A 72,089-nucleotide genomic window follows, 5' to 3' on the forward strand; every position below is an offset into this window, starting at 1 on the left:
GAGCTGTAGTGTATACAATTTGGCCTCGTTGTCGACTGCCATTGTGCATCGGGATTGCTGGGCCAGGTACGTACACTCCATGGGAACATGGGTGCGTGTGTTGTGGGTTGTGTGTGTTGTTGTGAGAATTTTCCGGCTGCGTGTAAGAGTTGATTGTTTATTCTTTTTTCTCTTATTCAATTTCCCATTTTTACCTATTTACTATTATTTGTGTTCCGTTCATCATATGCTGAGTCTGTCTGATTTTTCTATCCTTGGTTTGTATCATATTATGGATTTTCTGTAAGTGTTATTTTGTGGGATCGTTTTTTGCGTTCGTGGGTTCTCTTTTTTTTGTCTTTGTTGGGTCTTTTGTGTTTTTGATTTGGTGTGTCTTGTGAGCTTTGATGTAGGTTTTTGTTGTGCTTTGTTTTTATGGTTGGTTGTTATTTGTCTCCTGATTGGGACGGTGGTGGCGTATTTCGTTGTGAGTTGTGAGCGGGTTGCAGGCGAGGGGTCCTGGGGCTGTGCTTTGGTGAGATGTCGTGGGGGTTGGTGCCTGGGTAATTTGCACGTGTGGGGGGTTTCTCCGGGGTGGGGTGGGGGGCCGGGCGGCGTTTTTTCTTGGGTTTCTGCGTCTTGTGGGTGTTTTGGTTTCGTGGTTTCGTTTTTTTTTCTTGGCTTGTAGCTTGGTTCTGGTTATATACAGAGTACTAGAGAACTAAAAGTTCTTGTAATGGAGAAAAGAAATAGAGTACATTCCTGAGCTGTAAGTTCTGTCTAGGGCGAACTGTGCCCTGCAGTCTGCAAGTCTCAGTCTCAGGGTGGTGTTCATCTGATGTGCCCGTTATGTCTTTGTTGCAGTTATTTCTCGTGGAGATAGCGCCACGTTAACCCTCTTGAGAGAGTGATGTTCGTGGCTCGTGGCAGTGTGATTTTTCTGCTGCTTTGGCAGGGAGTAATGTTATTATGCATTGACTGGGAGCTGAGCCTAATAGAGGGGTAGCGGGTGAGAGACTGCTCTCTGTTTGTTCGGTGAAGAATCTGGGTTGTGGTTTGTTCTCATCTTCAGGTGGCGCTCAATCGTCCCAGGACAGGCAGTCATAGAGGAAGTATTCATGTGGCTCCTGCCCTATCATATGAACTACTTGCGTCTGGAGGAATAGAAAAGAGGCCCCAGCGTGTAGGCGTGAAAGTGGATTTAGGGAGGGATTCCCTTGCTGATGTTTGGATGCACGTCTCGGGCCGAGCTGTGGCTCTGCATAAGTCAGCTCACTGCAGCTTATTAAACACGGCTGAAAGGACACAGAACTCCGCCTTCTGACCGTCGAGTAAGACGAGGTTCTAATGAAAAACAACTCGCATGATCCCAGTGTTTGAGCTGTGTGTCGTCTTGGATGGTTACAGACAGATTCGAACAGTGAGATATAGGGCACGTAGTGTTATTCTTCTTGTGCAGTAACATGTGATTGTGAAATGCCACACTGGAACTCTTAGCACAAACAGATCGTATTTAGCCACATTTAAGGAATGAAGAACAAAAAATTGGCGGGGGAAGGAAGAGAAATAAGAGCTTGAAAGTTGCTTCCATGGCTCGAGGACCCGTTGGAGTTTATCACAGAGTCCAAGAGTAGTCACTTGTGTAACCAGTGCATAATCCCCTCCAAAGAAAGAAAATCCTGGTAGTGTAAGGGGCTTCTTAACCTAGAGCAAAGCGGCAGAACAAGAAATCAATGGGCCTGGGGGAGGTAAGGAGAGAACTAATGAAATAAGGGACACATGGCCATCGGAGGGCGAGGACTGGCCTGCCACCCAAGGTCTGTGGAAGTGTAGGGATCATTGTCCAGGATGCGGTTGTAGATCCTGATGATACGTTGGAGGGGTTTTAGCTGGGGGATGTATGTAATTGGCAGCGGAGTCCTGTTGCGTTTCTCTTTCTTTGGTTTTGTCTTGCAGGTAGGGAGGCTTCTGGGTTACACCCCCCCCCCCTTGTCTGGGCTCTGTTATCTGTTTCCTTATTTCCTCAGGCGGGTATTGTAGTTGAGGAATGCTTTTGGTGGATATTTTGGTAGGTGTTGGTCTCTGTCTGGGGTTAGAGCAGATGGGTTGTACCTAGTCTTGCTATAGGACAATGGATCGTGTTGATGTGCCCATGAGGTAGGCATAGCGGTCGGATAGTTTTTCGTGTATAGGTGGTGTTAATTGTGACCATCACTTATTATGCACCATGGTGTTTCCTAGGAACGGTTCCTTGCAGAGAACTCTCAGTCCACATGTACATAGCCCTTCTCATCCACACTAGCGCTTACGTTGAATGACAAATCTACTCATCTAGAGAACCCAATGAGGAAGGAGACTCTAGAGAAAAATTCCCACAAATTGCAACAGCTTCCTTAGACCGACTTCCATACCATCGTCCTCAAGAACACAAGAGTGAACCAATTCTACCCCACCAAATAGGGAGAGTCCAACTATCCTAGACACACACGTGGATCCTCCCAGTGGCTAGCATTGGATACCTAGAGCTTGAGGCTTTGTTGGGATTGTTGGGCGTCAAGCTTGTTGAAATTGTGTGTAGGACATATACTTATTTTTCCGAGTCCTTTCCTTCCCATGGGTCCATTAAGAACTGAATGAAGAGTGTCACTCTGACGTAGCTGTACGGTTGAAGAGAAGGCGCTGGGCATTGAGGTGGACGAGAAGCGATGGGAACGCTGTTGTTCCAGGTTCGGCCGTAATAAACTATTGGCATATATTAGGAATGCAATACACAACCTTGATAGGAGAACACTCCAACCTCCCTGGCCACACCATATTTGGCAGCCTTACGGTGGCCTCCTGCAGCAAAAAAAACTTCAAAGACCAGACTTCAAGGAGAAAATGCTAGAGGCTTTCAGTCATTCTGCGCAAATTTTGACACCATCGAGCTCTGATTAAACAAAGACTGTTGAATGGCTTGCCAACAATCACAAAAACCAGTTTTTCTCCTTCCCATTGGTTCACACCTCAACTGCTAGAACAGGGCCTCATCCTCCCTGATTGAACTAACCTCATTATCTCTAGCTTGCCTGCATATATATACCTGCCCCTGAAAATTTCCACTACATGCATCCAACAAAGTGGGTATTCACCCACGAAAGCTCATGCTTCAAAACGTCTGTTAGTCTATAAGGTGCCACAGGATTCTTTACTACCATGTTGGGCAGCACAGGAAAAAAAGCTATGTAGGAGCCCGAGAAGCTATTTATGAGCAACCTTATTTAACTTTCTGCCATTCTGCAGCCGCTGAATGCCGCTCGCTGTATGATCAAGGTAGACGGGTCCCTGGCAGACAGGTGGATGCGAAAAAGGAAAACGTTTTTCACAAGGCTGTTTCGTTTTCATCACTGTTCCATATCCAGCCAATGCTTGGATCGGTGTGTCACTGTCCCCCATACGTGCTCCACCATGAGATCTTCCAGTCAAGCTGGGGGTTTGAGCAAGTTTATGCTTCCAGTGGGAAATTGAGGATACTGCTGAAAACACCAACTGCCTGTCTACACTAGTACTGCTGCTGTCACAGCTACAAGTGGAGCTGCATGGGAAGTAGCAAGAGGGTGCAGTTTTAGGAAACAAGGCCTTGTCTACACAAGAAAGTTGTATCACTTTGACTATCCTGGTATTGTTATATCAGTACAACAACCCTTCTAGTTCGGATGCAGTTATATTGGTATAAAGGTGCTTGATAGCACTATACTCATTTCCATATAGGACAGGGAATAAGGCACCTTTATATCAGGGTAATTGCCTCCACACTGGCGCTTGTATTGGTATATTGGTAAGAAACCCAATCCCCTAGCAGAAATAGTTATATTGGTACTACTTTCCAGTGTACACCAGGCCTTAGTCTTGCATAGCCAAGAACTGAGAGACAAAATGTAAATGTTACTTAGATGAAAGCTGTTGAGTTTTCTTGTCGGTATCTAGCTAGGCTCAACAGGCATTTCAATCACACTGTTTGCAGGCACACCAGTCACAATAGCATTCCTTCGCCTTCCAAAGTGCTTGCTACTTAAAGTAAAGAACAATTGCCCTGTCTACAGCAGGCTGGGGCAGTGCAAACTTTCCCGCAAACCCCTATGTTCTGCTACGCCATAATATTCCAGTTAAGGGCACCTCCACAAATCTGCCAGCCCACCTACTGCAATAAGCTCCTCATGTCTGGTTAGAGTTTTACTATATTGGATAAAAGGCTCCTGTGACCACCAGAACCTCAGTGACAACTGGAAAAGGGCTGTAGAGGATTACAGCCTCTCATGGGTATGGTGTGTACATTCTTGTTCACCAATGTCTTCTGAACTCTTAAATAAAAGCTGGTGTCACTCTGGTCACCATAATCGTCGTACAATTTATGTACAAATACTATGTAAGGAGCTATGTGTATATAGAGAAAATATGTTTTCAGCCTGTAGGTTCTAGTCCCTTGCCAAGGCAAAAAACAGGTTTTCTGTCATATGAGATGTTTATCCATCTATCTGTTCACATGTAAACGGAGCATTGTCTCATTCATAATGGGCTGCTTATCATCAATCTGAGCTGAATGAAGATGGAGGATTGCAGAGGACTTCAGAGAAAAAAAACTTAACAGGAAGAAGCAAGTGGAGGGAATAACCCTCACTGGAGGGAACACTTCAAAGGTTTGCTGGACTACATCTAGGGGCAGAGAAGGCATCCAGCCTCTCTCTCTCTCTCTCTCCCCCCTCCCACAACTGAGGGAATAAAAGGAGAGGGCTTTTACCTCATGAAAAAGTGGTCTCAGCCAGGCTTGGTTGAAAACACTGAGGAGAATGTTGGGTAAGATAAAACTTCTTTAGACAGGAGGTTAACCTGTTAGTTTAGTCTCTAAAGGGCATGTTACAGTTTTGTTTTATATGTAACCATTTGGCTCCAATATTCTTACTCGCTATTGCTTGCATCTTGAATCTTTGATGCTAAACATATTCTTGTTTTCACTAGACATATCTCAGTGCTGTGGTGTTAAGCAAAGGGCTGGTCCTCAGCTGGATCTTACAGGCTGGTGTGCACTATTCCTTTGGGAACAGCAGGCCTAGGAGTTTTGTGAGTGTTCGGTGGATAACGGTCTGGACACAACAGGCCATGTTCTGAGGACTCAGGGGTTTTGCAAAGAAAGAGCAAGGCCTGGAAGCCAGTGCTTGTGGTTTCAGAGAGCTGATCCTCAGCAGGCACAGAAAGCCATTCCCCACTAAGAGCAGGTGGTAACGAGGTGCCTCATAACCCTGGTTCCCCTGCAGAGCATCACACCTCCTCACCACACCCCTTTGAAGATAAAAATCAGGAACTGTGAGGAAAGCCATTGACTTAATTTTCACCTGCAACCTGAACCATGATTTAAATGTAGGTCCTAAAGTTAAGATGCAAATGCACAAACCCCCTACATCACTAGTCTTATATATTGTGGGTGCCATCAAGCTAGCAGGCTCTCAGCAAAGAAACTCCGCATTCACCATTCATTTATTACTGGGAAAGCCGCCAGGGATGACCTGGGCCTGCCAATAAGTGGGGAGGGGGAACCAGGGGAAGGGAAGGGAGACAGGCAACCAGCTTCAGCGGCATCACTGAGCACACTCAGTACAAGCCAAGCAGCAAATCCGGGGGGGGGCATGGAGACCTCACATGCTCCTCCCTCCCCCCATGCTTCACTTCAGACAGCAGCAATAGACTTTTGTTAGGGGCCCATTCAGTGCAACAAAAATAACCCTTTACTCACAGGACTGAGGTTGGGGAACCTGCTACTCTATTCAGCTGCTTCACAACAAACTGAGCTGGTGGGACAACTCCCCCTGATAAAACAGGAAGTAGGGGAGCGGAGCAGCATGGCTTCATCCCCAAGTACTCTGGGTAACCGAATTAACCCCATGATGACCACTTTACTGCATCACCATGCACAATTGATTCGTTACTGTACTAGGTCTAGGTAACAAGGGGCCCTGTATTTTCTCCAGCAAAATATACTGGTTGGAAAAAAATACTTTGCAACTACCTAAATTTGTCCATGTTGACCTAGTAACCTGGATCATCTTTGTCCAAATCATCCACATTAGGTGGCAACAAATGTACCTCTCTACATTACAATTTGGCCTATTTGGGGTTAACTCAGCAGATTCAGAACCTAAATGGTAAGAACCTTAGAACTGTAATTTCAGTTTGCAAGTGGACTCCTCCCCAAAAAACCTTTACTCAGCCTTCACTGAAGAGAATCCATACCTATTACACACGCCTTTATACGTATGTAAGTGGCAGCAGGCCAACCTGCAGGTGGAGCCGGCTGCAATTACACATGGTATGCTGGAAAGGCTGCAGCATGACTGGCCGTCTAACCTGGGTTTAAGAGCACAACATTGCATAGAAAGGTGTTACTCCCAAAAAGTTGGGCTTTGTACTAAGTTATTGCTCATTCAACCACTCCCTTCATCCCCCTGTAATTTTAGTTAAGCAACTCCCAGTAGGGTGATGGGCATGTGCCAACTCCAAAGGCTTTTTCTAACCAAGCGTGTCAGCAGTTTGCAGGAGAGGTGAGGCACAGCACAGCAGCAGGGGCAGGGAGCACTGTGATTTCCGCTGACACCTGTCAGTAGCAGGAGGTGCAAGGAGCTTTCCGGAGAATGCACTAAGATGTTTTAACTCAGCTGATAGCAGCACTGCAATATCAAGAGGTGACACACTCTGCCCCCTGTGCTCCCAGCTTGAGGAATGAAGTGCAAGAGTAGAGAAAGGGAACAATCTGGGCTTAAATCCAAGCACTGTAGTAGGAGGAAGAGGGAAGTGCAGGGAATTCATAGCAAAAATTAATCCACAGCCAAAGCCATGTTTTGAATAATAAAGTCTCCGTGCCTGGGTATAGAGTTTATTTATTGTTGCTGTTCTTACAAATGCTGGCTGAACATTTGATCCAATTTTCTCTCTCTAACAAGCTGCCATAAAAAACATCTATTGACTTTTTGTTACCCTTCTGGAAAAACCCCACAGAAATGAATAGAAAGGGATAGATTTGGAGATTGTGAAACATCCTGCAGGATTTAGTAGAGAATGGTTATCCCACCATAGAATTTTATAGGTTAACAGCACAGAACTATTTTTTTTTTCCTTCACTGCCCGGGACACCCCCCATGCAGGGAACAGTGCGGGTCTCATACAGCCAAACAGGTAAGACTGTCTACAGCCAGAGCCTGTGAAGAGGTACAGGGCCTTTGTGTGACTAGCCAAAGCCTCCAGAGGATCTCTTGCCGGGGTCTTCCAAATGTGAGTTGGGGGATGGGCCCATGGCTTTCTCAATAGGTAAAGGGAGACAAAGCCTGTGATGTGAGGAGATCTCTGCAAGAGGATCCTAGTGGGGAATTCCTTTCCCAGAATCCCCTCCGCACCCTGGCCAATAATTTCAACAGAACCCCAATGACTTCATTCCTGTTAAACCCTACCGGACTTTTCCATAACGATAGTGACCCATTTTAGATCCGGGGGTGGGGGTGGGGGGCAGGGGGAGGAGAATCACTATTGTCCACTGTAAACATGTCCAATCTTGGCAGCTAACCCAACTTACATGCAAAGGGGCAAAGCTAAACCTTAGGGAATAGTTCCCCTAGTTAAAATGGAGGTAAAGGAGATTCGCAAGACAGGGTGAGAGGAAGGATCATCTCTTAATGGAAGGTTTACTCATGGAAGCATTAGTGGAAGAGAGATGGTGGTGATGGGAAATATTGGGGTTGGAACACAAACAACAGCTACGCACCCCCGAAGTGGCAGCACCAGAAATAAGAGTTGAAGCAGATATATAGCAACAGGTTATGTGGAATGTCATTGCTGCTTCAGAGAGAGCTACTGTATTGTCATTCGGACACCACCTCACTGCAAAGGAACCAACCTTTTGTTCATTTTAAAAGGGTTTTATTTTCCAGGTGAAATTGAATAGGAGGGGATGAACCTGCCTTGGTGACACATCTTCAGATGAAAGTACCCACGCTACCACAGACCAGTTGAGGCTCCTAGAGAATCAAAAGAGTGGGGAGGGGGCAGAGGCCACTCAAGACAATCTGCTGCACTAGACAAAACTTCATCATGCTGCCCCCCTGCTGTCCCCTAGAATGGAGAGGTTTCTGGAGGAACACAATGAGCCTTCTGATGGTTCAGGAGTTATGGCAGAAGGAGTGGCAGGATGGGGGAAGTGCCAGATTGTAGCACCACTCCCTCTGGTTTGGCCCAGCTGCCCCTCTATCACGAGTGGGTCAAGAACCACTCGGGCTTGGCCTCACTGCCTCTGCCACTCTAGGCAGAATCCACTCACCTGGGCAGCTGCCCAGTTTGCCTACAGCTAGAATGTGCCCCAGGTGGAGGAAATACTTCTTTTGGACTGGTTTCCCAAGTGACCTATCAAGCGTGAAAGCAAGAGTCATTCAAAGCTTCTTGCCTGTGGTGTGTTTCTTTAAGAAATCTCCAAAAATAGATCCTACTCCCCCTTTGAAAACCACTGCAGTTCCCAACCCCACATAGGCACTTAGGCTTCAGCAGCCACAAAATATGCAAGCAGTAATCTATAGCATATGGACGCTTGATCCACATGCACATTTGGACCTACGGAGGCTACAATTATGGAGAAGGACAATAAAAGTCATAACAATGTGGGTCAAATCCAGGGACCTTTATTTCTCTGGAACGGAAACTATTCGCCAGCCTGAACGAAAAATTGCAGGCGGTGATTGTACATTCTTTCAGATAAAAAAGAAGATGAATTTGGCTCCATAAATTTCTGTCATAAGAAACATCTTCGAATTGTACACCAAGCTTTTTACAAAGCATCAATGTTAAGATGATTTTACCATGTTCTATCACATTCTCAACCATTTATACAGAATACGCCATACCAAATGCTACATCAGCTTAAGACATTTTAAACATTAGTATTAAAAAGATACAAAGGCAGGCTGGTTTTCATTGGGGTTTTTTAAGACATTGGAGTTTTCTGTTTGCTTGTTTTCCTAAGGAAATTGCTAAAAAAATATAATAACTTAGTTCATAGGGACAAGATGGGTTAAAATCCAGCCTTGGTTGCTTGGCAGCCTTTTGAGCTCGTACCTCTGTTGCTTCCATGGACACGTTCCACGTGGCTCTCACTCCACACACCAGATTTCTCCATACTTTTAGTTAATTACCGTTTTGTTCAGAGTGTTCACCAGGGCCAGGAATTAGTTCCGGCCAAGCACTAAGAGCAATCTTCAGCCAAATAGGGGGCATCAGTCTGGGCCAATTTCACATGGGTTTAGCCCTTTGTCCTTTGCCTCTTTGTACATCCTTTGGAAGTCTTTAAAACGAGGGGCACAGCCTAACCTGGCCTCCCCAAATTGCATGCGTCCCGTGAAGAGGAAGTCTCCATCTCCTGGTCTCACCCCACATTTCAGTGGGGTCTTTATTTGTCCCCGCCAGGTCCCATTTTCCTCTGTGGGCTGAAAGACTTTGCTCTTCTGCCTGTAGAGTTTGTTTGCGCTGATATCTATTACAGATTCTTGCTGCTCTGCCTCGTTTGTTACATCTTGGATGGAACCCCTAACAACTAGGACACAAACAAAATAAAGGGAGAGTTACATGAAACTGCTTTGTAGGCTTGGGTCCAAGTTCAGCGCCGATATAAGCAGGAGTGATGCATCCACTTACATCACCTCTGAACGTGACCCAGTAAGTTCAAATGACTAAGAGAGGTATTTATAATCTTTGCAGCCCATCTCCTGGACTACACAGGCCCACTTGCTTCTATTACTTTTAACTCAAGCATGAGAAAGTTGCATTAATAATACTAATGTAATAATTATAAGAAAAAAGTTACACAACAGTCAAAAGCATGTTCAGAATATTCACGTTTCTCTTGGTCAATACATTTTGCTTGTTGCTGCCATTACAACTATTAGCTGATCATTAACTTCCCCCTTCAGAAATCTGACAAGAAAACAGCTTTGGTCTTTTGTTAGTGGCCCATTTTAGGACGTCAAGGGGAAAATCCTATTGCATGCCCCAAGAAACCTTTGAACTTCTACCTCTATTTATTGTTGCTAGGTCTCTCTTTGTCTTCTATAGAAAGAGCTAGCCAAGTACAATGACTTTAATTGACGCCCTTCATGTCTCCTCCCATAAAAACGTTCTCTCTTGGTTCTTTGTGTGTCCCTTGCCCACAGTTTGTTTACAGAAACTGGCGAAAGTTCCCTGTTTGTTGGAATTTGATGTTTAAATTTAATCATTGTTTGCAGCGGTTTCTGTAGCCAAATCCAGCAAACACCATAATAAGGGGGAGAGAATGGGGAAGCAGCAGCAGAGAAGAAAAAAAAAAAAACTCACCGAAATCACTAGTGCAGACAGCCAAAAGGACTTCTGTATCACTGCAGGGACGGCAGGGAGCTAGAAAGAAAGGGGGCAGAGATAATGAGAGACTGGAAGACAAGCTGTGGGATTGTTTGTGTTAGTAAACAAGTGGCTTGCATTCAAATGACTAAACACTCAGGGTCCAGGAACCCAACTGGCTGAGAACGCTCAACAACCCAACTGAAGCCGGTGGCAACTGACTGTGCTCACTGCCCAGCACCTTGCAGGATCAGACCTTTAAGGTTAATGTATGTTCCAGGAGGAATTTTTAAGAGATTCACTATATAGTGATTATACTGTGTATGTATTATATGTACTGTGGAAACCCTCTTTAAGTGTATAGATATGCTTTTTTATATATATATATATATATTTATGCCTACACACTTAAAGAGGATTTATACAATACATATATATGTGCAGATGCAATTTATTAGGGGTATGTTTATAGTATGATCCATTTTAGAATTCAAAGCCCTTGTAAAAGCTTTGAAGATCACATTGGATTTAAACTATTAGGGCAAAATTTCCTTTCTATAATTTATATAAGTGTAGTTGAGTTACTTCTCAAGCTATTTGGCCTAACAACAGACCAAAGATCCAGTATGTTGGGGAGAGGGAGCATATGTTTGAGGACATCAAGACAGAATGGAAACTCAAGCCCATATCTGTTAAAACTCAAGTAGTACAAAGACCATTTCCTGTACTGCTAGAAATATCTGAGTATCTACACTAATTTAATCAGTGCAAGAATGTGGCTCCTCTTTGTACTCAGCCAGCTACTTCTGAAGAGAAGGTACTGTAGTCGCAGTACAGATGTTTCTATAATACCCTATTGAGTGAAGGAATTTGCTTATTATCAGGGTCTACACTATCTAGCAATACCAATCAAGTCTGTTTGTTGAATGCTTGAGGATCAGAGCATGTTCTTGTTGCTTGATATTATCTTAAAGTTGCACTTGAATAAGAAAAATGAAAAAATATCAACTGCGGATTATTACAACTGCTAAAACAGCTAAATGGAGATCACATAATGGGGACATGGCTAAGTGTTAAAAAGCAAAATTTAGTTGATCAGACAGTATGAGATTAAAGCAAATTAAAGTCATCCAAAATCATTATCTGAAACATTTAATAAGAAGCTCTGGACTAAACAAAGACTGTGAATGGCTTGCCAATTACAGAACCAGTTTCTCCTCCCTTGGTTTTCACACCTCTACTGCTAGAACAGGGCCCCATCCTCCCTGATTGCACTAACCTCGTTATCTCTAGCTTGCTTGCTAGCATATATATACCTACCCCTGGAAATTTCCACTACCTGCGTCTGACGAAGTGGGTATTCACCCACGAAAGCTCATGCTCCAAAACATCTGTTAGTCTATAAGGTGCCACAGGATTCTCTGCTGCATTTAATAAGAAGGTTTGCCAACTTTCAACCCTGATGGCAAATTCATCCATTGCACTAAGAGGTAAATTTAGACAAATATGAACAGGGCTCCCTAGCTCAGCTATTTCTTCAATGCTCAACTTTTATCCTTTTTATTTTAGGCAGCATAACCGTTCAACATAAGACACAGCAAATCTGTCTTGTTTTCAAAGGTCCCATCAAAGCAGTGATCCAAAGAGAATAATTACTGCTACCGGTCAGATGATTAATACATCATGTAATACATTGCTTAATAGGATTAACTAGAACACAAAATGCACATTTCTGGGCAGGAGAGATTTGAGAGAATAACTCAAAACAGGCTGTGAAATTCTTGAGAGCTACAGACTAAGAAAATAGGCAAAGTGGTTTTGATAAAATGGCCCGGACCTGAACCTTTACCCAAAGACATAAACCAAACAGAACTTCTGAGGATTACAATTAAAACAATCAAATCCACACACACTTTCCCTTACCCAGCATTTTTGTGCTGTTTTATACCATTCCACTTTTCAGTCAAGTTTGGAAGCACTGTTTATCAAACCCAGCCAGAACCAAGAAATAGTTGAAGTCTCACAAGAAAGCTTGAATGGGAGACTTCTAACATAATTTCTTTTGATTGGTATCCAGATCAAACTTCCAAACCTTCTGATAGCTAGCAAAACTAACATAGGCTGATTTAGCAAAGCACTTATGCGTGTATTTTAATTCCGTTGATTTTACACAGTCTGCTATGGCCCCAATTCAGTGCATGTGACAAAGTTAGGAAGTCTAGAACAAAAAAACATTTTATTGTATTAGGTTTTACAAAACCTAATAATGGAAAAGCTGTTATGATTTTTTAAAATGTCAATGAAAACAGTTGTGTGTTTAGATCCACTTATCTCTCTGTAGCTCTTACAAAGCCAAACAAAATATCTGCACATGAGAACAATCAGCCCATTTTAGTTCTCAAAACAGAGTGCAATACAAGTAACAGTATTAGACCTGAAAAGCAAATGATACATTAAAGGTTCTTTTCATTTTAATAGTCTAATGGTAGAGAACAGATAAGAACGGGACCTGAAGGGGCAATGCCTGTGGATGGGGCTGTGCACAGCAGAGCCGCCTGGCCGTACCTCCATGTAGGAGGTGGAGGGTGGACATACAGCTGCTTCCAGAAGCCATTTGAGGTAAGCGCCCTCCGGATCCTGCACCCGAGCCACCCCCTCCATGCTCCAACCCCCTGCCCCAGCCCTGATCCCTCCCTCGCCCTCCAAACCCCTCGATCCCAGCCCAGAGCACCCTCCTGAACCCCAAACACATCATTCCCAGCCCCACCCCATAGACTGCACCCCCAGCCAGAGCCCCCTCATGCATCCTGAACTCATCATTTCTGGCCCCACCCCACGACCCCAGCCAGAGCCCTCACCCCCTCCTGCACTCCAACTCCAATTTTGTGAGCATTCATAGCGCACCATAAAATTTCAATACCTGGATGTGGCCCTCGGGCCAAAAAGTTTGCCCATCTCTGGTATAACACGTACGAAGTGTTAAATTAGCGATGACTTACACATATTACAGTACTTAACATCTGATCCAGGCTGCTGACTGGCCATGGTTTCTCCATCCAAGGCCATGCACACCCTGGTCCCATACTACAATGTGGACAGCATATTTATTTACACCAAAAAATGTTAAACACTTATTTGTCCCAGGAGAATTAGGATCTGATTGAAGTTATTTTATGGAGAAACCTGCACAGTTATTAGAGAAGAGCATCACATTCACAGCAGGACGATATTCTCCCTACACTCCACATTGCATCTCTTGCTTGCTGACTACATTTTGTGGCTTACTAGGTTCTCTCACTTTCAACACTGAGTTATGTGAACTAGAGACAAAAGAAACCCCAAAACTTCAACCAGTTTGATTTTTTAAAACTCATTAATTCAACAAGCCTTAATTCATGCAGCAGTAGAAGAAAAAAGCAACATTTTATTAGTTCCCTCCAAAGCCCAGATGCCTGTAACTCAACTATAGTGCTCATGGCATAATGCCTGCATTGTGCATGTCGGCTGCCAAATCTGTTGGGAATTCCTCTGATGGATTTTGACAGTATCCTGACCTGAAGTAACCTGAGGTAGCCCCCCCAGCCAGTGCCTCTGAAGGCCTCTCTATTCAATTCACTGCAGAGGGGGATGTAATTACATCATTCCTCACAAGCTAGCAGTCATGTCCCAGCTGCTTTGAGCGATTTGCCCTCTGAACCTGATGTTACTGAGGAGGACATGGTGATACTAACAATAGACTGCACTTGTTGGCCAGCAGACTTGTTGAACCTGTCTCTCTGTCCTTCCCATGGGGAGAACGGAGGAGGCAGGGCAGAGAGGGGGAAATAGACGGGTAGAGAGAGACTGCTGATAAACTGCAAATGCAGGTGATCACTGCTTGGTATGGGCTTCCCAACAGCATGTGTTGGAAAGGAAGTAAAGATGAATGGGTTTGGAAGAGATATCACTCAACACAGAGACTAGATTCAAGTGTGATTTTAATACATCATCTTGTGATAAAGAACTGGTGTTCCCACCATTTAGGGAGCCAAAGAGTTAAGGGCAGGTGCCAGGGAACAACCTAGATGAATCCCAAAGCCAGCTTTTGGGATCTTCCAAATCTACAGCTGAGGCTGCCCCTCTTTCCCTGACGTGTAGCAGAATTCCAAAATGTATATGGCCATATGTGAGCTGCTGCTGCCACCTGAAATTGAGGGAGGAGATGGTTCAGAAGAGATTACATTTTAAGATGAAATCCCTAATAACTTGCTTCCCTCCAGAATCCTCACACTGGCCCTTCAGAACACATACAACCCATACTACCTAGAATAATGTACCATAAGTTTTATAAGTAACTATCCTCAGCCATCTTGACTCTCCCATGCCTTGCACCATAACTCATTGTCTACACCTGGGCAAAGCAGGTGTCAAATACTAGGAGATCAGAATGTCTGCTTCATACCCCTTCAGTACTGAGGCAAATAACTGCACAAGAAGCAAAATCAGTCCAATGTCAGGAATTTCCAAACCACCATGAATATACAGAATCTTCAGCCACATTTGTATTTTTGTTGAACCATGCATCTTTAAACATCTTGCCAAGACCAGGTGCCCAGTAGTGAAAAATTCCAGCTTGTCATGAGACATTTCCTCAACAAGCTCAAGATGTCTGGTTTACTGAGCGCACCTCATGCCATCCCTCTGCCCTATTACCGTCAACAGCCTACATGTTGAAATGTAGAAGAACCCTGCTGGTAGACAGCAGGCAGACAGGGTTCCCCTTTAGGCAGAAATAGAAAGGCTTAATGCAAAGTGTTTGCAGAAAACCGCTTTACTGAGGCATATCCTTTGGTTTCTAGGAGTGCATGCCTGCGGTGCAGTGGGGGGGGGGGGGGAGAAATGGTGGTTTGTTTGTACTTCCCATTCCCCACAGAAGATGCCATTCTCTCACATTACAATCCTTCAAAGGATTATTTATAAATCAGATGAACACTAGCTTTAACTTTAAAATCCATTGGGAGAACCCGAGCCTGGCTGAAGCTCCTATCCCTCCTAACTAAACACAGACCCCCAAAAAACTAACATACAGCAGTGGAACATGTGCTCAGCTAAATAACATCAGGATGCAGGTTTGAGAATGACTTTGTTTCTTTGACAAGCAGAAGAGAAGAATCATGCACTTGACATAGTGGGAAAAACTGTTGCATACAGAACTGTACTGCAGTTGATGGAATCACATGTGGGATAAATTCAGCTAACGGTCTTTGTTGGGAGGTATTAGTGTCATTACGCAGGGCGAAGCTGAACAGAACAGGTAACCTCAGAGCGGATATAAATGGCAACCCAAAACAAAGATCATGAGTGAGGATACTAAACACTATGCCTCCCTGCTACAGCTGGCCTATGATAATCTAATAGTGGCACACATAGCAGGGTCAATGAACCAATGATTGGGGCCTGAATCTTGTCCATCATGACACTAAAGCAGGAGTGGGCAAACTTTTTGGCCCAAGGGCCACATCTGGATATGGAAATTGTATGGCGAGCTATGAATGCTCACAAAACTGGGGGTTGGGGTGCGGGAGGGAGTGAGGGCTCTGGCTGGGGGTACGAGCTCTGGGGTACAGGAGGGTGCAACCAAGGGGTTCAGAGGGTGGGAGGGGGATCAGGGCTGGGGCAGGGAATTGGGGCACAGCAGGGGATCAGGCATGCAGGCTCCAGGTAGCGCTTACCTCAAGCAGCTCCCGGAAACAGTAGCATGTCCCCACTCCAGCTCTTACATGAAGGCACAGCCAGGCAGCTCTGTGCACTGCCTCATGTGCAGATGCCACTCCTGCAGCTCCCATTGGCTGCAGTTGCTGGCCAATGGGAGCTGCAGGGGCGGCACTTGGGGTAGGGGCAGTGTGTGGAGCTTCCTGGCTGCCCCTACACGTAGGAGCCGGAGAGGGGACATACTGCTGTTTCTGGGAGCTGCGTGGAGCCACGGAACACATGGAGCGGGGCAAGTCCCGGACCCCGCTCCCCAGCAGAAGCTCGAGGGCCAGATTAAAACGTTGGAGGGGCCGGATGTGGCCCCCGGGCTGTAGTTTGCCCAGCCCTGCACTAAAGCAGAACAGTGTCTACACAAAGGGATCACTGCCAAAATAGTGAATTAAGACAATATCTAGCCTTGCATTAACAGAATGAAAATGAGGGCACTTATCTTCTATAACAACAAAAGTAGAGCAAGACAAGGTTAAAAAAAATCAGCTCTGATTCCCTGGCTTAGCTCGCTTTCAATGTTCAGTTCAACACACAAATCTACGAGCCTTAGGCAGGGACTGGAACTATGGTATTTAATTTTCCAAGAGTAATTTAACCTGCAAATACGTTTAATGAAATTCAGACTTTAAGATGCTGTGTCATGGATTGTGCCCAGAGGCCTGAGTTCAATCCACTTCCTTCCTGGTAAAGGGAGAAGGGGTTGGAGGAGCACAATTTAAACGTTATTGTTGGAGACACAATGACCTCTGCACTCTGAGAAATATAAAATCCATGCGAGCTCCTAAATCAGAATTTAACTTTTAATAGAAATTTCTTCCAAGAGAGCATTAAAGTTCTAAGTACTGAAGAAGCAGGTTAACATCAACAGTTCCTGATAAAGGGATTTAGCGTTAGACGAGCCTGGTTTTTAAACATCATTTTCAAAATGAAACTTCACTTGACAGAAGACATGATGAATCTTCAGTAGTATTTATTTTTAAAATTAGCAAGCTAATCTCATTCTGCTGTTCATAGCCACAGCACTCACTCCATTAAAACAGATCAAAGGCCAGCTAGATGCACACACACGCATTTATTTAGAAAAGGCAGAACAGCTCTTTTACTCAAGCAGCTTTGTACAGGGCTCAATTGCACCTTTGGGCTCAGCCCTGAGCAAGAGGTTGTACATACCCACACCAAGAGGTTGTACACGCACCAGGGAAGGAGGGCAGAGATGAAACTTGACTCATTCCCTGTTCCTCTCTGCCCATCTATTCCCAGGGGAACCTTCAAAGAGCAGGGGCTGTGCTGTGTGCCAGCCTCAGACCCAGGCAGGCCTCACTCAGCCAAGCAGGGGCAGGGCTTTCCTGCCTCAGCCAGGCTGAACTACAACAGGGGCACTCATTCAGATCAGCACTCTTGCACCTCAACCGTTGCACCACCACCATTCCTGTAACTCCTATTAAACCTGCCTGCAATGAGCCCTTTGGAGCAGAGTTGACTGCACATAATGAATATTTTTCTGTGCTTAAAATCACTCGTGCAGACTGAATTTTTAGCTAAAGCCCTTGCATTTTTCCTAACCCAGAGGGCAGGACTTAGCAGACGCTTTTTTTCACAAAGCCAATACTATTTTGTTTCATTTTGCTGCAGAGGCAAATCTTTAACAGCTATTTCTCTGCTTCTCTTCCCCACAACTCCATTAAAAAGTGAACCAAGCTGGTGGGAATTCTTGCATCTGTATGTACACAAAACACTGATATGAAGCCATAACACCCCCGCCTCCACAAAAAAAAACCCATGTGTTTATTCATCCCACAGTTCAAGCCTCTCTGCTCCCGTGCACAGCATCTGCCCCCTTGCAAAAGCATCGTCTCCACACAAGTCACCTAGAGCAGCCCAGGCCTCTACCAATTGAATGGACAGAACTTGTAGCTTTTACCAGTCAAAAGGCAGTACTTGCCTGAGGTCTATAAAAATTGAAGAGGGGGTGCTCCCACCACCAGTGAGATCCACACGCAGTGCGCTGCTGAGTAGCCCAGCTAATCTTCCAGTTGCTGGAAAACAGAAGGAACAAAGAGTCTGGTGGCACCTTAAAGGCTAACAGATTTATTTAGGCAAAATCTGATAGTCTTTAAGGTGCCACCGGACTCCTTGTAGTTTTTGTGGATACAGACTAACATGATTACCCCCGATACTGGAAAACAGAAGGGTGCTGGGACTTCTACAGAGTATTACCCTTGGACCCAAATGAGCAATTCCATCTTTTATATCAGCCTCTGGCTAGTAAGACTCTGAGACATTTGAAGCTCCTCCATCTTTTAGCTGCTGGAAGGAAAAAGGAACATTCTCCCCATAGCATAGCATCCAGTTTTCCTTCTTGCTTTCCTATAAACAAGCTCCACCACTACTCTTACCTTCCCTGAGCAGCAGCAGTGTAATATGGACACAAATCTTGTCTGTTCTACAGTTTTCTGAACAGTAATAGTGAAACTGACCAGAGTATTAATTTTGCTCTTCCTTGCTGCATAAAATAGCCATAAGCAGCATCAGTGGCATTGGAGCAGTGTGTCTTCAGACTCAGGAAGACAGCTCACAAAGTTATCTTTATCATCAGAAGGACTGGAAAACTTATTTTAAAACAAGATTAAATTCAGCAGAAATTGATGACTCAGCCACTTCCCTCCTCTAATGAGTAGGTGTTGCAACGTCTTGGGAGTAGCAATATGTTTCAGTTTCCCTGAATGATGTGCTAGCTACAGGCTGAGGGGAACATGAAAATTATGCATAAAATATTTTTTTTTAAAAGCTGTATCAGTTAGAAAGAAAGAAATCCTCATATAGGATGTTAACCTAAAGTTGACAGGATATGACTAAGGGTTGGTCTACACTTCCAAGATATATCGGCATAGCTACACTGGTCAGGGCTGTGAACAAAACACAGTTCTGACTGAAACACCTATGACGACAATACCCTCAGTGTAAATGCAGGTATGTCTATGGAAGAGGACTTTTGTCAATACAGCTAATGCTGTTTCAAGAGAGGAGTGTTCGTACATCAACTGAAAAACTCCATTTGTCAGGATAAGAGCCATCTACACTAGGACCTATGCCATTATAGCTATGCTAGTATAGGCTCCATCTATACGTTCCCCAGTAGGTCGCCCACTTCATGCTCCTGGGTTAATGAAACTATATGGTAAATCAGATGCTCTGCTCTAGTTTCAGAATTTCCCCATTGCTCTTTGGTATCAGTATAATGAAAAATAAGAGAGCTGGTATCTATTAACACAATTTGGATGTCTGCCAGGAATTTTTCAACCACCCTCCTGCCCCCCATATGCAGCATGGATCTGAATGGAATGAAATTAATTGACAAGAAGGTGGTTAAAGTTAAACCTGAAAGTGAGGCAGTAAAAGATCAAAGATTAAGTGAGCCTTAAAAAAAAAAAGACGTAAGAGCCCTTTTTAAGTCCTGTTTCTAGCAGTGGAATTCTTCTGTGTGAGGGAGAACTCTGAGGTCTGTGTATGGAATTAAAACAAACAAAAACAAAAGCCAACAACTAATTTTTAAGGCATTTTCTGAAACATCATTGGTCTTGATGGATACATATATTTTCCCCTTCAAAGTTACATGCTCATTTCTGATTGCAGGGCTTGACAGATTCATATACTAGAAAAGCACACAGAATTCTTCTGTGTAGTAAGATCATGCTTCTGTGCCAGATGGGCTAAACTCTCCATGCTACCTTGCACCTCTTATAGGCATTTACACCTGGGCAAAATGGGTATAAACTGCTACCATTAACTGCACAAGTGACTCTGGAAGGTTTAAGACAGTGGAAGTCAGGCCTTAAACAGATTCCAAGTATCTGTACTGTATTATATTGTATATTTTGTGTTTACTGTAAATAATGTAGCAGATTAAAGCTCAAGAGGTTTTCTACACTGCAATTGATTAAAACCAGATCCCCACATGTGAAAACCTGGCCCAGATTTTATTAGTAAGAGTTCCTTCCGGGGGAGGGGGGGGGGAATGCAATCCTCCGCCCCACCCTCCATCACCAGTCCTTTCTTTTACTACAGCCTCAGGAATTAGCAAACTAAACAGTTTTGCGGAGCAAGCAAGGAGCATTATTAGAGACTGTCAAGCAACTCTGTTGGATTGCAAATCTGTTTGTGGGGCTATCTTCTGCCATACATAAAGGTCAGAGCAAACAGAACCCCAGCTGCCTGCATAATATACCTGACTGCTTATTGGTTTTGATTGCCCACTGAGTTGAGAAATAAGTTAAGTCCGTTCATGGTGAGTTTAGCAAAAATAAGCTATTTTCTTCTACCCTCTCCCCCTGCAGCTGCGTATTTACCATTACAACTCTATTGTCACCTCCTCTGCTCACCGAAGCAGCAGACTGTATTGCACTGGCAACATCAAAGGGCAGCCACAGCTGTATACTACAATGGAGTACAGGGAGTAAAGAAGAAAGGGGATCCAGTACCAAATTCCCTATATATTACTCAGGAAACATGAAAGCAGGTAATGGGGTGAAGCATTCTTTGGAACTTTGTTAACAAAAAATGTCACACAACCGTCCTTTTTGAAACCCAGGGATTCCCCTCCAAAGTTTTAAAGGTGTTGATGCAAACAACCGTCCGTTTCTACCTTTCACTCAGGCCCTGCAAGCCTTCCTCCCCATCACCCAGTTTAAATAGTTTAAGATTATATATGTTACCATTACTTTGGGGGAGATCAGTTCTCAGCAAGGGGTTCTTGTACATTAAATCTCACCATCTCTGCCAACTACTGCAAATTTGTCCCAAATTTCCAGAGTCACATAAATGGTTCAAACAAGTTTCTGGATTCTCAAAGCTAATCCTATTGTAGCTTCCCTGCTTAGATGAGCATGTACTTTACAAATGACCAATCAAGCCAAACTAGATGCTTGCCAGTAACAACAGCTTCACTGCAGCTCACACTAAAAAGACTCCATCTTCCAATTTGTTTGACTTTTATTTTTTTTAAAGTATGTGGTATTGGATTTTGCTTCATTCTTTAGCCATTAATTTGCATCTGGCTGGTGGATCTCATCTTTTGGGCACAGGTAACAAAAACTAGTTTTATTTAAGAGTATGTTTGCGAAGGGGATGAGAAAAGGGAAGAAAGCACAATTTTGTTTTACTATTAACCTATTACTCTTATCAGAAAATCTGCCTCAAAAGCCTCACAGCTGGAGGCAGCTCACTAACAAGCAATTGTTTCTGGGTGTACCCTTGGTTTGGCTTGAAATGCAGCTTTATTTGTTTGAAGCCCATTATGCAATCAACAAATAACTAGTGGCTGATGAAGTGCTATGAAACATATTCCACGGCTTTGTGTGGACACAAATGGACCACAGCAAGTGGTTCTTTTTTCTTGGCAAAACTGAGGCCATCTCTACACTATCACTTATGTTGCTCAGACATGGAGGGAGGGGGGGGACAAAAAAACCACACCTGAACGTGACATAAGTTTCACTGGCCTAAGTGGTAGTGTGCACAGCACGATGTCGGCAGAAGATGCTCTCCTGCCAACATAGCTAGCTACACGAGCGATTTTAGGGCACCGCTGCATCGGTGCAGCTGTGAACTTGCTAGCGTAGACATGGCCTTAATCGCAGAGACAGAGTATTTTTTTTAATGCTTCTATTCTGAGGGTTATTTAGTAAAAATTAACAGATCTGACAAACGGATGATTCTAGGAAAGAAGAAACAACAATAAAAAGAAAGGAAATGATTGATTTACAATAGTGAATGCTTTGAAATTTGAATGATTTGAAGAGTTTGCACGATTAAAGCCCAACAGAGCAATGTTGCTTCACCGCCAACTGCTAGGCAGTGAACAATGCAAAATGCACCTGCCCTTTTAGGCAATGAGAATCAGTAACACCACTAGTCCAAGAGGCAGAAGTCACGATTGCTCCCAAATATAGGTGAGAGTCGGGGCTTGTCTATACTGGCACTTTACAGCGCTGCAACTTTCTCACTCAGGAGTGTGAAAAAACGCCCCCCTGAACACTGCAAGTTTCAGCGCTATAACCTGCCAGTATAAACAGTGCACCAGTTCTGGGAGCTTCGCCCCTCACACTGGGAGCTACACCCCTCATGGAGGTGGGTATTTTAGAGTGCTGGGAGAGCTCTCTCCCAGCACTGTGTCACAACTACACAAGCCACGTTAAAGGCTGCCGCAGCCAGTGACGATGTGCCCTAGGGTGCTGCAGTAACTGAAGGCTATTAGCATTTTCATAATGTTGGGGTGGAAGGGTGACCCACTTCTAGTGTCTTGTTGTCCCCCTTATAGTGCTCAAGGGAGGCACAGGAAATAGCTGACTCGGAGTTAAGAACGATTCTAAATATTTGCACTGTACCAACACTTTCTACCAGCTCAAGCCAGTGAATTAACAGCTTACAGGAAATAGCTGGATATTGTTTTCAATTAGAAAACTGGATTTATCCAAATTTTTTTAAAAAACATTTGAATGTTGCACCTCAGTTATCTATAAACATTCTCAGCTAGCTACCGGGCATTAATAAACGGAACTCATAAAATGGGTAGCAGAACCTGCATTATAATGGGCAGCTGTCATCAAGATAAAGAACGTTTCTGTTAAAGTTTGACTTTGCTAGCACAGAACTCTCAGTCACGTGAATATTTTCAGTGAACTCCAGCAATCAAGTTACAAGAACATAACATACAAACAAGCAGTGATCATACTGGGTCAAATCAATCATCCATCCAGCCAAGTATCCTGTCTTCCAACAGTGGCCAATGCCAGATGCTTCAGAAAGAATGAACAGAACAGGCCAATTATCAAGTGACCCATCCCGTTTTCCCGTCCCAGCATCTGGCAGCCAGAGACGTAGGAAACCCAGAGCATGGGGTTGCATCCCTGTCTATTTTGGCTAATAGCCATTGATGGAGCTATCCTCCATGAACTTAACTAATTCTTTTTTCAACTCAGTTATACTTCTGGCCAACACAACATCCCATGGCAATGAGTTTCACAAGTTGACTGTGTGTGTTGAGTGAAGCAGTACTTCCTTTTGTTTGTTTTAAACCTGCTTCCCACTAATTTTATTGGGTAACCTCCCTTGGTGCTTGCATTATATGAAGTGGTAAACACTTCCTTATTCAAGTTTGACTATACAACTGACATTGGGCTAGATACCAATATAAGTGAGGTGCTTCTCAACATGCATAAGTGAATCCAAACCTGGTCCTTACTCGACAGCGGTAATAGCAACTTTTTTTCGGATGAAAATACCTCAATTCCCCCCGCCCCCCAAAATATCCAAGATAAGTTCCATATATTTTAATCACTGTAATTTCTTACTTTGGATTATTTACTAAAAATTGGAGTCCTGAGAAGTAAAATGTCCTAAACAGACCTCCATGCTTTTTCAAATTGAATGTATTATGTTGTTATGGTAGAAAATTTAGTTTTACTACACTTAAAAACGTTGGCCAGCAATAGCAATGTCAGTTAGGAGCATGGAGGGGGGAAAAAAAGTCCTATGGCCTAAGTGACACTGCTGTGCCAGCAAAAGCCCTAATGTAGAAGTAGTTTTAACAGTCACAAAAATCTTTTTGCTGGTATAGGCTGCGTCTCCATTAGGAAGCTTTATCAGTATAGCTACACTGGAAAATCCTTTCTAATGTAGTCAAGGCATCTATTGTAGGGCTATCGATGCTGGAGCACCCACGAGGGGAAAAAAAAAAAAAATGGATGTTCAACACCCACCAGCCACCCACCACTAGCTGCTCAGTGAGCCCAACTGATCAGCTTTTCGGCACTGGGAGGGAGGCACTGCAGGGAGGGGATGGAGCAGGGGTAGGACTTTGGGGTAAGGGGAAGAGTGGGACCGAGGCTCTGGGGCAGAGCAAGTCGGCGCCTGTGGCTATCGGGATAAGTGTAAATATTAAAAGAATCTCGTCTAACAACCCAAGCAAATGAGATTTCTCCTGCTTCTCAAAGGCCATTGGCCAGAACGTCACTGTGCATCAATTCTGCAGTTGAGCAAACAACCTTCTAAGAACATAGGACCTCATCCAAAGTCCATTAAAGTTAATGGAAGGACTCCCATTGACTTAAATGAGCTTTGGATCAGACTCAATGATCCCAGTGTAAAATGGATGAAAATTGCGTATCTAGGGGCTCAAGGCAGCAATGCTGCTTCACTGCCAACTGCTAGTGAGTAAAAATGCATAATACATTTGCCCCTTTAGACTAGGAGAATCAGCAATACGCTCAGCTACTACTTTATGTATCTAGAGGAGAATGTATGAAACAAGGTCGCCAAACTTTAACAAACTACATAAGGGCTAGCGTAACCTTTCTTGGGCATAGCTAATTTGCATCAGATGGAGCCACTTGTTGTAGCTAGCCTCCTCTTTAATATTAGGTACAACCTGCAAAACCTGCAGGTCCCAGTGTGTAATGATCTGTCTGGTCTGATCTAAACTGTGGCCTCTCAATGCAAACTGGAGCATAGCACCGTGGGGCCTGTAGTTTATGTAGACTGCATCCACATATTACAGACGACTGTGGGATGCATTGTTTAATAAGATAGTCCACACTTTTAGTCAATTCTAAATTAGAAACTTGGGGTGGCCAATCTTGGAAAACCTGTTTTCCTCACTAGAAATGTGGGCTCAAATTCATCCCCGGCATAAATGCATTCAAGTCAGGTGGATTTACACCATGGATGCATTTAGCCTCTTGTGTGCCACTTTTTTCCATTAGTTAAAAGCTCTATGGTATTTTTACAAGTGGTCACATGATAAAAATCACTAAAACAATAAAGGCCATGCTATAAATCATCCAGTATTAAATTAATGTAATCTGGATTACAACATGTCTCTGTACAACATGGAGACTCTACAGCTCTCCCGAGCAGCCTTAGAAAATATGAATGAAGCTATCGCAGATTTACAGACAAGGAAAGGGTTGAACTCAGATTTAGGAAATCTTACAGCACAATGTTTTTTGACTGCTCTAAGCACATTAAGAAGCCTGTTCAGAATCTAGATTTTTCACTGCATTATTTGCTACATTCCAATTAAATGAGAAAGAATGACGGTAAACTAATAAAACTCTGGATCTTCTAATTAAATCACTGGCACCCTGCCATGTACTGCTGATTTATTGATGCACCCTGCAATGTGAGGATTCTGAGGGCACAATAGGTCACTAAAGTATTAAACAGATGACTTGTGCTCTTTAATCAGTGCTGGGATGCCAGGTTCGGAAGAGAGAATAAATTCAAGGGCAGAGTACAATAATATCACCAGAAAACCACAACACTATATAGGAAACAATGTACAGAAATTTTAGACCACTTGATTTCATTAAATATTCTGGCTTGAGGAACGGAAAGTGCAGGATAACTGCACCCGGGTATTTGTCATTTAAGTCTTTTTTTGTTTTATTTTGTTATCGTTCTTAATCTTTTAAAATACAATGCTTAGTTGAAAGCACCTGAAAGTGCACTGGCTGGGTCCAGGAAAAGGGAAAGCTTCCCGGTACTGTTTAGCCAGTGCATCTCAGCCTTGATCTGAAACAGCACCTCTCGTCACAGGCATCTCTTCAAGTAGATACTTTCCAACTACGTTGAACTCTGCCAGAAGATCAGATTCACTTTTCTATTTGCAACAGTCGCACAATCAGAATCCAAGCATGTGCCAAAGTAACAAACAGTCCCTTCAGCTAGAATCAGTCCCTCAGATCAGGCTCTCAATTTATGTAAGGTAAATGCTCTGGTTGGGCCTTTTTTCTCAGCTGAAGAAATGGTAGTTGAGAAATCAACTGATTGCTTATCAGGTTTCTGTTTGACTGGAGATAAGTTTGCAATCCAGTTAGCAAGTGTTCAGTCAATGATTTTATAGAAGAACAGAATCAGCTACAGAAGAATGGCTAGTCCAGGATCTGTCAAGATATTCAAGACATATTGATCCATTACAGGTGTAGGCAGCTACTTATTTGGCAACTCCACCAGCCATATAGGTATTCACAGAATTTAAATCAGGTTTATTTGACTGTTGGCAGGAGCCACAGAGGATGAACACATATGAGCAGAATGCCGCTAGGGGTTCCAAAATCAAACAACAATAATTTAAACTATAACTTGAAGATCCCTTGAGTTTGATCTGAAGATTTTGTCATGGGATTAGCACCAAGGGAAAAAAGTTCTTCCAAATCACACAGACACTTATTGGCCATCTAATACATGCACGCACATAGGCTATGTCTACACTAGCACTTCTGTCGGCAAAACTTTTGTCACTTGGGGTGTGAAAAAATCCCCCCTCCTCGAGCGACATTAGTTTTACCAGCATAAGCGCTCGTGTGCACAGTGCTATGTCGTCAGGAGAAGCTATTGCCGCTTGCTGAGCTGGTTTTATTACATAAGCCATCGTACAGCTGTGCCACTGTAAGCTTGTAAGTGTAGACATGGCCTAAAACACATACGTATCAGATTGAATTCCAGTGCTGTTTTCCAGAACAACTGGTGGCTATCAAAATTAAAGATGCAGTAGTCTTAGAAAAAGTGACTGTTAATATCCTTATCAAAGGAAAAGAATATGATCACATACAGTCACCGGTTTGGCTTCTGGAAAGCTCAAGATGAGATCAACTCCGAATTCCTAAATATCTCCAAGATTTTAACAAACAAAATATTTTTATTAAGAACTAATAGCACTAACATAACTAATTCTCCAAAAATGTGGAAGTTTATACATTTCGTATATTTGGTCCTGATTCTTCAGTTTACGGTATGTGGGTGAACTGCTACGCACACAGGAAGCCTGACTTCACACAGATTCAGCAATCTGATAGTGAATTGTAAATGGCAGGATCAGGGCAATTATTGTTCATGTTCTAACTTTGCATACATGAAAAATTAGCTTAAAAAAAAGCATAAAATGCATGGAGTGATTTGTTACAACTTTGATTATATTTCCCATACCCTCAATAAAGACTGAAAAACACTGGATCTGAGAATTTTCCAACACCAGATTTAAAGAGTATTTAGAGTTCATGTTTTCCACAGGGGAATTTTTACTATGCAGTTAACATATGCTGTTTTCAGTATACCAGTCTTTGCAGAAGTGATCTTAATGGAAACAACTCCTCTGTGTATATTTAAGTGACTTCATTTGTATCACTTTTAGCAATCAAGACTCACTAGATGATTCTCTGTAGACACAATGAATCCTAGACATCCAGCTATAAAATTGCACAAGTAGCATAATGAAATAAAAGCATCATTAATAAAATTGCATTAACTTTTTTGGTTTTAATGGCAAATGCGCCACCTATCAGTTATTATGGGTGTTGCATGAGTTATAAGCTTACTATATCACTAAGCTAACAATTCACTACATCATGAATACAGTCATAAATTAAAAGCTGTATTCAGAGATGCAATATGTGAACTGACATACAAATACCAGAATTACTTGACAGTATAGAAAGAATTTACACACAAAAAGAAAGCAGGAGCCTTTTCTTAGAGGGTTTTTTCCTATTTGGCATAAAATCACTGTAGAAATAAATTATAAATGCAATCTAAGAAATATGTAGCATAAGAAAATGGAAGATCATCAGCTATCCCACCACTTGTTAAGTGGTGTCCTTCACTGGGGGCACATGACACCAGTGCCTCAGAATCTGTACCGACTGCTTATTGCTATCAGGGCTGAGTAAGTTTAAGATAAGAGTTTTAACTCTTAAAGCGCTAAGTGACTTGAGACCTAACTACTTCAGAGACACTACTCTTTTCCTATGATACTGCCATAGTAGAGATCAGTTTAAAAGAGAGGGGACTACCGGCAGGGTATTCCCCATGGAGGTCTTAACTTTGGAACTTACTCCCTCATTTGGTACAAAAAAACCTATATCTGGTGTCCTCTAGGATACACTGCAAATCTAATCAATTAAGTTTTAGAAGGACAGGGAGCTGCAATGAATGGTCTCGGTGTACAACAAATACAGGTCTGACTTCTAGTCCTATCCTGTAACAGCATTATAAAGGTGTTGAAGTGCCCCACCATCTCACTGTGATTAACTCCCTGCAAATACAAAGACAATAGGTACAGCTCCAACTGAGGAAGGAGTACCACTCCCCTTGTTAAAAAAAAAAAAAAAAAGAGAAAAAAAAGAAGTAATTAGTTGTTTGTAGTGTTGTTGTAGCCCAGCTGAACCTAGGATATTAGAGAGACAAGATGGGTGAGGTAATATCTTTTATTTAGTAGACCAACTTCTGTTGGTGAACGAGATAAGCTTCAAGTGTTCTGTGTAAGCTTGAAAACTTGTCTCTTTCACCAACAGAAGTTGGTCCAATAAAAGATATTACATCATCCACTTTCTGTCTCTGTAAAGCGTAATTAGGTCAGCAGAGTAGGAGTATCTGCAGAGAGAAAAGAAAATAAAACAAAAATGAGGCATTTCTCCTAATTAGAATGTTTACTATTCAAAACATGCAGCACTGGGGTCTTTTAAAACAATAAAAGCTGGGAAATAGTGTTAAGCAAGAATCCTGGAGCCTGATTCTGACTCAGGCTGGCTTTAAATGGGTATAACTTCATTGACTTTGTTTACCACTATAACCTGGGCTATATTTAAAATTTAGATTAACCTTGTTATGTCACTCAGGGTGTGAAAAATTCACACACCTCAAACATGATGTTAAACTGACCTAACCCCCCACCCCGGTTCAGAGGCAGTTGGGTCAGAATTCTTCCATCGACCCAGCCAGTCAGATAGATGGATTAACTACAGGGATGGAAAAACCACTTCTGTCACTGTAGGAAGCATCTACACTACAGCTATAGTGACAACACCACAGCTGTCCCACTGCAGCGCCCATAGTGTAGACGGTATGTGAGGGGAGAATCAGTCACTCCGTGCTGTTCTGGGTCAGTTCTTTGGAATTCAATCCATGTTACTAGGTTTCACACAAAACTATTCTTCTACATAAAGAAGAATTTATTAGCATGCCCTAAAAGTAGATGAAATTCAGACCTTGATGTGTTCCCACTTATTAACTTTACCATCTGTTATATAACTAACACAGTATATGAAAATGCAGCCAACTGCTCAAAACTCACCAGAAACTGTGTGCAAATCAGATGCCGTCCCCTTGTTTATCAATTCATATTGGAATCCTGTAATTTTCCGGCTAATGTCCTGCTGAGGGGTAGCCTCAATAAACAAGCCCCCTTGATCATAACCAAAGCAATACACTTTATTGGGGCTGCGATCTCCATCTCGGACCAATAGTTTCAGTTCTCCAGTTTTTTCCAAATAAATATTTGCTCCTGCGGAGTCCTTGAAAGGCTTTATGCAAACAGTCAAGTGTTTGTAAGAGGCAGATAATGTATTGGGTCGCAGATTGACTATGAGTGCTCCTGTGGGATACATCCATTTTATTGATCCTTCAGAACAGCGGAGGTAGACCTGTTCAACATCCTTCTTGTGAGACTCATGAGTTAAGCCACTAGGGATAGAAAGAATAGGGAAATTAGATGAGTAGGAGAACTATAAACATTGGTCATAATCTCAGGTAAACAGGTAAGTCAGCAAAACTCTTCATAGCACTATTCATTGTCATGGTTGACAGAGATCATCTTGCAAGATCAAGACCGTGAAATGTGTTGATATTTTGGGATGGGCTTTAAAACAGCTCCAGACAAATCCATAAGAAGTTAAATCACAATTCAAAATGAATTCAAAATTAAACCTTAACTTTTTCCTATTGCCTATGCAAAACACCCCACAACAAAAACTGCAGCAGAATCTAGTGACATCGGAAAGAGGGTAGACAAATGGTGGCACAAAAAGGAGAACCTAGAGTTAATTTCCAGTGAAAGGTAAATAGCAGACTAGTATCTCACTTGCTTGGGAGTAGGCAAAGCCTAAACGGTCTGATCTGAGGAGCCTCAACTGCCTGAATGAGGCCTAAACTAAGGACAGCTGTAAAAGATATCTACCCTATGTTACTGATGTATAGTCACGTGGTATTACTGGATATAGTACACAATCCTGAAAACCCGTACACATGTGAGAACTAAAGGTTTGTAAGATATGGCCCACAATATGCAGTACATTTCCAAATTTTTCAGCATTCAAAATGGTTGCTAAGGAAGTGTGTGGTCTAGTGGGAAAAGCACTGGAGGGGTAATCAGAAAATGTGGGTTCTAGTCCCAGCCCTGCCACTAACTTGCCATACAGATATGGGCAAGTCACTTCAACTCTGTGCCTGTGTTTCCCCTCCTGTGCTCAGAAACTGCCTCTCCCTCTGTGCTAAGCAGCCTATAATCACAGTGGGCCCCTGATCTCAGCTGGGGCCCCAAGGCTCTCCTCTAACAGAAATAATTAAAAGTTTGGCAATGAGATTTAAGAACAAAAACCAACACCAGTGTTTAACAATGTTTATTCTAAGGCAGTACTCTGTAGGCAGAAAAATACAGTGAACAATTCTGAGTATGCAAGATCATGAAACATTATAGTGGAGATCTGGTATTGAAAAATAAAGTTTAAGAGCTTCAGCTTCCCTGTAGAGTTTCCTCCTTGGAAGCCTTAAAAAGTCAATTTCTGAAGCACATTCCATGAGAGAATCTCGAGTATTTTACAAATATTAAATAATTAAGCCTCACAACATCTCCATTTTATAGATGTGTAAACTGAGGCACAGAGACTTGTCCAAAGTCACACAAGAAGTCTGTGGCAGAGTCAGACACAGAACTCATTTTAACATGGCATAATCATGAACATGAAATTCTGGTCTCTCAACACATATCTCCAACACACATCTCCCTCTTCCCCACTTCTTCGGTATATTTAGGTACAGAACAAACGATGCTGGATTTAAACTCAGTCAGCATTTAGACAAGTTACGAGAAGCTATGTATAAAAAAGGAAAAAAACAAACCAACATATGGTTTGCATTTACTGTTGATGTGACTCATTATTGTTAGTGTCAATGTAACCCACTTGATAGAGGTTACACAAGGAAGCTCAGAAAAACTCGGTTTTAATAATACTGTCTGCAAACATGTGCTTTTGAATAATCTTGAAAGCCACATCAAGAGCACAAAGGATGGGGGAGAGTGACCAGTTCCTGACCTTTATTCTCTTGCCCTCAGACACACGGTAGTACTTGACATAATCAAGGAACAGAAGTTTCAATGGGATCTCATATTGACTGCCTATTTACATCTTGTCCACAAAAATCAATTTTTCAATACTGATTTTGTGCGATGACACTCAGCCAAAACCAGAAAGGAAGAAGTTGGTCTTTTGGGCAGAAGGCTTATGCATCACAGAGATATCAAATAAACTCAGAAACTAAGACTTAGGTGATGCACAGGACTTGTGCTGGTCCTCTCCACCAGAGTGAATTTCACCCTAGAAGGATACTGTTAAAACATATGGGGAAAGGTGAGGGGGCAGAAAAGGGAGCTCAAACACAAGAAAACTGCTGCTGCTGCTGTAGGTGATCCCAATATTGAGACTGTGAATTTTTGCATGGCAAAAAAATATATACACATTCATGCTATTGTTCAAATGAAAGAAAATGGATTCCAAAATTCTTACATGTAGCCAATTATATCCCACATGCAACAAAGTGATGCTGTTAGACAGATACAGTGAGTACAGGGAGTGGGACTGTCTGCCCTAAAGCACCTAGCATTGGCCACTGTTGGAAGACAGGATGCTGGGCTAGAGGGACCACTGGTCTGACCCAGTACGGCCGTTCTTATGTACAGGTACCTGCTGTGTACATCAAGCCCTATTATAATGGAGGACTCAGAAACTGAGCAGATTTCAAAACTTGAGGTAAACCTGCAGAATATTAAAGACCTAGTCCAAATGAAATGGAACTTTTATAATACTACCATCTATCACCATACTGAAAGTTTGTTCAATTTCATTTTTACTTCTCAGTACCCAGTAATAAACTGTCCCACAGGAACATAACGCAGAGGCCATAAAAGCTATTTTTAAGTTAACTTGAGGTTTTTATTTTTGAAATATATGACATAGCAAGAGGTCAGTTGTTTTATGGTTGTGTTGATGAATAAGGCATTCCCCCCCCTCCACTTGTACTGTTTGTTTTCTAGGAGTAGGTCCTAATAAACAATACTTCCTCCTACAGATCTCAAGAGACATATGTTGAGCCACTGCACTTGTCTGCCTGATGTTTAGCCTTCCTGAAGTCTCAAAGGGCCATATAACTGCAGGTCTTGAAAGATCCATTACTGCCATTTGTGAAACCAATTATATATGACAATGCAACAGGCGATTTTTATAAGAAGAGAATGTGTCCACCATAGCTGTGGGAAAGATGGCTGTAACAGGAACACTTAGCTCTATAGGAGCCCCTGTAGCTCTCAAAGCACTTTTAAAAATGGGAGAAAGCAACATTATCCCCATTTTACAGATGGGTAAACAGATGCCCAGAGAGGCAATGTTACTTGCCCAAGGTCACACAGCCAGTGCATGGAAGAACTGGACTGGACGGAGGTGTCTTTACTCCTAGGGTTTGTCTAAACAAACAAACACACACTTATTTAGTGGCAAGCCAAGATGTTAAAATGGACCTCACACAACCCTACCATACATTGTATCTGCGAAGCATGGTGCAGCACACTAATTGTTCCCTAGTGCGCTTTGAAATACCCCGCTTTGAAATGGGAGTAGATCAAAGCACGCTAGGGAACTGTTAGCGCACAGCTGCAGGCTTCATGCAGACACTTAAAGCACACCAGGTTAGTTTGGGGTAGATTTACACCCCAGCTTGTCAAAAACTAAATGTTTGCGTAGACAAGCCCACAGTCGGAGTTAAAGGCTACACTGGGTAGGTTTCAGTGGAGTCAAAGCAGCACTTTTCACTCAAAGAAAATGGGACATCTTTAGAATAAACAAAATTATGAATTCTGATTCGACCACATCATGGTGTGGTTTCTAATTTCCTCAGGGGCTTAGGGTTCTTCATTAGGCCTTTTAAGACAGTGCAAGACCTTGCTAAAGACACCTGCAGTGTACGTCAGAGGTCGGCAATCTCTGGCACACAGCTCACCAGGGTAAGCACCCTGGCGGGCCGGGCCAGTTTGTTTACCTGCCACATCGGCAGGTTCGGCCGATCATGGCTCCCACTAGCTGCAGTTCACCGTCCAAGGCCAATGGGGGTTGTGGAGAGCCGCAGCCAGCACATTCCTCACTGCTTCCAGCCACCCCCATTGGCCTGGGACGGTGAACCACGGTGAGTGGGAGCTGCAGTCCACCGAACCCGCTACAGGTAAATAAAGTGGCTTGGCCCGCCAGGGTGCTTACCTTGGCGAGCCGCATGCCAGAGGTTGCCAACCCCTGGTGTAAGTAATCAAATCATACATTATGGCAAACTTTCCTTGGCAAATCTGAGACACTGAAAGAAATCATGGTTGAGATTTTCAAAGATGCCTTAGTTATATGGACCAGGCAATTTTCATTAATGGAAAATGGGTGTCCAAAACATTAAGTGTGTAATCTCACCAAGTAGAAAATGCCTTGACACTTCAGGTCTGCTTACCTGCATCTGGCAATATCCTATAACTAGTCTGTAAGAAGAAGACTGAACCCCCAATGGCACTTGGACACAAAGATGATAGGCACCTTCTAAATTGCTAATGTAGACAGACAGCTATAAAGACAACTAATTGGTTGCAAAATGCTATACTTTAAACAAAGAATTCCTTCCTGACCCCAGGGAGCAAATAGCTTGTGCCTTTAAGCATGGGATTCGATTGCCCTGTCTAAAAAAAAAGTTAGTTTCAGTATCTATTTATTCTTAAGAAGCAAAATTATTTTTATGGATAGAGTGGATGACACACAAACAGTACCCATAATGTGACAATTAGATGATAATTGAAGGGTATCAGTCCCAGAGTCACTACCTCTTTTCAGAAGGTCTAAGAGGTCAGCTTGAATCTATATGCAATTCCCTTTGTCTCATCCTGAGCTCCAAATTAATTTGCATTTTGGATATAGTAGTGACACATAAGCTGCTCAATATGGGCAGTTCCACCTATTTTTAAGAAGTCAGCCCTTCTGCTCTTGTGCAACTGAAAGGATCACCAAGGATGTGTCATTTCCTTAATAAGCAAAAATGGGGTTGACCGGTGACAATGGGAAATTCCAAGCTCAGGTCACCAATTCAGCTCCAAACTCTCTGTAGCAAAGAATGACTCACATTTCTTTCAACTATCCCCTTTGGCTGCCAGTCAAAAAACAGAGTGGCTCAGGACAGAGTCATGTCCAACCCTGCCTTGTCAGTGGGAGGGTCACCAGCTCAGATAGGAGGAGGAGGGCAAGAGCCCTAAAAAAACCAAACTGGATTTTTGGGTGTACACAGATGACATTGCCATCCATGTTCTAGGCCTCGTTTATGCAAAGCTGAAACGCTCAGGGTGGTGGAGTAAAGATGACAGGCTCTGCTCCCAAACTATAGATCCATGGAGCTATGTATGAAAAGTAGATTGCTAGGAATTTACTACTGAAATTGACATGGAACTGTAGGCTTTGTCCCATGTCAGTTGTACATTGCAAACCCACACACCCCCAACTGTATTTATAGTTTAACATTTTACCAATTGCCACAAGTAACTAGAAGTTCATAAATAGTTGCCAACTGTATGCATCTTTCAGATTGTACAGAATAATCTGGACCAAGAGTACATAGCATAATAAATCCACATTTCTCTGCTTTGAACAATCTCCATTCCAAAACATCTTTCCATTTCAAGTTAAACTAAACTTTTATTTTAATCAATTCAGATTAAACAAACACATACAGTTATTACATTAACTGTATTACATTGGTACCTCATTAAAAACAGGTTTAGCCAAACCAAAAACCAAATATACATGTGTACTTAATTTAGCAACATTTTTTTAATATGACTATAAATGAGAGATTTTTTAGAATTATAAACAGTAGACGATGTTGGAAAACCATTACGACACATTAAAGTTATTACAGAGGATTAAAGTTTAGGAGCCAAACACTTTGAGCGTTCAAGAGGTTTCACAACTAGGGTGATTAGAATAGTTAAGGCAGCCAAAGAACAATTGCCTAGAATTTCCCTTAAATGACTTTGGTGTAATCCAGAGCTACTGCATTGAAGTTACTCCACCAGTGTAATTAAGAGCAGAATCTGGCTGAATAGCTTTATATATCAGTGTGGTGAAGCAGTGAGTTCCATACAGGGTGAAATCTGAATGAAGCTAGGTAAAGTGTTAATGGGAACACGCAAATCGCCAGATTCTCCTCTCACTTACAGCAGTGTAACTCTATTGACTTTAGCAGAAATATTCCTGATTTCCACCAAAGTAAGTGGAGAATTGGGCCTAAAATCTTTATCCTATTACAAACTATCCAGGTGCTTTGAAATAAACATGAAAAATAAACAAGGTAATGACCAACAATTAAAACAAAATATCTGAGCCAGACAATTCCTTAATTACCTCTCTCTATGTGTGTATGGTATAAATAGGATAAAGATAGTATACACACACAGTCAACTTTCACCACAAAAAGGACTTGCAGGTGTATTACATTAGGACAAAGTTAATGCCAAGTGTAGGAGGTCACCAGACATGAGTTACAGAACAGGTTATTTCGGTGTTAGGTTGCACAGATGTGGAAGGTGTTGTGGTCAGTAGAAATACCGTTCCCATCCATGCCTGCTAAGGCTACCTCCCCCTGGCAAGTCTTTGGTAATGCTGATAGTTACTCCTGGAATGTTAATCAACCCCCTTCTCTCTATCCCGCCTCCAAAAAACAGACCAAAAGAGGGGAAAGATTTTTGCTACAACCAAATCCAAATTCCACATAAACACAGGTATCTGGGCCAACTCCTTCCTCCTCCATCAGGGACAAAACTCTCACTGATGTCAATGGAAGAAGGATCGGGGCTTCTACTCCGTAAAATTTCACACAAGACTATGGAGAGAGGCACTGAGAAAGTGTTTGGGGACACGTAAATCCATTTTATAGCTCCACCTCGCCATATCTGATCAAGACCTTCGTGCCTTTTAGTTTCAATATTAAACTGCTGACAAAACACAGATATTGAATGGCAGAGAGACGGGGGGTGGGGGTGAGGATCCGAAAGGAGGACACCCCACCCCCTAGAAATCGTGTAAATAAGGAATCGGTCCACTGAAATCAGAAAGTGACATGGGGGCAAAACTGAGGCAAGGAAAGGAGAATCGAGCCCGAAAACGTAACCCTTGGCCTCGTAGCTCTTAAACAACTGCAGAGAGGCAGCGGCATTCTATCGACACAGTAGGAATGAAAAATTATTCGGAGGGGGAGCCGAGGGGGATCTCATTAAAAGGAAAGACACTGTTCAAAATCAAGTTGTCCCTTTTCTCTAATTCAGCCACGCGGGGAGGGGAGGGGAGGAGAGGGTGAAAGGGTGAAATCCTGCCACAGATGGAACAGATCCATCCGGGGGGTTAAATCTGCTATGGTCAGGGGCTGCCAAATTGTGACGATTTCACCCAGATTTAAAAAGCGGGGCAGACATCCCGCAAAGAGCCCCTCTCCCTCCCTCCCATGCCGGAATGTTAAAGACGAGCCGCACATTGCATGGCTGGGCTGGACACTGAGCTGCCCCGGAACAAACGGAGAAACTGAACGAAAGCGCTTTAAGAATTTAATCCAAATCCGGGGGAGACACGGCAGCGCTGACTGTCTCCTTCCCCCAGAGCTCGGGACATGCCCCGCTGGGGCTCGGGACATGCCCCGCTGGGGCTCCTCCTCCTCTCCCCAAACGGCTGGCGGGGCAGGAGGCGGTGGCTCGGTCCTTACCTCCCCTTCCAGTTGCACAGGTCGCTGGAGTACTGCCCGGCGACCCCCCGGCACAGCAGCCCCAGCCCCAGGAGCAGCGGCAGCAGCCCGGGCGCTGGAGCGCTCAGCATGGTCCCTCGCAGCAGCCCCTCTGCTCTGACACTGCGCGATGCAATGGGAGGGGTGGAGGGGAGGAATCCGCGGCGTGCAAGGAGGCTTCCCTACATGGTGGGGCCAAAGGGGGGGATTGCACGGGCAGCCTGCCACTGGGAAAGGAAGCGCAGATGCCGGCAGAGCTGCTACCCCGTGCCCATCCCGGCGGGCTGCTCCTCGCTCAGCCGCTCGGCTCCGCTCTGAAGTTTCCTTCCCCCAGCTCGCTAGACTCCCAGCTGAGGGGCGGGGAACTGCCTTGCCTCCCGGAGCCACCCACAAAACTCGGCTCCTCCCGAACGGGAGCCTGCAGTCAAGAGCTAGCAAAACCCGGCACCGGATTCCTTCCCTGGCACAGTTCGAGGCCTTGCTGCTTATGAATTGGTTTAGCCCTCATTGTGTGGCGTACTGTCCCCCCGCCCACCCCCTCAGTGCTACAGGTTTGTTCCCTTCCCCTAACAGGGCACATGCCAGGCAAGGTAACCCTCCTTCAGTATCACATTTGCCCTCCTGTTGAAAAACCATAGGACAAAGGGCAGCCACTTCAAAGGTACCAAACACAAGTGTAACCATCACCTTCAGACCTCTCCCTACTGCTACCTCTGCTGGTCTCTTCCCTCATCTCTACTGGCACCCACCAGCATAAGCCTCATTACCCCTTCTTCTGTTCTGTCCATTCCCATCTCTGTCCTTGCTTTCATATTACCCATTCCCCCACACCCGGCATCGCCACCCCATTAGCAGGAGCCTTTACTCTACTTAAATCCTTATGCCACACCCATCAACTGGTATTCAATGCCTGATGTGGTCTGAAAAAAGAGGGGGTCTCTTTCATAATCTGGGAGCAGCAGTAGTGGTAAAACAGCACTTAGCATGCACCCCTCAGTTACCCAACCTGATTTAAACAAAAGCATTGCTGTTGGGTCTGCAACCCCTTGCCCTGCCTCTCCCCTCCTCTCTTTTAAAAACTGATGGTATTAGAACACCTTCCAGAGTTAAGTATAAACACAGAGACCAGCATCTACCATCTGAGGTTTCCTCTCTGTTCCTCTCCTGAGAGGGAAAAGTTACATTCAATGTGTTTTATCTCCCTCCATCCTGCCACCCCCTTTCAACTGTGGGTGTGTACGAGGTTAATACGTTCCATGTTGCTTAGCAGGCAAGCAAAGTTGAAGCAGCAAAGTTTACATTTCTGTTGGAAAGACAAGAGGTTTGTTGTCACTCTAAGGGCCTGTCTACATCGGGGAAGTTTGGTCACATGCAGCTACACTGGTAAAGTGTAATGCTGACAGACCCCACTTGTTGGCTTGGACCAGGGACCTCTGGAGCTTAGTGCATGAGCCTCTACTCTACCTCATGAACTAAAAGCCAACTAGCTGTTAGCTAAGGCTGTAGAGCAGACTCATTTTATCTCTCTCTCTCTCTAAGTCAGTGGTTCTCAAATTTTTATACTGGTGACGCCATTCACATAGCAAGCCTCTGAGTGCGACCCCCCTTATAAATTAAAAACACTTTTTAATATATTTAACACCATTATAAATGCTGGAGGCAAAGCGGGGTGGGGGGGAGGCTGGCAGCTCACAACCCCCCCCATGTAATAACCTTGTGACCCCATGAAGGGTCCTTACTCTCAGTTTAAGAACCCCTTCTCTAAGTGGTCTTGGTGGCACTAGATGGGACAGAACACCACATGCAGGAGGTGCTTGACCCCCTTCTGCCCCCATTCCAACCCATTCCCCAAAGTACCTGCCCCAGCTCTGCCCCCTTCCTGCCCTTATTCCAACCCCTTCCCAAAATCTCTGCCCCAGCCCCGTCTCCTCCCTCCCAGAGCTTGTTACACCGCGGAGGGGAGCTTGGCTGCTCGTGGGTGCAGAGCTCCCACCAATTTTTCCCAGCCTTGGAGCACCCACGGAGTCGGCACCTATGTGTCCCAGTGCAACTTACTATGGTACCTTATTAGACTAAGTCACATGGTTTATATTAGGGTTTTATTTGGGCCAGGGCAAGTTTCCTTAATAGAGATAGGCCCTATCTTTCCGCAGCAGCGTTCCCTTTGTCTCCACTTTCAAGGAAGTACTCAGATCCCACCTCATTTGTAAAACTTTCAAACTCTAATGAGCAGACCACACTCTGGATACCCTCTTGTCTTGTTTGTAATGTCCCCATCTGCAGTGATTTTAGATTGTAAACCCTTTCTGATAGATACCCAGTTGATATTTGGCAAGTGACTGAGAAAGAAGCCAGCAGCAGGGAATACATTCAAGAATTTGAACAGGGTGGCAAGAGAAGAACCAGGCCTGAGAAAAAAAACAAGCGAGACCAGAGGAGAAATGAATGCAAATGGTTAGGGGGAGAAACCTGGGTCTAGCAGCAGTGGGGTGCTACACAAACCACTCTTTCATTCTTGAGGCACTGTATTTCTCTTGAATGAAACAGCAGCGGAGTGGCAGAATTATAAAGTACTTCTACAGATAGGAAAGGGGTTAAAATATTTCCAGATCATTGAGCTTCTTGGTCTACCATGTCCTTTAAATTATCAGTCACACAGATTTTGTGAAGCACACTACACAAGTTTTTCTAGGCAGCAGTTCACAGATAAGCATTAAACATTCAAATCTTATTTGCAATGTGGTATATCATTATTCTAGTCCTTTATAAAGCAGTCTTCACAAGTGTCGGGGTGCTGTGTAAGAGGACATCAGACGCAAAACAATATATTATAGTTTTGAGGTGGTGCTTCCATTGTGCCTGTGTATGAAAGATAGAATCTTTAACAGTGCATTCCCTTCCATTTCCATTCCATGTAGTTTTTGTTTTGTAAATTAGGGGTATTTATTGTTGATTATAAAGTATTAACATAATTATTATAATTACATCAAATGATGCAATGCATGTAAATATGTAATTTACATGCAGGGGCAACATTGAGCAATGTAATAAAACATGTCATAATGCAAAATTCTTTAAAGTCTGTGCAACTGCACATGCTCAGTAGAATAAAGTTCAGAACCTCAATTTCTTCTTTATAAGAAGTTTTTGTTTGTGAAGACATTTTGATTGCAAATAGTACTGGAAAGGAAAGCATACAAAAACAGCATTGTATTCTTTTAGTCTTAAATTTGTCCCTCTGTGTACCTCCTTACATAGCCCCATCAGGCCATCACTGTAATGCATGAGTGCCTTTGAAATACATTCATTTCAACCCAGTGTGTTGAGGAAAAAAAAAAAAAAGATCAGGTAGCCTGTCACATAAGAACCTGGAGTAATGAGTGCTATTTTGAAACGACCATTAGCTCTGGCTTTCTATCTTCGCTTACTTCAAAAATTCCAGTGGCAATTAGTTTTACAGACTCAATCACACATTAAAGACATGGAGGCCCAAAACCCCACTTCTAACCTCCATGTCTCTATGGTGTTTGTGTTGTCCCCTATTACCAACTTCACCTCCACCAGACTAAAGCACTACCGCATGCTGATGGACATCAAACATGGGCAAACCAAAGATCCATTACTGCAAGCCATGCCTAAATTAAGATTTTCCCAGTTCAAAAGTGCTGCTTTTCCAGTTCAAAAGTGACTGCCAGTACTAGATATAGAAATACTGTAACAAAGTGGGATACTTGGTATGTTCATTTGCATATCAAAACCCAGAATGCTCTTCCGGCTACTCACAGCTAGTCCATAGTAGTACTGTTGGCTGAGATCTGGGAACACACTCAATGGGTGAGGCAGTTTTTGGATGCACTGAGCTTTTTTGTTTGAGCTGTGAAAAGCAAATATTGTTTCAAAAGAAAACATTCTGAACACTCATTTTTGCACTTATTCAGAAACAGCAATAAATAAGATATATTATACAGTATAATAATGAGCTATAAAAATAAAATTATTCCTATGCAGAGCATACCAAGTTTTCATCAGGAGCCATTTTATTTTTGGGACTGATTTATAAAACCCTAAAAACAGAAGTTAATAAGCGAAATTTCTGTAAAACAGAACTATACTCTCCAGTGCTGCATGTTACTACCAGCGATCAGGCAGTTGAGCGGATGTAAACTCTATTGCCTTCCACTGGCGGTCCATGTATGCAGAGCAAGTAGAAGGATTGAGGCCTAGTTATTGACTGGATGATACTACATTTTCATTTAGATGAACTTGCTTGAATATTCACAGTTATGTATCCATGCCAAAAAAGGATTATATTTTTAAAAGATTCAGAGAATATGAAGCTGCAGAAAGGGGGATTATCTGGGAGGAAGATAAGCAATTTGTTTCAATAATAAAATAAAAAAAAAAATCCATGGTTCAATTGATTGATTGATTATTGAAGATGGGCTCACACGCCAATCTGGATTTAAACTTTCTCCAAAGGATGTCGGTGTACTAGTAGATAGAAACCATAATAAGGGCACATTCAGATCCAGGATTTTGGTTTAAGAGCATCTCAGATGAACATACAAAGCTGGTGTAAACAGCGTGATAAGAGTGAACACATTGAAAGGCCTCATTCAACACTGTTATTCTGAAGGAAATACATGTGTAGGAAAATCCATGAGAGCTATACTACTGATTACGTAACCAACAGGCTCCTTGGGGCCTGTGACCATGAGTTTCGCAACCCCCACAACCAGATCTTGCTCTGCTGAGTTGTTTCAATCTCAGACAAGGCATGCTATTCTCATTGGAGGAGGTAAATCCAGCCTCCCCCCTGCAGGGGGACCCTTGTGCTAACCTGCCAGATCCTCTCTAGCCATTGTGGATAATCTTCAGTCCTAGATTGGTGTGACAGAGGAGGAGCCCTGAAGGGGTGACATAAAGGGGGGCATATTTTTCAAGGAAAGAGGAAAGAACATTTTATGGACGGTCAAGGCCGGCACATAATGGCATGGAGAAAAGCAAGAGAGGAAGGTGCAGATAACATAAGAAGAAATGATATAAAAGCTAGGAGGAGGACAGAGGATAGAAATACAAGGAGATAAATATTAAACAAATAGGACTTGGAGAGGATACATACAGTGCACCAATGGGCAGACACTGAGATGCCAAGAGTTTTCTGTCCTTAAGAGTGAGATTTACAGCCCCAAACGCTGAAATTCAAGGCTGAAGAGTGAGATTTTCCAGGTGGTGTGTTAGGTCATTGCTTAAGTCAGGGACTCTCATCTTTGGTGCTTGGCAACAACCAGTAGTCCAGAGTTTTAATCCAACCAGCACTTAATAGCTTGTTATGAAATGAAACACTTAAAAGTCCTAATTCATATTAAAGTCTAGGGCATGTGAGAATTAGATATGCAGTGCAAACCAGTGGATTTTAATACAAACAATTATTTGCTGGTTTGGAACAAAAACCTGGATAATTGAAGATCTCTGAGGACATGAATTTGTCCAGTGTGGTTTAAATTTTGAACTGTATTTTGCAGAACCTGCAAACTTTCAATCAAGTTCTGCTCATTTTTTGGGCAAACTCATATTTTTTTGACCTTCAAGTATTCACCCCCACCCCTGCAGAGCATCTTCTCGCAAGCATATAGAATGCTGGCCTGTAGCTCCATGGTTACCACAGAGTCAGACAGTACACAAGCTTGGAAAGCAGCTTTCCAGGCTCTAAGCCCCCTACCTCAGGCCTCGGATCTATTGTTGTCTCTTGCAGTACCTGAGTAAAAATATTATAAATCTATATATATTTACTCAAAATGAGGGAGATAAGCTTAGGAATGTATGTGACAGTGTGAGATAGCATGTTAATGAGTGAGTCTCACACCCAATAAGTGAGGCTTGACATATCTGAAGACAGGAAAGTGTCTGAGAATAATGGAGTAGGTGGGAGATTCAGTGTTTGAACTGAGGGATTTGGGGCAGAGCACATCCTTGCCTCTGAAAGAGTTAATCTGAGTGGTGGGAATTAACTCAGCCAGAATCACATCTCTTGGATTACTTTTATCTGTCCATGTCTATTAGAAGAGCCCATCACCGGGGATCTGAGTATAGATCTGGTCACTCCTAAGCCATCACTGCTCACGGCTGACTTTTACCTTGGCTCAAAGATGTTTTTTAGAGTAAACTTTTTGCCTTTGGAATGTACCAGACTGCAGCAGATGACAGGCCTTGTCTTAAAAAAAGAAAAAAAAGAAAAAATAACCAAACAAAAAACACCCCAAACTTTCCCAGGGGAGGATATCTCACTGAGTGTCAGTTTATATTGAACTCCAGTTACAAGCATCATGATTTTTGGTGCAAGTCAGTCAGTTCGGACTGTGCTGTTTAACAAGAGTAAGATGGTATTCACTAAGTGTTGAGGCCAAGAGAAAACTCCTTTGAGCTGTGCTGCCTTGTCCCCCAGAACACACAGGCAGCATTCTTAGATAAACAAACAACTACCCACTGAACTGGCAGCTCATGCTACAAGCACAATTGAACTTCTGTCTCTGGATGTTTGAATTAGGATCGCAATCAGCTACCTCTAGAATCCACAGATTTTGCTGAGGACACAAGAGTGAGGCTTGAGTTTTAAAATCCAATTCTCCAATAAATAGGAACCCCCTGAAATTTCAATGTTTGGGCAAGCAAGTTACGAGAGTAACATACCATAAACAATGGAGACACCCAAACTTGCGATGTAATAAAACCAGATGAATCTTCAAACATACATCAGCTACCAAACATACAACCCAAATGTGAAGAGTGGCACTACATCTGAATGAAATAAAATCAGTTTACTCTGAATTTATAAAGGCAGACAAGACAAACCATTTGTTGTTTATAGAGACAAATATCTTTTATCATTTGCCTGTCTAGATACTGGCATTTATACGACCCATTACCACCACTTCCATAATATTTGAAAAGCTCACAATTGTTGTCATCTCAACGGATCAGTACCTGGTTAAAAGAAAAGTAACAAAAGCTAGGAATAAATAGTCAGTTTTCACAATGGAAAGTGGTAAATAGCAGGGTCCCCCAAGGATCTGTACTGGCACCTGTACTGTTTAACATATTCATAAGTGATCTGGAAAAGGGGGTAAAAAATAGGTGGCAAAGTTTGCAGACAATACAAAGTTATTCAACATAGTAAGTCCAAAGCTGACTGCAAAGAGTTGCAAAAGGATCTCGCAAAACTGAGTGACTGTGCAACAAAATGGCAGATGAAATTCAATATTGATAAGTACAAAGTAATGCACATTAGCAAAAATAATATCAACTATACATACAAAATGATGGGGTCTAAATTAGCTGTTACCACTCAAGAAAAAGATCTTGGAGTCATTGTGGCTATTTCTCTGAAAACATCTGCTCAGTGTGCAGTTACAGTCACAAAAGCAAACAGACTGTTGGGAACCATTAGGAAAGGAATAGAAAATAAAACAGAAAATACCGCAATGATACTATATAAATCCATGGTACATCCATATACATTGAATGCTGTGTGTAGTTCTAGTCATACCATCTCAAAAAAGTTATATTAGAATTGGAAAAGATACAGAGAAGGATAAGAAAAATGATCAGGGATATGGAACAACTTCCATACAAGGAGAAATTAAAAAGACTAGGACTGTTCATCTTAGAAAAGAGACACAACCTGTAGAACCTCTTGCCATGGGATGTTGTAATGGCCAAAAACATAACTGGATTAAAAAAAAAAAAAAAAAAAGCTAAATTCATCAAGGATATTGACTGTTAGCCAAGATGGTCAGGGATGCAACCACATACTCTGGTTATTCCTAAACCTCTCACTGCCAAAAGCTGGGACTGGATGACAGGATGGATCACTCGATAATTGCCCTGTTTGGTTAATTTCCTCTGAAGCATCTGGCACCAGCCACGGTCAGAAGACAGATACTGGGCTAGATGGACCATTGGTTTGTATGGCCATTATATTATCCCCATTTTACAAATGAAGAGCCGTGGCAAAGAGAGGTTTCATTACTTGGCCAAGGTGATAAAGAAGTCTGTGGAGGAGCAGGGAATTGAAACCAGATCTCCCTAGTCCCATTTTAGTGCCCTAACCACTGGACCATCCATCCTTCCAGACCTCAGAGAATGGCCTCCATCACTATGGTATTGGAGTGAAGGGAGAGTGGCAGTTAAAAAGTGATTAAAATGGCAACATGGGACAAATCCTATCTCCAGCCAAGTCTGAGAAGCCAGGCTTGGGGTCATGAAACCCTACTGTTCTGCTCCCCCCACTCATTAGGTTGCTGAGCTGCTCTGTAGCATCAGAGGTACAGGAAAGCACAGAACTTGCATTCCCCAATCACACTCAGCATGAAGAAACGGGAAAGATAGTGGCAGTTGGACCTATATCCTCACAGTTGATTGCAGCTTCTACTGAATGGATCAAAAAAGTGACCCAAAGTACAAATGATGGGTGAAAAACCTAGAGCACCTCCCCTCCCACACAATGACACTGCTGCAGGGAACTGGGGACCCAGGCAGAAGATTTGGTGCCTAACCCTCCAGGGCTGAACAAATGAAAACATGCTCAGATGTCTGGGACCTTGTACTATTAAAGCAGAAAAGGAATTTTTGAGAATAGATCTCAGTATATTGTTATTTGGGGGGTAGTTCTATGCATTTCATCCATGACTTTTAGTGTTTCCTTTCCTTTCACAATAATCTAGGTCTTTAATACATTTGCCAAAAAGTTCTCAGAAACACAGCTTTCAGGAAAAATTCTTTTTAAGCTGAAACTTCTGAAGAAGAACACTTGTTTATTTCTACCATCTAAAACATTAATTTCCTGTTTTAGAAAACTTTTAATTTATGCCACTGGTAAAGCTGATATTTATCTTCACATATATCCTCTTGGCTGGCTTACTTTTTCATTTTCTCCAGCTCGCACGCACATTGCAACCTGTGGACTCAGCATGTGGAAACAGCAATACTTTAAATATTATTCAAAGGTTTCTAATACACAGCATAAGCATATGACAGCAAAAGACAGGTCCAAAGCCATCCATAGCCACTTCACATAAAAACAAAGCTAAGGACAATATTTATAATAGTTCTCTAGAAATAAGAATCTATTTTCTTTTCTGCTTCAATATTTAGACAAAATAAATGTCACTACACTGAACAAATGCAACCCTTGCCAGTATAAACAAACATTTGTAGTGTTGTTTGCTACACGCATGTCACGGAACTAAGACCAGGCAATGCATTTTAATTCATCTTTACTATAAATTGTGAAAAAATAATCTTGTACTGTGTATTCATTGCTAGGTTACTGGGAGGGAAGAAGATATTTTTTGCAGACATGATGAGCTAACAAGGTAAATAAATCAGCTCAATAGTTTGCAAATTTCATATGTAATTTTCAACAGCAAGTCTTTTTGAGAGCTAGGATGAGATTCTGATCTCAGTAATACTGGATTATTTTAAGAGTAATTCAACTGAAGTAAATGGAGAACTCGGATGGACACCAGTGTTACTCAAATGAAAATCTCATTCTTTATAGGCAGCTGGAGAGCTCACGGATATGTAGCTTTCAGGAAGTATCAGTATTTTTAAGTAATTTTGTTACCCAGAATTAGCTAATTATAAGATATTTTAAAATTGTGTAGTATGATGATCACCAGCCTGAGGAAAACATGACCTTTATAGTACAAGGTTTGTTTGTGTACAAAGTGACCTAAGTGTTAAAATGTGTTCATAGTAACAGGAAACTTCTTTGGTTCCTGCTTTTCAAATATTGTCAACTCTTCTTTCTTGTCATTCCACTGAACACTAGTATAAGGGGAGTTCAGTGCTGTCATTTACTGTGCAACTTTTCTCTGAGCTTTTTTATAAGGGCTTGTCTATACACAATTTATACACTGATTTAGTTAAATTGGAGCTCCACTCCTCCCCCCAGCACAGACACTCAAAATAATTTAAAAGCATCTACAAAACTGCATTTTCTTAACTAAGCTGGTTTACTATTATGCCTTAGTGAAACTAGTGCAACTGTGGGTGTAGACCAGCCCTTATTGTCTCACTGGGACTTCAAAACATATAAAATCTTACTCTCAACATCCTCTTTCTATACAAGGTGCCATTTCACCTCAGTATTTTACTATAGATTCAGTTCCATGGAGTCTTAATCACATTCTTAATTTTCATGTTCAAAAATATCACGTCTATAGGCCATTCTTAGACAAAAACTATACTTAGATGGACTTAAAGTTGAGAGTACATCAGTAATTTATAGGGTAACAGAATATTGTAATTGTTCTAAACCCAAGAATTGCAAACCTGGGAAATTCAGTTAAGGTTACACTTAAAAGAAATCCAAACATGTTAAAGTACAGAAATGCATGGTTAAGGCACTCGCATAACCTTAACGTTGTCCTGTAGTGTTACCATACAATAACAATATGATCAGAATTAAGGCATATTAGTGGCCGTAGTCCCAGAATAGATTAAACTGATTTTTAAAGTCAGATTGTTTTTCCCATTCCCCTCATGTATAGTATCACTACATATGGAAGACGTACTGGACATGCTGGACTTTTGTATATATAACGTTGGATCCGTGTCTTCAGTGAAAAATAGAACTCAACCTTAATTATGGAGTTGGGCCAGCACCTCCATACAACTAATATACAAATGGCCTCTCTCCTCTGTCTTTGTCCTCCAAGGATTCTGCAGCAGTGTGTAAACACAGTGAACCTGGCCCTGAAATCTTTCCACAATCTTTGTTTGGCAAAACTCCCATTGAGTTCTGTGGAAGTTATGCTTGAGTAAGAACAGCGGGGTTTGGCCAGTTCTTTCTAGAATGTTATCAGTTGTACTTGGATTTTCATTTCTTATTAATCTCAGAGACTCATTTAAAATCCATTTACTAAATGTAGGCTTGTGGGTGGAGGGTGGTGGTGCTTTTACTGGTGACCTATTAACAAACAACAAACAATTAACACAGAGTGAGAGATTAAAGATTCTTAAATATATTTTACATCTACAATCCAATCTCTAGGGGATGTGATAACATTCATCGCAAGGGAACTTTTCGGATTAATACAATTAATTATGGGTAAAGCAGGTTTAGGAACTGTATGACCAGCCAATTTTTTTTTTAATGGATTTTCTAATGACCCCACATGTTCTAAGGCTGTTGGATATTTATGGAGAAACTTGTAGAAAAACAATGGTCCAGATCACGTAACAATGTGCCTCAGATCTGTGCATGGAGAGGCCCCTCCACACTTGTCCATGTAAGTAAGAATATGTGGGTCATGTTTATGGTAATCTACTCCCTTCCCTCAGAGCTTGCAGAGGGACCCTGGTCTGGAACCTCATGTCTGGTGAGGAAGAAGGTGGGGGGAAAAACTAGAGGATACATATTTTCCTCCTTCCTGGCCATAAGCAGTACGTCTGCTGGGAAATGGATGTGACTTTCAATCATTCTGATTTGTTTTAAACCTTGTCTTACCTACAATATCTTTATTAGGCCAAATTGAGCTCTTAGTTACATAGATGCAACTCCCACTGCGGATATTGGTCCAATGATTAAGCATGGGACTGAGAATCAGCCATCCGGGGCACTATGCCCAACTCTTCCGCCAACTCATTATGTGATCTTGGGCAAGTAATTTATTGTTCGTGTTATGATGTTGAATCTGGCTGATAGAAGAAATTTCAAAAGTCTTGTCTAGAAAAGAGCGGTGCAACATTATGGTGACTTGCCATATTGTGAGAACAGTGGTAAAGACAAGACAACATGGAAGCCTGTATAAATTATATCAGGCCTTGTTGAGGCTAAAAGAGCATTAGTTGAAATGATAATGAGGTCCCTGAGGACTGTAACTAAGTCATAGAATGTATAGAATCACCTAAACTCCCTCCTTTTTGACATTTTTGGGGAACAGTCTCTGGGGCAGTGCTTAGATACCAGGTCAACAGGCACTCTGGAAGTACCTAAAGAGAGAGGGAAGTCATTCTTACCATGCTGCTTCTGCTTCCTCAGCTTGGATTCTGAATGAAAGTCTGGCAAGGCTAGATCACGGGGAAAAGGACAAATTATGTTACTTCATTCTATTGCACCTTGTTGAGGGCAATAATACATTCTGGGCTCCGGCAAAAAAAATGCAGAACCTTTCCTGGTGTGCATCAAACATACAATATCCTATTTTTTTTTCCAGTTCAACTCTCACTGGATTCCGAGCCTCATGTTGAGGTCCTTAATGTTCCAAATTACTAAAAAACTGGCAGCCAAAACAGGGCAGGGGAGAGTGGAAAAAAATGCTGGGGTTCCAGTTAGAAACCCAAGGTGCCATGAACAATTGAGACATGCCTGATACTGACTTAGACAGGAAGAAGCACTGGTGAGCCTCAGAACCCAGTATCCTTAGACTTCTGTTTTCAAAACCAAGAAGTCATCCTCCTTTACCATTTCTCACTCTCTCTGCACCCTTCTGTCTGCATTCCTTTAATACTTGCATAGAGAGCCTTCTGATTACAAGGAGGTTAACTAGGACTCTGATCAAAAAGACACGTTAGTAAGACATTTAAGCAAAAGGTTCATGAAAAAAGAGACTCTGAATAAACAAGAGTAAAAGAAATTTAGAAGGTTGATTAAAATATTGTCAAAAGTATTGATTAAAAGGGCTGTTAAGCGATTTAAAAAATTAATCACAATTAATTGCGTTGTTAAACAACAATAGAATACCATTTATTTTAAATATTTTTGGATGTTTACTACATTTTCAAATATAGTAATTTCAATTACACCACAGAATACAAAGTGTACATTGCTCACTTTATTTTTTATAACAAATATCTGCACTGTAAAAATTGTATTTTTCAATTCATCTCATACAATGGCAATCTCTTTATCATGAAAGTTGAACTTACAAATTTTGAATTATGTAAAAAAAACCCTGCATTTGAAAATAAAACAATGTAAAATTTTAGTGCCTACAGGTCCACTCAGTCCTTGTGCTTGGTCAGCCATCACTCAGAAAAACAAGGTTGGTTACAATTTGCAGGAGATAATGGTGCCTGCTTCTAGTTTACAATGTCACCTGAAAGTGAGAACGAGTGTTCGCATGGCATCATTGTAGCAAGATATTTATGTGCCAGAAGTGCTAAAGATTCATATGTCCCTTCATGCTTCAACCACCATTCTAGAAGACATGCTTCCATGATGGTGATGGGCTCCGCTCAATAATGATCCAAAGCAGAGCAGACCGATGGATATTCATTTTCATCATATGAGTCAGATGCCACCAGCAGAATGTTGATTTTCTTTTTTGGTGGTTCAGGTTCTGTAGTTTCTGCATCAGAGTGTTGCTCTTTTAAGACTTCTGAATGCATGCTCCACGCTTTGTCCCTCTCAGATTTTGGATGGCACTTCAGATTCTTAAACCTTGAGTGGAGTGCTGTAACTATTTTTAGAAATCTCACAATGGTACCTCCTTTGCGTTTTGTCAAATCTGTTGCGAAAGTGTGCTTAAAACAAACATGTGCTGGGTCATCATCTGAGACTGCTATAACATTAAATATATGCAGAATGCGGGTAAAACAGAGCAGGAGACATATAATTCTTCCCCAAGCAGTTCAGTCACAAATTTAATTGATGCATTATTTTTAACAAGCATCATCAGCATGGAAGTGTGTCGTCTGGGGCATATGAATGTTTAGCACATATCTGACATGTAAATACTTTGCAATGCCAGCTACAAAAGTGCCATGTGAATGCCTTTTCTCACTTTCAGGTGACATTGTAAATAAGAAGCAGGCAGCAGTATCTCCTGTCAATGTAAACAAACTCGCGTGTCTTAGCGATTAGCAGAATAAGACATAGGACTGAGTGGACTTGTAGGCTCTAAGGTTTTACACTGTTTTGTTTTTGAGCAGAGTTCTGTAACCAAAAAAATAATAATAATCTGCATTTGTAAGTTACAAGTTCACAATAAAGAGCTTGCACTTCAGTACTTGTATGAGGTGAACTGAAAAATACTATTTCTTTTGTTTATCATTTTTACAGCGCATATATTTGTAATAAAAATAATAATATAAAGTGAGCATTGTGCACTTTGTATTCTGTGATGTAAATGAAATCAATATTGAAAACGCAGAAAAACATCCAAAAATATTTAATACATTTCAATTGGCATTCTATTGTTATAAGTACGATCAATTGCGATTACTTTTTTAAATCGTGATTAAGTTTTTTGAGTTAATCATGTGAGTTAACTGTGATTAATTGATAGCCCTATAAAATACATAAAAGTTTTTTTAATCTGTCTCAAAGTTTTTCTGTCTTCAGCGTTCCTCAAGTGCTTACAGAGATGGGCTCAGATCCCTTCAGAATACTATAATCAAACAGCAACAAATTATATAATTGCTTATTATTGAGGGATTTTTTAAAAAAGGAAAACTATCTTCAAGTTCCATCTTTTATAGTGAATTACAACAGTATCTCTGCTTCCTCACCTTAAAATGAGATGATTGCCACCATTGTAAAGACTGTTGTTTTATGTTTTAGTAAGGCTTTTGACACTCTCTCACATGAGTTTCCCTAGCTTGTTTATGACAAATATAATCTAAATTACCCTACTATAAGATGGATGCACAACGGTTGAAAAACCATACTCAGAGAATAGTTATCAGTGATTCACAGTTAAGCTGGAAGGGCATATCAAGTGGGATCCCACAGGGATCTGTCCTGCTTCTGAGTCTATTCAATGTCTTCATAAATGATCTTGATAATGGCATAGAAAGGACACTTATAAAATTTGCAGATGATACCAAGCTAGGAGGGGTTACAAGTGTTTCAGAGAACAGGATTAGAATTCAAAATGATCTTGAAAAACTAGAAAAAATAGTCTGAAATAAACAGGATGAAATTCAATTAGAACAAATGCAAAGTACTACACTTAGGAATGAATAATCAACTGCACAAATACAAAATGGGAAATGACTGCCAAAGAAGAAGTACTGTAGAAAATGCTCTGGGGGTTATAATGGATCACAAACTAAATATGAGTCAAAATGCAATAAGGTTGCAAAAAAAAAATAAACATCATTCTGGGACATATTGGCAGAAATGTTGTAAGTAATACACAAGAAGTAATTCTTCCACTCTACTCAGGACTGATAAGGCCTCAGGTGCAATACTGTGTCCAGTTCCGGAAAGATATGACAAACTGGAGAAAGTCCAGCAGAGAGCAACACAAATTATTATAGGTCTAGAAAATATGACCTATGAGAAAAGATTGAAAAAATGGGTTTGTTTAGACTGGAGACGAGAAGGCTGAGGAGGAACATGATAACTGTCTTCAAGAATGTAAAAGGTTTTTATAGAAAGGAAGGTGATAAATTGTTCTCCTTAATCACTGAGGACAGGACAAGAAGTAATGGACTTAAATTGTAGCAAAGGAGACTTAGGTTAACCATTAGGAAAAAGTTAGACCAGGGGTCAGCAACCTGCAGCATGCGAGCCAATTTTTAGTGGCACTCTGCTGTCAGCCAGGGTCCTGGCCACCGGTCCTACTCAGCCCGCTGCCTGGCTGGCTGAATGGAACCCTCGTCCAGCAGCGGGCTGAGTGGTGCCGGTGGTGAGGACTCCAGCTGGCAGGAGCTGGCAGATGGAAGGGGTCCCAGCCGCTGGCCCCTCTCAACCTGCTGCTGGCCTGAGATACCGGCCACTGGTCCTGCTCAGCCCACAGCCTGTCTGGGGTTCTGGCCACCAGCCCCCTGCCAGCCAGGGTCTTGGCCACCAGCCCACTCAGGCTGCAGCTGGTCTGGTGTTCCGGCCACCGGCCCCGCTGAGCCTGCTGCCAGCCTGGGATACCAGCCGCTAGCCCCACTCACCTCACTGCACTATTATTTACTTTACATACAACAATAGTTTGGTTATATAATATAGATTTATAGAGTGAGACCTTCTAAAAATGTAAAAATGACCTCTGGGTTAGACAAACGCTGTCAGGAGTGGTCTAGATCAGTGCTTCCCAAAGTCGGGCCGCTGCTTGTGCAGGGAAAGTCCCTGGCGGTCCTGGCCCGTCTATTTACCTGCCACGTCCGCAGGTTCGGCTGATTGCAGCTCCCACTGGCCACAGTTCGCCATCCCAGGCCAATGAGGGCTGTGGGAAGGGTGACCAGCACATCCCTCAGCCCACACCACTTCCTGCAGCCCCATTGGCCTGGGATGGCGAATCGCGGCCAGTGGGAGCCACGATCGGCCGAACCTGTGGACGTGGCAGGTAAACAAACAGGCCCGGACCGCCAGGGGCTTTCCCTGCACAAGCGGCGGACCAGCTTTAAGAAGCACTGGTCTAGATCAGTGGCTTTCAATCTTTCCAGACTACTGTACCCCTTTCAGGAGTTTGACTTGTCTTGCATGCTCCCAAGTTTCACCTCACTTCAAAACTACTTGCTTACAAAATCAGACATGGAAATACAAAAGTGTCAGAGCACACTCTTACTGAAAGATTACTTACTTTCTAATTTTTACCATATAATTATAAAATAAATCAACTGGAATATAAATATTATACTTACATTACAGTGTATAGTGTATAGAGCAGTATAAACAAATCATTGTCTGTATGAAATTTTTGTTTGTGCTGACTTCACTACTGCTTTTTATGTACCCTGTTGTAAAACTAGGCAAATATCTAGATCAGGGGTCGGTAACCTTTCAGAAGTGGTGTGCCGAGTCTTCATTTATTCACTCTAATTTAAGGTTTTGTGTGCCAGTAATACATTTTAACCTTTTTAGAAGGTCTCTTTCCAGAAGTCTATAATATATAGCTAAACTATTATTGTATGTAAAGTAAATAGGGTTTCAAAATGTTTAGAAGCTTCATTTAAAATTAATTTAAAATGCAGAGCCCCCCCTCACCCTCCCCGGACCGGTGGCCAGGACCCAGGCAGTGTGAGTGCCACTGAAAATCAGCTCGCATGCCACCTTTGGCACATGTGCCATAGGTTGCCTACACTTGATCTAGATGAGATGACGTACCCCCAGAAGACCTCTGCATAACTCCAGGAGTATGTGTACCCCTTGTTGAGAACCACTGGTCTAGATAATATAGAGTCCTGCCTCAGTGCAGGGCACTGGACTAGATGACCTATCAAGGTCCCTTCAAGTCCTATAGTTCTATGATTTCTATGTCCATGCTGTCTGTTAATATAGAAAGCAGAATCTGGCTCATTCGTTACTACTGTACACTAGCAAAACTACTTAAATAATATCTCCCCACAGACTTTAATATTTTCCTTCTCCCTCAGTGAACTAACTCTGTATCTGGTGTTACTTAGACCTCAGCTTACAAATCTTCTGATTAGCACAGAGAGTAACTCTCATCACTTAGATCAGACACTAGTTTTACATTTCCCTCCTTTTAGACTGCAGAGTACTGTTTTCCTGTAGCTCCATATGTTTGAAGAAGTGCTACGTCAAGGTTATCCCTGCCTCTCCACCAAGTTATCAATCTCTTCGTAATTTCTTCCTGTTCCCTATGAAAAACAAGCTATTTCAATAAAAGAGACACTACCTTTATATCTTGCTACAAATACTTCTCTAGTTCTATTTTGCTTTACACCTTCCTCACTCGTTTCACAGTTATATACCCTTTGAATTGCCCTCTGTAATATCCAGTACTTGCACTGTTGACCATCACTCGCTTATTCATTGCTTGTTGGCTCAGCTGGGCAGTCACACAATTAAGCCTTTGTTATGCTTTCAGACAGGCTGCAAGTCACAATACTGAAGCAGCACAAGGACTGCTTCCTCTGTTGGTATTCTTCTTCCATCATATCTAGAAAGATACAGTCCTAAATAAATGACATATATGTATAAAAATGAAGTGCAAATGTAATAATAATCCCTATTACAACACAGATTTATCTGGCTGCACAATGAAATGCTTTTTCTAGTGAACCAACTTGCATGTGCCATACACCAACTGAACACTCATGCTCTGAAGAGGTCAATCAGTACTGCTTTTAGTTTCTCAAGTTGGTCAACTGGGGAAAGACAGTTTGTTTACTTTGCACATTTCACCTGAGTTCAGGTTTCCTGAGCAAAGCCTTAGATGGTGGCAGGTGGTGTTTAATGAGTTGGGGTTTTCAGTTAAATTCCTCACTCCATTCCTTTCTTTGGGCAAACCAGATGTAATTCAATCATCTCACAATTAGTAAGCAATAAGAACACCACATAAATCATAGCTGAAGAGGTGGAAAGGTACGAGAATGCACACATCAATGCTCTCAGTCTGAATCGTCAAAGTTCAATTTAATATGCAGAATAACCACAACTGGCATGTGGGTTATTGATTATACCTATAACTCAGTTAGTCCCTAATGCTGGAAACACCTACAAATGTAATTTACACATGTAGAGTCATATTTAACTCGATGGGATTATTCACATGCCTGTACAGTTACTCATGGGTGCAAATGTTTGCAGGATCAAAGCCTAGTTGAGTGTCTATTATACAACAAAGTGAATGTTAAAACAGAATAAATCTCCATTAATCATAATTATTGATCCCTATGGGCCAAATCCTCAGCTGCTGTAATGAGATATAGCTCCACTGAAGTCAGTGGAATCAAGTCCCCTTATACCAGCTAAAAATCTGTCTCAAAGAGCTGGTCATTGGACAAAACACAGGAAGACCAGGGACTTGCAGTCCAAGCCAGTGGCTCTCAACCTTTTCAGCCTACTGTACTTGTCAGGAGTTTGATTATCTTGTATACTTCAGGTTTCACCTCACTTAAAAACCATGTGCTTACAAAATCAGACATAAAAATACAAAAGTGTCACAGCACGCCCTTACTGAAAGATAGCTTACTTTCTCATTTTTGCCACATAATTATAAAATAAATCAATTGGAATATAAATATTTGTACTTACATTTCAGTGTGTGGTATATAGAGCAGTATAAACAAATCATTGTCTGTATGAAATTTTTGTTTGCACTGACCTCTCTAGTACTTTTCATATAGCCTGTTTTAAAACTAGGCAAATATCTAGATGAGTTGATGTACGCCCTGGAAGACCTCTGCATACACCCAGGGGTACACATACCTGTGGTTGAGAACCCCTGATCTAAGTTATATATTATTTATAGTTTATTTCACTTGAAGTTAAAATCAGGCTTCCAGATCCTGAGATGGTGAAATTAAACGTATCTCTTGTAGTAGAAAATAAGAAAAACTTTATTTGGGAGTTTGCTTGAGAGAAAAGTGTCTCAGTGGAAGTAGAGTAGCTGGATTGATTATGGGAGGATTAGACAGTCACAGTGGGAGTAGATGAGTATATAGTTTGTCACAGGCAGAGGACAGGAGCGGCATCAGGGTTTCTGGCGCTCTAGGCAGAATTCAGGGAGCGGCATTTTGTGTGCTCCCCACGGGGCGCATGGGAGCTTCCGGTTCCACTCCCATTGCGCCGCCGAAGAAGGACCCTCCACTGAAATGCCGCAGGCAACAGCGGCAGTCATTGAGCTACTCAATTGCCTGCCGCTCTTTTCTGCAGCACGTCGGCAGAATGTCCTTCTTCGGCGGCGTGACGGGAGCGGAACCAGAAGCTCCCACGTGCCCTGTAGGGAGAGCACAAAATGCCGCCCCCAAATCCTGGTATCCTAGGCGACCGCCTAGGGTTGCCTAACCTAATGGAAATGCCGGCCCTGGCAGGGGAGCAGAAAAGCCTCATGCATATCTTGTTTTACCATGTCTCATATCCTAAAGGTTTAAGAATGATATAACCATGGAGTATCTACATAATTCAATCATTTTACTGTTTTCTCCATGGATCTGCACTGAAATAGTTTTGCTAACTAAATTTCACTTAGTACTAGCCTAAAAGTGGCTCTTAATAGTGTCAGATAAAGCTTGTGTTAAAGCAATTTTGCCACTGTTTCTTCATGTCATAGAGTGAAATATATATTAAAAAAATAATACAGCTATTGCAAACTGATGTGTACCAACTTTCAATTGATCTTTGAAATAGTTAAGATATATTAAGAATATAAGACCAGCCATACTGGGTCAGACCCTTGGTCCATTTAGTCCAGTATTCTGTCTTCCAACAGTGGCCAATGCAAGAAGCTTCAAAGGGAATGCATAGAACCGGGCAATTATGAAGTGATCTATCCCCTATTACCCAGGTCTAGCATCAGGCAATCAGAGGCTTAGACACAAACAGAGCATGGGGTTGCATCCCTGACCATCTTGGCTAAAACCATTGATGGAACTACTCTCCATGAACTTATCTAATTCTTTTTTGAACCTGCATATAGTTTAGGCCTTCACAACATCCCCCGGCAATGAGTTCCACAGGTTGACTATATGTTGTGTGAAGTAATATTAAATATCATTTACCTAATTATAACCAAATATCCATTCACCCAGCTTGTTTGCTTATTTTCACATGGAGCTGGAGACTCACAGATTAGAACAGCATATTAGATGGCCATACATCTTTAGATGCCACTGCATTTGTCAGAGTACTCAAAGAGCTTCTTTAAGATCAGTTATGGCTAGAACAGAAAGTATGTAAAAATGGAACAGCATCTTTTTACTGAAACAAAACAGTTTTCTATCTCTGTTTTGCTCATATCTGCTTACTTCTGTGGTAAAAATTAACTCTTTACTCCTGTTAACAATACAGAGCCAATATAGCTACAAGAGAATGAGCTACATTTTATTGCGGCAAAGAGTTCTGTGGCACCTTACAGACTAACAAACATATTGGAGCATGAGCTTTAATGGGTGAATACCCACTTTGTCAGATGCTGCACCCGACAAAGTGGGTATTCACCCATGAAAGCTCATGCTTCAATATGTTTGTTAGTCTATAACAGGGGTAGGCAACCTATGGCACATGTGCCGAAGGCGGCACGTGAGCTGATTTCCAGTGGCACTCACGCCCGGTCCTGGCCACCGGTCTGGAGGGCTCTGCATTTTAATTTAATTTTAAATTAAGGTTCTAAACGTTTTTAAAAACCTTATTTACTTTACATACAACAATAGTTTAGTTATATATATAGACTATAGAAGAGACGCTTCTAAAAAACATTAAAATGTATTACCGGCACGCGAAACCTTAAATTAGAGTGAATAAATGAAGACTCGGCACACCACTTCTGAAAGGTTGCCGAACTCTAGTCTATAAGGTGCCACAGAACTCTTTGCCACTTTTACAGATCCAGACTAACACAGCTACCCCTCTGATATTTTACATTTTATTCTGGCTCACGCATTATCAACAGAATTGTTAACTTAGGTTTAGTTGCAAAATCTTTATTATGGGTTATCCACAAACCTGAGAGAAGAGGGCTTCACTGTCAGATCCCAGGATGAGTTTGAGGAACAAAACCTTTAAGACTGGGCAGATCTGATATGGAGTCAGAAACAAGCACCAATTATGCCACTGTTTAAAGTCCCTTTTCAGAGCAGAACCACACTTTAATAATAATAGAATAGATAAGCCATATATACTGCAGTGGAAAGATTTAAACAACTTACTGTGTTCCTTTCCGAGGAAGGTGGATCAAGAGAAGGTTGTATTGGTCTCTGGGGTCAGACAGTTTTTGGAGTCTCTTCTTTAGAGGCCTATGACTAACCTATAACTCAAAATGTTATTCATTTTCCTTCCCGTTCATGTGTCATAAAAAGATGTGACATCAAATACATTGTCTTGTGGATCATTGTATATTATAGATGTTCCAGTTCCTGTTACATTCCTTTGTAAGGGTATGATTTATTTCTTTAAGCACTCTCCCATCTTAAAATGTCAACTGTTTCCTGCACTTATACACAAAAATGATTAGCTTCCCAAAGGTACTGAACTTCAGGAAAATTTTGAGTGTATACACTACACATTTGCCAATGACTTTTTGAAAGGTATTCAACTCCACCCACTCTCCTCAGCTCTCCAGCATAACTCTATTTTATGAGTGCTTCACACTAAGGTCATTAAGAAGATCAAAAGGATGCATGACTATGAAAAACAGAGAACACAAACTGAATTTTCTAAAGATTTATTCTTACTCAAGGAGCAGCTTTGATTCTCAAGGGTTACCACTTGTGGCACATGGAATACTTGTTGAGAATAGGGAAATGGGATTTAAAGGCTAACTTTCATCTGTCTCCACCAGCTGAATATTGCAGCCTTTTGTAATTAACATCTTTCCAAATAATAAAACCATTAAAGGATTTTTACTAAATTGGGGAAACACTATTTTTACTTTAGTGGATTCAGGACTAATTACTTAAGAACAAAACTATACTGCACTACCCCAGATGGATATCCCATAAAGTGCTATTAATAAACTGCACAAAATTCTCCAATAAAAAAAAGTCTCCTTAATGTCACTGTTTTTCTTTTAAAAAAAGATTAACTAAGTTATTGTGAAGGCATGTACCGTCCATCTGGAAGAGATCAACTAAGTATTAGTACAGTCTGATCATTTGACTATGCATAAGACTCCCCCACTATGGAGGACCCTATATAAAGAAAGACCTGTGGTGCCCCAGTGTAACTCCCTCAGTATATCTTAATCAAACTTTAAAACCCCAGTTCTTTGCCTGCCTCTGATGCCATGGTCTTGGTGAGGAGGTAACTCCCTTCATTTGCTTGTAAGGCTTTGAATCAGCTCCTACGTGGATGCATCTAAAACCTAAAGGGAAAAGGCAACAGCAAGGAAATATATTCAACATCTTAAACAACAACCAGCTAAGACAACAGCTAAAGTGCAACAAAGGAGAACCACCTAAAATGATAGCTGTGCAACATATATTCAGAGAAGGACAACAAGAAATGAAAGAGTACTATTAGTGGGATGGTAGTTGGTGCGTCAAGAAGAGCGTGAATACGAGTATTGGAATGAGCGGGGTCCTCTCCACCCATGCAGGGGCCTAAGGTCAACACTGCCGATAGCAGCACATTTGTGACTTTTATCAGCTCATAAAAGCAACCACAATCTTTTCAGGATTGAGTCATTTTTTTAAAAAAAGAAACATGTAACCGTGATGTATTCTATTATGACAGTGTAATGTATTAAATAAAATTATAAACATATTCAAGTGTGGTTCTGCTCTAAAAGGTGGCACTGTCTTTGAGTGATTTCATCCAAATTAAATGTGCTCACATTACAAGTAAAAATACCATTTATTTTACCTGCCAGCCTTGCAAGTTAATAAAATACAAAGTAAGTGTTATACCAACATGACATGACTCCTCTAAGAAACTGTAATTGTTATGTGCAACACTGCTTCAGTACAATGTTACTGCTCCCACGGTTTTCTGAGACAGTGTTTCAAGTAAAACAGTTCCTTCACTATCAATTGCCTTAAAGCTGGGCACACTATGTACTTGAAAGAAGAACTTGATACAATTCATTATTATACCTCTCTCCACTGTGATACATTAAAATGAAAGAATAAAACAAGGAAAGAGTTTAAAACTATGTAACAAAAGGCCAGATTTGTAAAGGTAATTAGGTGTCTAAAGATTCAGAGGGAGGTATGCAGGCTTCTCCCTGCATCTTTAGGTACCTAAATACCTTTACAAATCTGGCCCAACCTTCCAACAGTAATTATAATAATTTAATGAAATAAAAGCTTTTATTATATATTTAGAAAGGTAGTTAGTTTAGCTGCCCTCTGTAGCTACCTGTGGAATATAAGTCAAAATGCATCTCCAGTTGCCTTGTTTGGGTCTTCAATTACTTAGGCTTGGTGTATACATAAAATTTACATTGACCTAGCTACCTCACTTGGTGGTGTGAAAAAATTCAGACACGTGAGATGGGTAGTGAATCCAAATTAAGCCCCAGTGTAGACACCACTAGGGCAATGGAAGAATTCTTCCACCAGCCTAGATACTGGGGTGGATTAGTTACAGTGATGGGAAAAAAACCCTTCCTTAGTTGTAGCAAATGTCTACACCACAGTGCTACAGTGGCACTACTGCAGTGCCACAGCTGTGCCACCATAGTGTCTATAGTGAAGAAAACCCGTTAGATTGTAAGCTCTTTGGGGAAGGAACAATCTGGTCCACATTTGCACAGCACCTAACACAATGGTGTCCTGGTCCACGATTGGGACTCCTAGGTACTACTGCAATACATATAAATAAATAACAAACTTCTACATCTATTTTGGATTAAAAAAAAGTCAAGAAGGCAACAAGGAAGTATAAAGTTAGTCTATGTTATCAGATGAAAAAATATTACATTTCCCAACATTGCCCACAGAGTGGATGGGGGAAAGCTGGACAGATAATTTTAAATTAATTCCAATGATGAATTATTATTGTTTGGCTGTCTTCCCCACATCCTCCACCCTTCCATATTTGCATGCCTACAAACATTTTAAGATAACTTTGATCTGTTTGCTTGTTGAACTGACTGTTTTAATAGAGTCTTTAAATAATCCAGGAACAATTGGAAGATTTAGGTTGCCAAAGATGACTTTGTATTAGGGATGTAAAAGTTTAACCAGGCAACCGATAAGCTTGATGCTTGTCGGTTTCTATTAACAATTAAACTCTGCCCAGGTTCCCGGCTGCCGGACTGCATGCCCAGGGACCTGACTGCCAGCCCCGCACCTGGGGTCCCGGCTGCTGCCATGCCTGGGGCTCTGCTGCTGCCAGTGCCCAGCATCCTGACGTGCCTGGCATCCCAGCTGCTGCCCAGCAGGGCCCCAGGGGTGGGCTGGCAGCTAGATCCTGTGGTACGAGACCAGCAGCCAGGACCCTGGGGTGAGCAGCAGAGCCCCAGGCATGGGGCCAGCAGCTGGAACCTTGGGCTTGGGGCGCTGACAGCAGGGACCACGGGTGTGCTGGGTGCAGGACTGGCAGCAGGGATTCCTGGACATGGGGCTGGCACCTGGGACCCCAGGAGTGCTGGGATGCCAGGTGCAGGGCAGGCAGCAGGGATCCCACCTTAAAGGTGGGGGTGCTGCAGCACCCCCTGCACTGCTTAGTTCCCCAGATAAATGTTTAACTGTGTAATTGATAGAATTTTAATCGGTTACACATGATTGCTTTTACGTTATTTATATTCCTACACTGTATAAATATTTTATATTCTAAACCACTTGCTATATAGGTCCCAACCTTGCAATCACTTATAATTGTGAGCTATCCTACTGCATAAATGTTGGCAGGATCATTGCTTTAATCAATAAGTTATCTTTACTGATGATATCATTAAGAAAATACAGTTTAATTGTTATTTTAAAAATGTGATATTGGTTGCATTTGAAATACCAGTCCTTAATGAGACACAATAATAGACTAAAGAGACACAGAGAGTAATTTTTAATTTAAAAAAATTAGATGTTTCAAAGTGTCAGAACTAGATAAGCAGTAGGATAATTATAGGAACCAATGCTACTATTAAAATGAACAACAACATTTACATGCACAGCCACCTAAGCTTCATTACATCATGGAAAGTAATATGATTGGCATATTTAAAGGCGTACTGTCAGGTGAAATAGGGTCGCAAATTTAGATATTGTAAAAACAGTGTTTAACAAAGCCTAGGGCTAATGAAAACAAGAGAATGTTTCCATGAAATTAAAGCAGTTTACAGTGGAAACAGCTTTCCTTACACAAACAAACAAGTCCCCTGCCAGATACCTAAGGCATCTTGAAATCAAGCTAGAGACAATCACCCCTTACACTCCCTCTGTCAAAACCCCAAACACCACCCATCCCTCCCCTAAATCCAAGACCCTCCTCTGCTGCCAATCACCAGTGAACCACAGTCCTCCACCCTCTCCCTCACCCTAACTTTACAACCATCCAGGGGAGCTGGAACAATGGGAGATGGGGGGTTGAGAGCCATTGAACCAAACTAACAACAGGGAGTCCAGTGGCACTTAAAGACTAACAGATGTATTTGCGCATAAGCTTTCATGGGTAAAAAACCTCACTTCTTCAGATGCATGGAGTGAAAGTTACAGATGTAGGCATTATATAATGACACATGAAGAGAAGGGAGTTACCTCACAAGTGGAGAACCAGTGTTGATAGAACCAATTTAATCAGGACGGATGTAGTCCTCTCCCAATAATATATGAGGAGGTGTCAATTTCAGGAGAGGCAAAGCTCCTGTTGTAATGAGCCAGCCACTCCCAGTGCCTTTTCAAGCCCAAATTAATGGTGTTAATTTGCAAATCAATTTTAGTTCTGCAATTTCTCTTTGAAGTATGTTTCTGAAGTTTTTTTGTTTGAGAATAGTTACTTTTAAATCTGTTATAGAATGTCCAGACTGTAAACCCTGCATATGATGGAAACCGCCTCAAGTCAGGGTGCAGCAAAACCCACAGTTCCAGCACCTAAACAGGGCTTTAGGCTGATTCCACCAATACCCCTGAATCAGGCCCCACACCCAAGCCCCAGTAGGTGTACCGGCAAGAGCCGTACCAGGGTGGCCCAGCTTCCCTAGGGGACAATTTAAAGGGCCTGGGGTTCCCAGCAGCCCTTTAAATTGCGACTGCTTGAACCCTGGGGTAGGGCTGCGGGGCTTTGGGGGCTATTTAGAAAGTCCGGGGCTCCCGTTGCTTCTACCGCCCTGGCCCTTTAAATAGCCGCTGGAGCCCTGCCACTTCCCCAGGGCTCCCTTGGCTATTTAAAGGGCCAGGGTAGTAGAAGCAGGGGAGCTCCTGCCCCTTTAAATAGCCCCCAGAGCTCTGGGATAGCAAGGGGACTCTGGGGGTTATTTAAATGGCTCGAGCTCCAGTTGCCTCTGCTGCCCCAGTCCTTTAAATAGCCACAGGAGCCCCACCACTTCCCCAGGGCTCCCTTGGCTATTTAAAGGGCTGGGGCAGTAGAAGCAGGGGAGCCCCTGCCCCTTTAAATAGCTCCTAGAGCTCTGGGGTAGCAGGGGGTGCCAGCTGCCTCTGCCACCTGAGTCCTTTAAATAGAACCCAGAGCCCTGCCGCTTCCCCAGGGCTCCCTCAGCTATTTAAAGGGCCAGGGTGGTAGAAACAGAGGAGCCCTGGATAGCAGGGAGGCTCCAGCTGCCTCTGCCACCCCATCCTTTAAATAGCCCCCGGAGCCCTGCTGCTTCCCCAGGGCTCCAGCGGCTATTTACAGGGCCGGGACAGTGGAAGCAGGGGAGCCCTGGGTCCTTTAAATAGCCCCCGGAGCCCTGCTGCTTCCCCAGGGCTCCAGCGGCTATTTACAGGGCCGGGACAGTGGAAGCAGGGGAGCCCTGGGTCCTTTAAATAGCCCCCGGAGCCCTGCTGCTTCCCCAGGGCTCCAGCGGCTATTTACAGGGCCGGGACAGTGGAAGCAGGGGAGCCCTGGGTCCTTTAAATAGCCCCCGAACCCCAGGCTGCTGCTGCTACCCCGGTGGGGAGAGAGGAAGAGGGGGCACTTACCGTACAGGGTGGACTGTAAACCCTGCCCCCGTACTCCCTGTCCGCAGCCAGCCCCTGCTGCACCCCTGCCCGCACCAGCCCCGCATCCCTTGCCTTGCTCTGCTGCACCAGCCTCTGCCTGCAGCCAGTCTCGCACCCCCTGCCCTGTCTCCAGCCAGCCCCGCACCACCTGCCCTGCCCACACCAGCCCCTGCCTGCCGCCAGCCCCCCTATCCTGCCCGCATCAGCCCTGCACCCCCTATCCTGCCTGCACCAGCCCTGCACCCCTTGCCCTGTCTCCAGCCAGCCCCGCACCACCTGCCCTGCCCACAGCCAGCCCCTGCCGCACCCCCTGCCCTGTCTCCAGCCAACCCCTGATGCACTCCCCTGAAGTCCTGCCCGAAGCCAGCCAGCCCCCCCCACACCCCTGCCTGCAGGAGCCCTGCACCCCCTGCCCTGCACACACCAGCCCTGCACCCTCTGCCATGCCTGCAGCCAGCCCCACAACCCCTGCCCTGTCTCCAGCCAACCTCTGTGGCACCCCCTGCCTGAAGCCAACCAGTCCTGCACTCCTCTGTCTCCAGCCCTGCCAACCCATGCCGCACCCCCCATGCAGCCCTGCCTGAAGCCAACCAGCCCACCCCACACACCCTGTCTCCAGCCAGCCCCACACACTTTGCCTTGCATGTAGCCAGACCCTACCTCCAGTCAGCCCCTGCCCTGCCTCCAGCCAGCGCCATGTCCACTGGTGCCCTGCAGTTCCCAGGGCAGTAACCCTGCACACTTGCTTCAATGAGGGGAGCAGGGAGCAGCTGGGATCCACACATGTGCAAACCCTAGGGTGACCAGACAGCAGGTGTGAAAAATTGGGACAGAGGGTGGGGGGGTAATAGGCTCCCATATAAGAAAAAGACCCACAAATCGGGACTGTCCCTATAAAATTGAGACATCTGGTCACCCTCACACACCCCCAAGAGTGGCAGGGACCCACACATGTGAAACGGAGCTCATTTCTAGTTCAGGCCCAGCTTTTAAAAAACGAACTTTAGGCAGGGTTAACATACATCCGTACTTTCCCGGACATATCAGGCTTTTGGGTTCTTAAATTGCCATCTGGGAGGAATTTTTAAATTTTAAAAATTTAAATTTTTTAAAAATTCCTCCCGGGGAAAATATGGACGTATGGTAACCCTATTGGTACAAAAAATACATACTGTGGCACATCCCTTAAATCAGAACTTTTTATAGGGAACTAGTTGCTAAGAAACAAAAGACTTTTTTTTTTACATTTTTTTTTAACTCATCCCTACCTGGGGCCCTGCACCTAAGCCTCCATCTTCAACCACTGTAGGCCCCCACACCTCCATCATTCCAGCCTTGCCCTCGAGTCTGCCAGGGGTCCCGAACCGCCCACCCCCGCAAAATCACAGCTCCCTCCCCATCACCTAACAAAAAACAAACAGGCCTCCCGCTCTATGGTTCCCCTGGATGCCTAGACTGTCACCTTGCCGCCTCTTCATCTTCACTTCCGGCCGCTCTAGCCGCTGTGCGCACTCCTCTTCCTGGCCAGCCTGCCGGGGCGGGGAGTTGGGGATTCCCCTCGCGCGGCGGAGAGCGTTGGGGGGTGTGTCGGCTCTGGGGCAGGGGGCCTGGCTCTAGTTAGCGCTGAGCCGCGGCCGCGTGGGCGGCCGCGCGCCGTGAGGGAAAAGGTTCTGTGAAGCGGCAGCACCCTGAGGCGTGGGAGGGGGAGAGAGCAGGCAGCTGAAGCACCCGGAGGGGCGGGAGAGTAGCACTTCGGGGGAGCAGAACACTCTGAAGAGGAGGGGAGCAGCACCTTGAGGGCGAGTGTTGTGTGGTGGGGAAGCAGGACACCGCAAGGCAGGGAGGGGAAAACAGCACCCTGAGGGGGTCAAGGGGGCACAACCACCTAAGTGGCAGTGATTGTGCATTTTATGGGCATAGTGGGTGCATTAACCCTAAGCATGGCCTTGATTCACCCAAACCCTGGTACTTCAGCCTGAGACGTGAACATTTTGACTGGTTCAGAGGCATTTAGCAGTAAACTCTGGTTTTCTTACATTGGCAGCTGCCTGGAATGGGGCCTTCCATCCCTTCTGGAACATAGGCTAGGACTGGACTTGTGTCCCCTCTGCTCTCACTTAGGAGTCACTCTATGGAAGCAGGAATGAAACTCTTGTTCTCATGCTCTGGTGCAGTGTGAGGGCCTCTTTTATAGTTAACCGGCTGTACCCTCTTGGTGGTATACTTTATTCCTTTCCCCAGAGTTTGCCTTATGTGTGTCCAAGGGGTGAAAAGATAAAAATGTCAGAAGAAGTTGGGGCTCCTAGGAGCCCCTCCTCAGCAGCTGGAGGTCAAGTCCCCTTTCTGCACAAAGAACTGTGTGACTGTGATTCTGTACCTGCCAAGTGTAAATGTCCAGCAGCTCCATCACCTCCTGTACCAGACAATCCCCAGCTGCAGTCCAGAGCATCATTGGACTCTATAATCGGGGAAGGATGTAGAATTCAAGTGGTATGTTTCTCATTGTTACACTCTTGAGTCTTTTGTCCTTGGTGGTTATCCTAAGAATTTGTAAAGGATTATTCCCTTTGCGTCCAGATCCTTCTTTGCATACTTACAGCAGTTGTCCCTTTGAAGGGGAGATTGCTCGCTTATGGAAAGCAAGCAAGATTTTGGCCCTCTCTTTTTACAACATTTGTACTTGTAGAGAAAAGGAACTGCTCTGTTATAGCTGGACATACCCCAGTCTCATCACTGAATATGAAAGGACGTTGCCCAAGGTTTCTTATAGCAATTGTTTATTTTGTATTCTGTACTCTTTGTAAGGGGTTTCTTTTGTTTGTTTTGAAGGGGGGGGGAATATTTTCTTTTATTGACATAGCTGTTCTGGTTAAAAAACAACAGTAGTTTGTATTTTGCTCTACTGAAACAAAACAGTGCACTAGGGAAAAAAACAAAACAAAGATCCTTAGACATGTAAAAGCTCTTCTCCCCACTGATTCTAACAATATAAAGTCAGATCAAATGTTGGGGCCTAAAGACCTTACTAACTTAATTTGTAATAAATGAGTATCCTGTGCCACAAGTCATGTATTCCTGCCAAGGGTGAAGGACTGAAGTGGCTTGGAATACAGAATGTGTTAAAGAAAACCCATGCTTGTTTTCAAAAATTGACATTTGTTTCTGATGGGTAAAATTTTCAAACGTGCTGAAGTGTCACTGCAGGTCAGTGGGACTTAGGCTCCTAAGTCAGCTAGGCACTTTTGAATTGTTACTCTGTTTTTAAATCTCAATTTTTAAAGAGAGGATAGGGACCAGAAAATATGGCTTTTTTTTTAATACAGAATCAGGGGCACTTTAACAGACTGCCATTTTTTTAGTTCCTTTGCTTTTCTTTGGTTTTGTAAGAGTTATTATTTTCAGTGCTCTAATTCATGAAAATATGACTTTGGTTTAGTGACATTTGTAGAAGTCATGGGGACTGATCATATAATAAACATTTAACATTTTTCATCCATAGACCAAAGTGCATTTTACAAGGAGTTAAGTTTCATTATTCTCATTTCAGGGATAGGAAACTGAGGTTTAGAGTAGTTAGAACACAAAACCACACAGGTTGTTTTCCAACGCTTATTAAGTCAATGGAAAACCTCCTATTGTCTTAAAAGGCTCAGGATAAGTCCCACATTGTACAAGTGGCAGAGTTGGATGTGAAACTCAAGTCTCTTGACTCCCAGTCTTGTGTCATGTCCTCTGGACTTAGTGTGAAGTTTCATCAAGCTTACAGGTCCTTAAAATACTCTCTTGTTGGATTCTGTTACAAATCATGCCAACTAATGATGATATGGCTAATTACAATTTAAACACTTGTGAGATGACAATGAATGTATAAGCTATTTGCAAGATGCCTGTATGTGCCCCTGGAGAGATGTTACCACATAATTAGTTTGAAAGTGCATGTAATGTATTCCTGTAGTGAGGCATGTTAGAGCCTCTGAATGAAATTTGCTGCTTTGCATGGTTATTTTCTCACTTCAACTGGAACACCTGCTTTAGCATTTGTAGTATGGGGTCATTGCCAAATGCAACTTGTAAACTAAGTTAAAAACTGAGAAAAATGAACTGAGGGAAGAATGAAAGCTTTGGATTGTGATATTTGTAACCTTTGTCTCTGGACTTGAGTGGGTCCTGGCAACTACAAAAAACCAGCAAACTGAGTAGGGATGATAGGACCTGGAGCAATGTCACAAAACCCCAAAGTCAGCAGTCAATGTGAACTGGTTCATAATCATGTATTGTGACAAAGTTCCTCTTCTGTCTTGGTGAGTCCTGTGCTTATAGGCGGATTTGCTTGCCTTAGAGATTCATGGCAGCCCTCAGTTTGGCCACTTTTGCTAGTGGCTCAAACCTGGTGTCCACTCAGCTAACCTCATAACTGGCCAGCATGGGGGAAACAGAACAATCCCCACAGTCTCTGTGTCCCACCTAGTGGGTCAGGAACAGGCCAGATCCTTTTCCAATTTAGACCTTCCCTTCTGGTGTTTCTCACCAACCAGGTCAATTCCTCTTGTGTGCAGTCAGGAGTTGGGGGGAATGTAGGCCCACGCTCTACAGCGGGTTCCAGCCCAGGGCCCTGTGGATAGCAGTTGTCTACAAGGTTCTCTGTATCAGCTGCGTGACAACAGCTCCTCCTGGGCTAGTTCCCTATGGCCTTCCCCAGTACCTTCTTTATTCTTACTGCAGGATCTTCCTCCTGAAGCCTGATCACACTTGAACTCTTCACACACACACACCCCTGCTAACTGAAAGTGGTCCTTTTTAAACCAGGTATCCTGATTAGCCTGCCATAATTGATTCTAGAAAGTTCTTAATTGGCTCCAGGTGCATTGATTAGCTTGCCTGTCCTAATTGGTTCTAGCAGGTTACTGATTGCTCTAGGGCAGCTCCTGCTCTGGTCACTCAGGGAACAGAAAATTATTCATCCAGTGGCTAGTATATTTGCCTTCTACCAGACTTCTGTACCCAACTGGTCTGGGTCTGTCACAGTATGTACTGTTACGCACGCACGCACAGTCTCTTGCCTTTTGCTCAAAGGTATCCTCAGGGATTCTATGACTGCACTTAGTTTGGCAGGCATCTATCTTGCTCTTGCTGTAGTGGTTCTGAGGAGAGGAAACTTGATCAGTGATTTTTTTTTTAAATAGTATTTTAAAAACAGTATAAACTATTGTGCAGAGCTCCAAGTACCTTGATGGTGCTGGTCGTTGTTTACAAATTTTGTAATACAGGCCTCACCATGAAAATGCTGCTTTTGCAATTTTTGCCTGTTCATACTGAATGTAAGAGCGCTTAGGTAATATAACATTGTGCCTTTCTACTTTTGTTTAAACATAAAATCCAAGAAAAATATAGACAGTCAGATAATGCATTTTCTGTATTTTTTTTAAATATTCAAATTAGTGGTGATAGAGTAGTCAGCCAAACACATTTTTGCATTGAGGTTAGTTGGTTAGAAAATGTTTGAGAACCACCGATTTGCATGGATGTATTGTGGCTAGTTAATGTGACCGCTAAGCCTGTCAGAAGACGTGGGGAGAGTACTTTTCCTTTTTTAAAAATATAACAACAATGGGTTAATGTGGTGTCAAAATATGAAGTTTTATTCTAATTGCCATCTTGGGGTTACTAAAATCCTTAGTGAATTGGATGTATTGACAACTGAGTCAGATGGTGTAGTGTAGCATTAGCAGTTGCTTTTGAAACAATCTCAGGTTTCTGCTTATATGCTTGGCAGTCTCAAAGTACTAATGCGAAGCAAATCTCTTTAATCTCAAAACTTCATTTCTTAATTTGCATGCCATGTAATTCTTTGTCTTCTAGGATATTATTAATAATTTTATCAAAGCAGAGGACCAAACTTATTTTTCTAAAAATTTTAAGAAAAGCAGAAAAGGCATTATTATGCAAACACAGCCCTCCCACCTGTTTGAAATAGCACTATTCCCTAGTAAAACACCCTGTTGAAAACTAGGAGGTGAGTTCATTCATTGATTCCCTGGCACCTGGGAACTTAAAATTAGGTTTAGAATATAAAGTCTGAAATGAATATCACTTTGTATTTTGCTATGAAATACTGACAACTTCATATTTGCCAATCATAATATCAGGCCATATGCTTAATCAAGCCTAAAGTAGATGCATTTTGTGCATATAGAGATGTGTGTATAGATAACCCCCCTCTGCTCCCCATACACATAACGCAGACCATTGCTAATTCCATTTTAACGTTTTTCTAATGTTTTTGCTTTCTTCTTAATTCTGATATAGTGATGACATGAACTAATATTTGAAAAAAACATGGTCTTGCAATTAAATCACGGGAGTCTGGAGATCTGGATTCTGCTCCTGAATTCTTCCACAGACTTCCTGTGGGACCTTGGACAAGTCATTCGACCTCTTTGTTTCAGTTTCCCCATCTATAGAATGATAAAATGGTGACAATACTTATTTCCCAGGAGTGATGAGAGGATTAATTCACTTATGTGGTAAAGTTTAGTAATTTTTGTTAGGTCTGTGGAGGGAATGTGCTAGTGAAGTGCGAATTTATAATACAGATGATTGTTGTGTAGACATATTATATTATTCAAAAAAATTACTTAAAAGTTAGGAAATGCCAGAGTTTATCCAGTCCTCTTGTGTGTATTGCATTACAATACAGTCTTTAATTACATGATCACATGCCAGTTTTTTTCCACAGGACCCCTGTCTCATTCAGTGCACAGAGTGAATGGTAGTCACTTAATGAGTAGCTATTCAGTAATTTGTTCAATTACTTCACAATATTCAAACCATGCTTTGAAGACAGAATTATTAATTTCCTCGTAGACTTTTCTATGATGTTATCACTATAGTATCTGAATGCTTCAGAAACCTTAATATTCACAATGCCCCTGTGAGATAAGGGGGTGGTATTATCCCCATTTTACAGGTGGGGAACAGAGGCACAGAGAGAATAAGATCAAAAGTACCCACTAATTTTGAGTACCCACTCTGAGACACCTAGGACCTGATTTTTCAGTGTACTTAGCATATAGCAAGGGCCCTGCCAAATTCACGGTCCGTTGTGGTCAATTTCACTGTCATAAAAAGAGACAGGGAGTCCTGTGGCACCTTATAGACTAACAGGAGTATTGGAGCATAAGCTTTCATGGGTGAATGCCCACTTCACCCAAGAAAGATTATGCTCTAATACTTCTGTTAGTCTATAAGGTGCCACAGGACTCCTTGTTGCTTTTTACAGATCCAGACTAACACGGCTACCCCTCTGATACTTCATGGTCATAGGATTTTAAAAATAGTAAATTTCATTATTTCAGCTATTTACATCTGAAATTTCATGGTATTCTAATTGTAGGGGTCCTGACTCAAAAAGGAGTTGGGGGGGCACGAGATTATTGTAAGGGGGGTTGTGTTACTGCTGTCCTTCCGCACTGCTCCTGGTGGCAGCACTGCCTTCAGAGCTGGGTAGCTGAAGAGCAGCAGCTGCTGGCTGGGAGCCAAGCTCTGAAGGCAGCGCCACCGCCAGCAGGAGCACACAAGTAAGGATGGTATGGTGTGGTATTGCCACCATTACTTTTACACTGCTGCCTGTAGATCTGGGCCCTCAG

General features: G+C 42.7%; 2 protein-coding genes across 4 annotated transcripts in view; one reads left to right on the forward strand and one right to left on the reverse strand.

Moving 5' to 3' along the window:
* Positions 1–8,656: 8,656 nt before the first annotated feature.
* On the reverse strand, positions 8,657–37,337 carry METRNL (meteorin like, glial cell differentiation regulator). Its single transcript, XM_032792730.2, has 4 exons — positions 36,976–37,337; positions 29,228–29,616; positions 10,357–10,416; positions 8,657–9,580 (listed from the first exon to the last, which is right to left on the reverse strand). The coding sequence occupies exons 1-4, from the start codon at positions 37,083–37,085 to the stop codon at positions 9,264–9,266; spliced, it is 876 nt and encodes a 291-aa protein (XP_032648621.1). The 5' UTR covers positions 37,086–37,337; the 3' UTR covers positions 8,657–9,263.
* A 28,915-nt stretch (positions 37,338–66,252) lies between these two features.
* Positions 66,253–72,089, forward strand: part of QTGAL (queuosine-tRNA galactosyltransferase) — a 331,029-nt gene continuing 325,192 nt past the window's right edge. For 2 of the 3 annotated variants that reach the window (XM_075071758.1, XM_075071757.1), the window contains exon 1: positions 66,253–66,933. In XM_075071758.1, coding sequence (XP_074927859.1) covers positions 66,604–66,933 — 330 coding nt within the window. In that variant the 5' untranslated portion in view covers positions 66,253–66,603. The remainder of the gene's footprint in view (positions 66,934–72,089) is intronic. The other variant, XM_075071756.1, reaches the window with a different exon arrangement.

Source organism: Chelonoidis abingdonii, chromosome 13 (assembly GCF_003597395.2).
Source record: "Chelonoidis abingdonii isolate Lonesome George chromosome 13, CheloAbing_2.0, whole genome shotgun sequence".
Classification (NCBI taxonomy): domain Eukaryota; kingdom Metazoa; phylum Chordata; order Testudines; family Testudinidae; genus Chelonoidis; species Chelonoidis abingdonii.

Bases quoted from the DNA above. Each gene is read 5' to 3' on its own strand.
- METRNL (XM_032792730.2), bottom strand. From the start codon at position 37,085: ATGCTGAGCGCTCCAGCGCCCGGGCTGCTGCCGCTGCTCCTGGGGCTG. The intron at 29,617-36,975 runs GTAAGGACCGAG...TTCTATCCCTAG, and splicing joins CTGTGCAACTGGAAGGGGAG to TGGCTTAACTCATGAGTCTC. The intron at 9,581-10,356 runs GTGAGTTTTTTT...TTTGTGTCCTAG, and splicing joins TGTCTGCACTAGTGATTTCG to TTGTTAGGGGTTCCATCCAA.